Source organism: Oncorhynchus tshawytscha, linkage group LG20 (genome assembly GCF_018296145.1).
Source record: "Oncorhynchus tshawytscha isolate Ot180627B linkage group LG20, Otsh_v2.0, whole genome shotgun sequence".
Classification (NCBI taxonomy): Eukaryota; Metazoa; Chordata; class Actinopteri; order Salmoniformes; family Salmonidae; genus Oncorhynchus; species Oncorhynchus tshawytscha.
The window spans coordinates 8,344,583-8,396,817 of record NC_056448.1 but is presented as its reverse complement, the minus strand read 5'-3'; the positions used below and the strand labels follow the sequence as shown (position 1 = coordinate 8,396,817).

Here is a 52,235-nt window from a genome sequence, read left to right as displayed (position 1 = left end):
TATCAAAGGACCTAACGTGTGCCAGAAAAACATTCCCTACACCAGTACATCAATGCCACCAGCCTGTACCGTTGACACCAGGCAGGATGGGTCCATGGACTCATGCTGCTTACACCAAATCCTGACTGCCATCAGGATGACACAAGAACCAGGAATCGTCGGAGCAGACAATGTTTTTCCACTCAATTGTCCAGCGTCAGTGAACGCGTGGTCATCTGCCGCAATAACCCAGCCGTGACAAGGATCGACAAGTTGTGCGTTCCGAGATTACATTCTGCACAACATTGTTGTACTGTGACATTATTTGTTTGTGGCCCGCCTGTTAGCTTGCACGATTCTTGCCATTTTCCTTCATCCTCTCTCATCAACGAGCTGTTTTCACCCACAGGAACTCCGCTGACTGGATGTTTTTTGTTTGTCGCTCCACTCTCAGTGAACCCTAGACACTGTCGTGTGTGAAAAGCCCAGGTGGGTAGCCATTTCTGAGATACTGAATCTCGCATACCTGGCACCAATGATTGTACCACGCTCAAAGTCGCTTAGGTCACTCGTTCAATCAAACAGTAACTGAATGCCTCGATGCCTGTCTGCCTGCTTTATATAGCAAGCTACGGCCACTTATCAATTTTCGGGGTGGTGTACCTAATAAAATTGCCGGTGAGTGTACTGTCCAAGGGTAAAGCATAATGTACCAAAAAGTTCACACTACTTCAAAAACAAAAATACATCTATTTCAAATTCAATTCCAGATAAATGTATTTGATTTTTTTCTGGTGCATTTTGGAATATTCTAGAATCTTGTATGTATACATTGTATTCGTAACATTTTGTTACGTTACAGCCTTATTCTTAAAATGTATTAAATTGTTTTTTTCCCCTCATCAATCTACACACAATACCACAAAATGATAAAGTAATAACTGTTTTTTAGAAACGTTTACAAATTAATAAAAAATACAAAACTGAAATATGACATTTTACATACAGTTAAAGTCAGAGGTTTACAAACACCTTAGCCAAATACATTTAAACTCAGTTTTTTTTTTTTTTTTTTACAATTCCTGACATTTAATCCTAGTAAAAATTCCCTGTCTTAGGTCAGTTAGGATCACCACTTTATTTTAAGAATTTGAAATGTCAGAATAATAGTAGAGAGAAGGATTTATTTCAGCTTTTATTTCTTTCATCACATTCCCAGTGGGTCAGAAGTTTACATACACTCAATTAGTATTTGGTAGCATTACCTTTAAATTGTTTAACTTGGGTCAAATGTTTTGAGTGGCCTTCCACAAGCTTCCCACAATATGTTGGGTGAATTTTGGCCCATTCCTCCTGACAGAGCTGGTGACCTGAGTCAGGTTTGTTGGCCTCCTTGCTCACACAAGCTTTTTCAGTTCTGCCCACAAATTCTCTATAGGATTGAGGTCAGGGCTTTGTGATGGCCACTCCAATACCTTGACTTTGTTGTCCTTGAGCCATTTTGCCACAACTTTGGAAGTATGCTTGGGGTCATTGTCCATTTGGAAGACCCATTTGCGACCAAGCTTTAACTTCCTGACTGATGTCTTGAGATGTTGCTTCAATATATCCACATAAGTTTCATCCTCATGATGCCATCTATTTTGTGAAGTGCACCAGGCCCTCCTGCAGGAAAGCACCCCACAACATGATGCTGCAAGCCTCCCCCTTTTTCCTCCAAACATAACGATGTCCAAACAGTTCTATTTTTGTTTCATCAGACCAGAGGATATTTCTCCAAAAAGTTGGATCTTTGTCCCCATGTGCAGTTGCAAACCGTAGTCTGGCTTTTTTATGGCGGTTTTGGAGCAGTGGCTTCTTCCTTGCTGAGCAGGTTATGTCGATATAGGACTCGTTTTTTCTGTGGATATAGATACTTTTGTACCTGTTTCCCCCAGCATCTTCACAAGGTCCTTTGCTGTTGTTCTGGGATTGATTTGAACTTTTCGCACCAAAGTACATTAATCTCTAGGAGACGGAACGCTTCTCCTTCCTGAGCGGTAATGACGGCTGCGTGGTCCCATGGTGTTTATACTTGCGTACTATTGTTTGTACAGATGAAAGTGGTACCTTCAGGTGTTTGCAAATTGCTCCCATGGATGAACCAGACTTGTGGGGGTCTACAATTTTTTTTATGAGGTCTTGGCGGAATTTGTTTTTCTTCCCCATGTCAAGCAAAGAGGCACTGAGTTTGAAGTTAGGCCTTGAAATACATCCACAGGTACACCTCCAAGGGAAGCCATGATGTACTGTACAGTACCTTCCTAAATCCTATATTGTTGTACTTTCTCTCCACAATATTCTTCACTCGCTCCTCCTCTTTGAAAGGTGATGAAGCAGAAGCCCCGTCTCTTGTTGCTTTTGGTTTCTATGGGGAGCTCAATGGACTCCAACTGTTCACACAGACAACTCAGGAATAGAATAATCCATTGTACAACAAGGTTTGAATGTTTTGGTCAACTTGCACACACAGGCCGCGAGAAAACAAAGAGTAAATATCAGCTCTTTCAGGTAATTGCTTTGGACTGATATGATTCAATCGTTCAGATTGGCACCTAGGTGAGCACACTCTCTAAAGAACATCTGACCATGTCAAATGTAAGTCTACTGTAGCCTACCTCTCCAAAGGTACCAAATTATTCCCTGATCTTCTCCTCTGGGGTGTCTGGAGAAAGACCTCCTACAAAGACTTTCCTGTTTGGCTCCTTGTTCTTCATGGCCTTGACCTTCTTAGGGTCGATCACCTTCCCATTCAGCTTGTGGAAAAATGATAATAAAGAAACTGATTGGGCAGAAAAGACTCACATCCCATTGCTGCCATGTCATATTCACAACATATACAATCGGTTAATAAAGAAACTGATTGGGCAGAAAAGACTCACATCCCATTGCTGCCATGTCATATTCACAACATATACAATCAGTTAATAAAGAAACTGATTGGGCAGAAAAGACTCACATCCCATTGCTGCCATGTCATATTCACAACATATACAATCAGTTAATAAAGAAACTGATTGGGCAGAAAAGACTCACATCCCATTGCTGCCATGTCATATTCACAACATATACAATCAGTTAATAAAGAAACTGATTGGGCAGAAAAGACTCACATCCCATTGCTGCCATGTCATATTCACAACATATACAATCAGGAATAGCTTATCAACACTGTCAGCTGCTTTGAACAGGACAAAGTCAAACCCCCGAGACCGACCTGTCATGGGGTCAAGCTTCAGGGTGCAGTCTACCACCTCCCCAAACTTGAAGTAATCCTTCAAATCCTTCTTTGTTGTGTCCCAGCTCCAGACCAACACACATTTTCCTGCATTTAAAGATAGTGCAGATACAAACATGTTAAATTCTGAATATCAATTCCTAACACAAGGACTCTGGCTGTGTTCCAATTCCCTATCAGTGGGAAAGAGGGAAAGGAGTTGAAGCCATTACATTAGAGAGGGAACACAGCCAGTCTTGGATTAGGGTCAATGTTATCATTAGAGATATGATTATGATAATTAACAAGAGCATGCTTGGATAATGCGTACAGCAGCTTTTACAAGATGTAAAGGATTTTTAAAATTTGATTTATTAGGATGCTCATTAGCCAACACCAATGGTGACAGCTAGTCTTACTATGGTCCGGATATAACGAAAAAAACATTACAAACAACACTTTACAATTGACATACATTTAAAAACATGAACATGTAGTGTGTGTGTGTGTGTGTATCTATCAGTTACACATACATGTCAGTACATACACACAAGTAGTTCACATGAGGGAGAGGCATCATTCTTTGGGGTGTTGCTTTATTCGTTTTTTGTAACCAGGTTTGCTGTTCATTTGTGCTATATAAGATGGGAGTTCCATGCACTCATGGCTCTGTATAATACTGTACTTTCCCTTGAATTTGTTCTGGACCTGGGGACTGTGAAAAGATCCCTGGTGGCATGCCTGATGAGGTAAGTGTGTGTGTCAGTGCTGTGTGTAAAGTTGACTATGCAAACCATTTGGAATTTTCAACACATTAATTCTATTCTCGTTTATTATGTGGTGACGGGTGTAACTAATAGCAATCTACACATACACAACTCTACATCCAACAAGAGCTGATGGACGCGACAGCCACAATAGTTACCCGATCTACCCTAAAGGTGAGTTTTAGCTAGCTAGGTACTGCCATTAAAAATAAAAAAAAGTGATTCCTCATAGAAGTTACCCAACGATGCGAGGAAATACCAAAAATATTCAACAACATAGCTACTTGTCACTTATTCGACGCTGAGCTAACTAGCAATATAGGTAACATCAGTTATCCAACGTTAGCTAGCGGTCTCAGTCACCCCTCATCCTCTTCGTTTTTTGCTGGCATCAATCTTTGATCCCATGGATTCTCCTGACTGACCGCTCTCTGCAACCGTTGGTATCTGCTCCTCGCTGCTAGCCTGTCCGTCCGTGCTCAATTTCCCCCACAGTTGGATCTTCGCGGGTTTCAAGACCCTCCGACATGTTGGTGTTGCTCAAATAACTAGTTGATCAGCTGCTGTCGATGATGCGTGCTAGTGAGCGTGTTTCTGTTTCGTCTTGTCTGAATTGCTTTCGAATCGGAAATCGTTATGTTTTCCCCCCAGGTTAGTAACATTATCTTTTGCTAAAGACCAGACACAAAACAAATATTAGGCACCACGGATGAGCAATCCTTCTGGTTTCGCTGACTATTACCGACGGTCCTACTTCATCTAGTATATTTTGCAAGATAACGGCAGTTGACAGCTCGCTTTCTCGCTAGCTACGTAAACATAAATGGCGTCATGTATAAAATGGTGGAAACTAGCTTGAGGGAGGTGCTCATTTTTCTAGACCTCTTAAAACCAAATAGTACAAATGTGCTTTGAATCGCACTGCGGTCACAAGTTTGGATGACAGGGGAGTTGTCATCAAACTCACAGGTTCCATGCACGGATGTCAAAAACTGACATCCAGAAAAAAAAGCAGTGTTTATTCTCAGTACATAAATGTTCTGTGAATCAAAACATTATTTCACGTGTAATGATTATTGCACCTAGGCTGAAGTCGTACCTACAGGCCTAATGTTCACGTCAATGACTAGAGCAGCAGCTATGGTTTGGTGTTATGAAATGCAGAACATCAAGTACAAAGTCAAGCACATCTCTTTTGTACCCTCTTTAATAATACCTTTATCCAAAACACTGCAGAAAAATCCAAGTTTAAAACAGAAAAACAGGCTAAGTTAAATCAAGGTAATAAGAACACATTAAATCATGATGAAACCTAGACCTACAACCTCAGCACAGTACAAGATGAAGGGAAGTGGGGGGGACAAGAACCCCCCAAAATGTCAACCTCGCTATTTACAAAGTCAAAAGCGCTGCATGTCTTCATCTCAGGAAGAGGATTCTGGTGTTTAAAACATGAGCTGATCTGAGGACACGACAGGATTCATCCCCCAATGCTGCCACATGGGTACAGGGTCATTCTCCAGTCCACCAGCCAGCCCAGTCCGTCTGCAAACAAGGACACAACACAGTAGGTGTTACCAACTCTGGAGCTCTGTAGGGCACAGTGAACCTTGAACGTCCATGTTTCACTGTTTAACTTCTGCTTGTGCTGTCAACTTTAAACTATTAATAGTTTGTTTCTCTCCATTCCGTTTTAAAGATCATATGTAGAACTCGCAGCTTCACCAAGGTTCTGTAGCCTGTTCTGTAACAGCTCACCGGCCAGCAAAAGCTTCAGCTCCAATGAATTGGTGGCTCAATTTCACCATTAAGGAGCACGCCCAAACATGACCATATCTAAACTATAAAAAGGTAAAAACATTTGGTGGAAGTTTCAAGCCAGCTACACAAATGGCTCAAATATTACATTTTGAGTCGTCAGCTTTTTATGGCATCATAAAGCTGGTTTACATATGATCTTTAACACCTAAGTAAAAAAAAAAAAAAAAGTTGTGTTTATCAAGTGAAGTTCTCTAAGGGCTATAAAGAAAAAGCAAGCATTGAGTTTAAGAAAGGGGTTCATTATAGAAACAAACATAAAAAACACTGAAGCTCCAGAACTGAAACACAAGACCACTAAAATTAAGACAATACATAAATACAAGTCAAGGTACATTTGTACTGTTTCATATTAATATCCTGTAAAAAATCCATTTGACAAATCGTTAAAGCAAACACTTAAACTGAAAAAGAGATTTGTCCTTTTTCTTATGTTTCTTTTTGTTTAAAATCGCTGGTTACAGGAAGTGTGAAGAGACCATACCGCAGGACAGCGTTTTCTTGTGCATGCCGTGCTCTCTGCCCGCTATGTGCGACGCCCAGAGATTGTCGTGGTCAGGTGACACACGGCCTGCAATGAAGTCCCCGCTGGCAGGTACAAACAAGGTACAACATCAGAGTTAGGAAAAGAAAAGGAAAACTTAGGATAGGTCCTTACTCTGTACCCTTAGCAGTACTTTACCTGTTAACAATGCTATCAAGTCTCTTTATGTTATTTCCTTATGAACACCTGTTAAAAAGCAAGGGGGAAAAGGACAATCTACAGAAAAACACTTACGTTTTTTCTGGAGAGCTTAATAAAAAAGGCAAACCACTACAGAAGCATTTTTTTCCATTAAAGATCTATAGACATGACTCTTTAGATTTATCTGTCAGAATGGGGGGTGCATGGTAATAGAAACCACTTGCTTTCTCTATTGATAGGTTTTAGAGTAATTGTTTAGTGTCTATTGATCTTTAAGTGTTTTTATTTTTTTGTAGGTCAGGCTTAATGTGAAGGTGAGTGTGGTCTTACCAGAGGTCTAAGCAGGTCTTGTTGGATTAGATCAGCTCAGTAAGGCTGGTAGTTGTTCTGGTGGGTTGTGACCTCTCGAGAGGCCTTCCCATAGCTGCTCTGCTGGCCTATGGGGAAGGTCAAGGGTTAGAGGTCAGGAAGATTAAGGGTCACAGGAGAACTTCACAGAAACAAAACAGTTGTAGGAGGAAATCCTATCAAGGTGTTATCAATTGAAGTTCAGTTGACATGAGAGTTTAAGTTCACTTTCCTTTATGGGGTAAATGGCAGCAAGAAATCATAAATAATCAGTAGGATGTAGTCTGTAGTGTTTGTGTACCTAATTGTTATTTTTTTCTTGGACTTTCAAATGGAATGTTATTGTATCAGTACTGAGATGCAATTATGTGTCAAGATTGGGCAGCAGGTAGCATAGCGGTTCAAGCATTAGGCCATTAGCCAAAAGGTCAATACCATACTACTAGGGCTGACCCTGTACATTTCACTGCGCCTATTTGGTGTACATGACAAAACAATTCAAATGTGCTAAAGAGACTCTGTACATTAAGGTGTGCTTTACTCTATATACCCAGGAATGTAACTACAAGTACTCTTAATTGTGTGTGCCATACAAATGTAATCTTATAGAACTGTATATGGGCTCAATTATCATTAATGTTGCAAGTGTTCCCTATAAAATAACAAAGTGCACTGCCTGGATATGGAGGACCCCTCACAAACATGCACCAGAGCAAAGAGACCCAAGGCAGGCAGCATTACAGACATCCGTTTTATTATTTTTTTCCAGAGCTATTGAGTACATACAAGAAGACATTTTTCCACCTGTTGTCTTAGCTATAGGTACAAGAGTTGTTGCTGGGGGCTGAAAGGCACTGCTTGTTTCGATAGTTGCCATCAACAGTGTAGCTTACCATTGTAGTCGTCGTATCCCTGTCCATAACCATAACTATTATAGTTGTAGCCAGAGTAGTCATAGCCTGTGTAGCCATTGTATCCCTGGTTGTATCCGTTGCCGTAGCTACCATAGTTCTGGCTATAGTAGCCATTGTAACCCTGGTTGTAGCTACTCTGACCTGCACAGAGACAATGGAAAGGTTTAGTGTGACAAGTCTGTATTGTAGTTTCAAAGACACCTGTATGTCTTTTTCTTTTCAATATACTGCAATGCATGCCCTGTTCGGTCATCAGCATGGTCATTGTTGCATGTGTCAAATGCCACACAAGAAATTCCCTTGTGGAAGAATAAAGTTGATTGAATTTAAAAGGTATTCTTCTGATGTGCATTCTTCAGTGCCATAGGCTAGATGTAGCTGTACATACCTCCTCGTCCCCGGCCCCTGTATCCTCCGCCTCCACTGTAGCCCCCCCTCTCTCCTCTGTGTTGTTGCTGCTGTCTGTACACTTCTTTGGGTTGGGCCACTTTGATTTCACACTGCAGAGAAAACACACCATGAACCAAAACACTTCTGAAAAACAGTGCTGACATTTTCTTGAAGTTATTTGTCTACAAACATAATTCTTCAAAATCACTGTCTAAACTAAGTTGATTAAATAGCATAGAAAGAATAGCTTTGCCTATCAGCGCAAGCTGGGTGACAGGGTTCACTGTTAATAAGCGGACTCCAGCTACCTTTCCGCCCCCGACTTGGTGGTATCTGCACTCCAACAACTTCTGGACAGGGATCTCCTCACAGTAGGTCACGAAGCAGAAACCGCGCCGCTCATTGGTTTTGGTATCCATGGGAAGCTCGACGCTGTCAATCTGGAAACAACACAAGAGTTTCTCTCAGTTAGCTGCTATGAAGACAGTAATCATAACATTCTGCAAATCTCCCAGTCTTTGTACCATGTGAAAAGGATAGTTGATCATACAATAGCATCAGCTCTAGCTCCATTACACCAACACTTGCTCAGTGGACATACAACTTCCTAAAAGCATGGGTCTACCATATATAAAACATGAATATATTGGACAGTACAAGCATTCGCTCACATCTCCAAAAGCTCCAAAGTATTCCCTGATCTCCTCCTCCGGGGTGTCTGGGCTGAGGCCTCCGACAAACACCTTCTTGGGCGGCTCTTTCCCCTTCATGGCTTTGGCCCTCTTTGGGTCGATCAGCTTCCCGTCCAGCTTGTGCTCCTTCAGCTCCAAAACCTGCACACAGGACAAAGTGTCAGTGAAACTGGGTGTGTGTGTGATTGTTCAAGTAAAGTGAGTGGATGCCAACTATGTAAGTCTTCAAACCTATCTAGTTATTTCACATCTGTGCAGATTTAAGAAAACAAGACAAATAGAGGCATCATGCCCTGTCCTCAGTCTGTTCTAGTGCCTACCCTGTCTACGCTCTCTGCGTCTTTGAAGAGGACAAAGCCAAAGCCCCGGGACCGGCCCGTCATCAGGTCTGTTTTGATGGTGCAGTCTAGAACCTCTCCAAACTTCGACAGGTAATCCATGAGGTCCGTTTTGCTGGTGTCCCAACTGAGCCCACCGATGAACATCTTGCTGTGAATGGAGAATGAAGGAGACTAATACAGGCAACATCAGACAGTCATAACTACATCCTTACTGCTACTGACTGATACTTCAGACTAAAATGATCTTGAAGTTACCTCCCTAACAAGCTGAGTCACTAACTATGACTCATATTTACATTAGGTCAAACTTTGATAGCTATCACCTGCAAGCTGATTAGGCCTAAATGATTCGAGCTGTCTAGAACGGTTAACTATAAAGGCAACAGCTTTGTCACTGTATCCTGAACAGTGAACTTCGTCACACTTCTGATTCTAGTCTTGGTGGGCCACTGAGTGTATGCTCAGGACAGGTTTTTTATTGTATATGTCAGGATTCTAAACCAGCAGCAACTTAATGCTTTTCGAAAGTTATAAATATCGCAGTGACAACTTGGGTTAGTCAAGTTAACGTCGTCAGCCAACTTGGCCAGATGTGACGCGCTGGTAAGATAGTTAACAAGTTAGCTATCACTAGTTAGCTAGCTATGCACGATCACAACAGGGACTAACGTTAGCTAGCTAGCAAACTTTGGCTTGTTACCACTCCAACCACTAGTCTCCAGCTGGCAAAATAACAGTAACTAGTTACGCTTAAAAGTAAGTTAGCTACTGTAATGTTACTTAACTAACATTAGCTGGTTCGTCGCTTACCCGTCATCCTGCTGGTTTTTGCTTGCGTTTATCTTGGAGCCCTCCGGAAACTCGTCTGTGCTGAAGTCAACTTGGCCTTCGGTTTCCATTTTTGCACTTCAGGCGGTTGTCAGCTGTAAATATAAATTTGTATTTAGGCCTGATTGCTAGCTACTTTTTTGGGACGAATTCAGTCGCGATTGCTATGTAAAATGGCTGACATCTAGGGCGGCCAGGGTGGCGGGGAATGACGCAGATGATGTGGTTTGTTTGTGGGGGCTCATGCCTCGTTCAAATGCTAGTTGGATCTACGAAACTCGGACATTTCCGACTTGGAATTTCGTCGAACGCGGCACGTGTATAACTACAACAAGTTGGCAAGTCGGAAATAGAGTTTCCTAGTTCCGACTATTACTTGAACGCGACATCAGTTTGTCATCACTAGTTACCACAGCCACAAAGTACTAATTATGCCTAAACCCCGCCTATTTCCACAATGTATCCTCTTAAAACCTTATTTTAAACAACCTTAACCAAACTGCTAACATTAGGCCTAACCTTAAGTAAAAATATAAAAAAGCTATTTTTGGTGTTCATACATTTCTACGCTATAGACAATATTTGACTCTGTGGGTGTGGTAACTATAGTCACTCACAAAAAAAAAAAAATGAAAGAAAAGCAATTGCAAGTTTCAATTTTGTAAAGTTAGTGTGGGAGAGGTGGAAAAATGATTGTTATTGATCAATAGTGACAACCTGGCATTGACAACTTAGATGGAAAGCTACTGAGGATGGTATCGGACTCCTATCTGTCATATCTCAAATCGGAGGGTCTGCTGTCCGGACCTCTGGCAGTCTCTATGGGGGTGCCACAGGGTTCAATTCTTGGACCGACTCTCTTCTCTGTATACATCAATGATGTCGCTCTTGCTGCTGGTGAGTCTCTGATCCACCTCTACGCAGACGACACCATTCTGTATACTTCTGGCCCTTCTTTGGATACTGTGTTAACAACCCTCCAGGCAAGCTTCAATGCCATACAACTCTCCTTCCGTGGCCTCCAATTGCTCTTAAATACAAGTAAAACTAAATGCATGCTCTTCAACCGATCGCTACCTGCACCTGCCCGCCTGTCCAACATCACTACTCTGCACGGCTCTGACTTAGAATATGTGGACAACTACAAATACTTAGGTGTCTGGTTAGACTGTAAACTCTTCTTCCAGACCCATATCAAACATCTCCAATCCAAAGTTAAATCTAGAATTGGCTTCCTATTTCGCAACAAAGCATCCTTCACTCATGCTGCCAAACATACCCTTGTAAAACTGACCATCCTACCAATCCTCGACGATGTCATTTACAAAATAGCCTCCAATACCCTACTCAACAAATTGGATGCAGTCTATCACAGTGCAATCCGTTTTGTCACCAAAGCCCCATATGCTACCCACCATTGCGACCTGTACGCTCTCGTTGGCTGGCCCTCGCTTCATACTCGTCGCCAAACCCACTGGCTCCATGTCATCTACAAGACCCTGCTAGGTAAAGTCCCCCCTTATCTCAGCTCGCTGGTCACCATAGCATCTCCCACCTGTAGCACACGCTCCAGCAGGTATATCTCTCTAGTCACCCCCAAAACCAATTCTTTCTTTGGCCGCCTCTCCTTCCAGTTCTCTGCTGCCAATGACTGGAACGAACTACAAAAATCTCTGAAACTGGAAACACTTATCTCCCTCACTAGCTTTAAGCACCAACTGTCAGAGCAGCTCACAGATTACTGCACCTGTACATAGCCCACCTGTAATTTAGCCCAAACAACTACCTCTTTCCCTACTGTATTTTATTTATTTATTTTGCTCCTTTGCACCCCATTATTTTTATTTCTACTTTGCACATTCTTCCACTGCAAATCTACCATTCCAGTGTTTTACTTGCTATTTTGTATTTACTTTGCCACCATGGCCTTTTTTTGCCTTTACCTCCCTTCTCACCTCATTTGCTCACATCGTATATAGACTTGTTTATACTGTATTATTGACTGTATGTTTGTTTTACTCCATGTGTAACTCTGTGTCGTTGTATGTGTCGAACTGCTTTGCTTTATCTTGGCCAGGTCGCAATTGTAAATGAGAACTTGTTCTCAACTTGCCTACCTGGTTAAATAAAGGTGAAATAAAAGAAAATATCTTTAATATGATCCTAGAGGAAAGTCTGTCCTCAGGTCTGGAGGGAAGCCAAAGTCATTCTGCTACCCACGAGTGGTAAAGAGGTACTAACAGCAGAACTATCAGCTTGCTGCCAGCTCTTAGCAAACAGTTGGAAAAAATTGTGTTTGACCAAATACAATGCTACTTCTCCGTAAACAAACTAACAATAGAGTTTCAGCATGCTTATGGAGAAGGGCACTCAACACATACTGCACTATTAAGAAAATATTTACTAAATATGACTGATGATTGGTTGAAAGAAATGCATAATAAGAAGATTGTGGGAGCTATACTGTTAGATTTCAGTGCAGCCTTTGATATTATTGACAATTTGTTGAGAAAACATGTTCTATGGCTTTTCAACCTCTGCCATATAGTGGATTCAGAACTGAGGGGTTTCTTTAATGGAAGCTTCTCTAATGTCAAACATGTAAAGTGGGGTGTACCAGTAGGCTCTCTACTCTTTTCTATTTTTACCAATGACATGCCACTGGCATTAAACAAAGCACGTATGTCCATGTAAGCGGATGATTCAACCATCAGCAACACCAGCTAATGAAGCCACTGAAACCCTTAACCAAGAGTTGCAGTCTGTTTTGAAACTGGTCCTAAACATCTCTAAAACTAAGCGCATTGTATTTGGTACAAATTATTCCCTAAGTTCTAGACCTCAGCTGAATCTGGTAATGAATGGTGTGGCTGTTGAACAAGTTGAGGAGTCTAAATTACTTGGTGTTACCTTAGATTGTAAACAGTCATAGTAAAAACATATAGATTCAATGGTTGTAAATATGTGGAGAGATCTGTCCGTAATAAAGAGATGCTCTGCGTTTTTTACACCACACCCCACAAGTCCTGCAGGCTCTAGTTCTATCTGATCTTGATTATTGTCCAGCCATAAGGTCAAGTGCTGCAAAGAAAGACCTAGTTAAGCTGCAGCTGGCCCAGAAATGAGCAGCACATCTTGCTCTTCATCTTCATAATCAGAGGACTAACATTAACACTATGCATACCATTCGTTCTTGTCTAAGACTTGAGGTCGGACTAACTGTGTCACTTCTTGTTTTTATAAGAGTATAATGTGTTGGAAATGTCAAATAGTTTGCATTGTAGACTTACGCAAAGCACTCACCCCACTAGACATGCCACCAGTCCGCAGGTCCAGAACAAATTCAAGGAAACCTACAGTATTATACAGAGACATGAGTGCATGGAACTCCCTTCCATCTCATATAGTGCAAGCGAACAGCTGGTTTCAAAAAACAGATAAAACACCTCACGGCACAATGCCTCTCCCCCATGTGATCTACTTGTTGTGTGTATGTACTGACATGTACGTGTAACTGATAGATGCACACACACACACACACACACACACACACACACACACTACATGTTCATGTTTTTAAATTATGTAAATTGTAAAGTCTTGTTTGTAATGTTTTTTTCGTTATATGTCAGACCTCGATAAGACTATCTGTCTCCATTGGCGTTGGCTAATGGGGATCCTAATAAATCAAATCACAACCGTTCTCAGTGGGGGAGGCGCTGTGATCTTTGCTACAAGCACTGGTCCTACCTCAGCTTTGAGTTTTTACGTAAAGGACTATGGTTATGATTGGGAATGTTAAAGCTGATCCTAGATCATCATCATTACAAACAACTTCCTGATTTTAATATTTCTTCATTTTACCAAATGCAATTTATTTTAAAATCTCAGATTTTGGCAAAATAGAGGTTTTGTGGTAAAATTGTCAGCACAGAAAATGCCCTTTTTTGTTGCGTCAAAACGAAATGCTGCATATGATTTCCATTGTAATCAACATACACCAAAGAAACTGAAAAGAAGTTTCAAACATCTCTGCAACAGCCAGACAGATACTGTAATATTTCTCCAGGAGCAGCACCCTGGAGGAGCACAGTTGGATATACAGTATATGCACAGCTGGAGATAGCCAAAGCAAGCATTTCTGTCGCCATATAGTGTTTATTTTCAGACCTCAAATGCGCTTTGACCTCATACAAGTACCAATACATACAGTACAGTATGAAGATAGGCTAAAACTGTTCATCCAATAGAAATCCCCACTCACACTTGTAGGCGATGTCATGGCGACGTTGGTTTGCTAAACTCATGGTCGAAACAGTCGTCTAGCGCCAAATTGCGCATGTGCAAGCCGTCAACTCAAAGGTACTCCTTCGATATAAAGTAATTTCTTACGAAAATGAAAACGTGTCAGTTTGTCACTTTCATGAGGTTGGAGTAGTAACATGTTCAGCTACTTAAGACATTATCCCGAATCTAGGTTGTGCCTTTAGATTTCTAAAAAAAGGAACAACTAAGTACGAATATTTAACTTCTGTTTGGTCTGTTTTACAAGCGTTCCCGGAAATCTCGCGATGTTGTACCTATGGGTTTAGAAACTCTGTGGTCCACAGATGCTGAAGCACTGTAGCTTCACTTTTTGTGATCTCTTCAAGTATTCTGGCCTCATAATTAGATACGCCAGAGCAGATAATCTCTTTATATGGTTAATTATGCAATGCTTTACACATTTTGGCTTGGCTGGTTTGGAAAAGAACGCATTCTACAATATGTGGACTGTGGAATACTTGGGATGGGACATTTGATTGCGCATGCCCCATGCCTGTCCCACACCCACAAATAATCGTAAAATCACCTTTGTGAAAATAGCGGTTTGCCTTCAAAAAAGTATTATTATTTATACATAGTCACTTTACCCCTACCTACATGTACCAATTACCTCGACTAACCTGTACCCCCGAACATTGACTCGTTACCCCCTGTATATAGCCTCATTGTTGTTATTTTATAGTGTTTTTTTTTTTTAATCGACTTTAGTTAATTTAGTAAATATTGTCTTAATACTATTTTATTAAAACTGCATTGTTGTTAAGGACTTGTAAGTAAAGGTCCTATGTGGAGGTGGTGATAGCATTGAAGGGGCAAGAGGCCACAGTGCTGAAGGCAATATGGTGGGGAATACACCACAACCAGTTGCAAATGTTATAAATCAATCAAGTAATCTGGATACACTTACTGTGAAGGTGGATTTTGTAGAATTATAGCCACAGTTATTAACTGTACTGCACATGTTTAAGAATTACAAGAAACTGGACTTCCTTATATCTGCAGCCGATACGTTTTTGGGCCTCAAATGTCCCGCCCTCACAGGCTGGGATCCGTCTGAGCCTGTGTTAGGGACCTGATTAAAATGTTGTGAGAAAAGCAGGCTGATTTAAATTTCGTTATTGATAGCTTGTGTGTGTGTATATATATATATATATATATATACAGTTAAAAAAATATATATATATACTTTTAAAAACGTTTTTTTAACCCTGCATTATTTCCTTTTTGGGAACTTTATTATCCAGCTGCACAGTAGGTGGCGGAATGCACATATTGTTGCAAAGGCCATTATACCAAAGAAGGTTTGTGATGCTCGTTGTTTGGTCCGACTCAGACAGGGTGGCGTGAGTGGTGAAATAGAATAGTCATTGTCTGTTCTTTTGAGTTTTGATGTTTTTGCCTGACAAAGTGATGTTAGGATATATAAGTTATCCTGTATGAGCTTTTGTGCTGAATACATTCCATTGTTACAGGTGTAAAGTTTATGGGCATGTGGCAGTAGTGTGTAGGAGGGAGATTCCTAGGTGTTAGAAGTGTGCAGAAGAACATGAGACAAAGGAATGTGTAGCATTGGGGAAAGTAGTGGTACAGTATGTGTTAATTGTAGGGGTGCTCATGGGGCTGGGGATCAGAAATGTCAGGTGTGAGCGAGGCAGGTTGAGGATTCCAGGATAGTAGTGTCGAAGTTGTCATATGCTGAGGCAGTGAAGAAAGGAGAGGAAGAAGGGTCAAGGGGGAGGGATCCTGAGAGGAGTGGTGTGAGTAGTAGATCTGTACCAGTACAGAGGGATAGGCCAGCAACTGATACAGTTGAAGTCAGAAGTTTACATAAACCTTAGCCAGATATATTTAAACTCAGTTTTTCACAATTCCTGATATTTAATCATAGTAATAATTCCCTGTTTTAGGTCAGTTAGGATTACTCCTTTATTTTAAGAATGTGAAATGTCAGAATAATAGTAGAGAGAATTATTTATTTCAGCTTTTATTTGTTTCATCACATTCCCAGTGGGTCAGAAGTTTACATACACTCAATTAGTATTTGGTAGCATTGCCTTGACATTGTTTAACTTGGGTCAAACGTTTCAGGTAGCCTTCCACAAGCTTCCCACAATAAGTTGGGTGAATTTTGGCCCATTCCTCCTGACAGAGCTGGTGTAACTGAGTCAGGTTTGTAGGCCTCCTTGCTCGCACAAGCCATAACTTTGGAAGAATGCTTGGGGTCATTGTCCATTTGGAAGACCCATTTGCGACCAAGCATTAACTTCCTGACTGATGTCTTGAGATGTTGCTTCAATATATCCACATAATTTTCCGTCCTCATGATGCCATCTATTTTGTGAAGTGCACCAGTCCCTACTGCAGCAAAGCACCCCCACAACATGATGCTGCCACCCCCGTACTTCACGGTTGGGATGGTGTTCTTCAGCTTGCAGGCATCCCCATTTTTCCTCCAAATATAAAGATGGTCATTATGGCCAAACAGTTCTATTTTTGTTTCATCAGACCAGAGGACATTTCTCCAAAAAGTTGGATCTTTGTCCCCATGTGCAGTTGCAAACCGTAGTCTGGCTTTTTTATGGCGGTTTTGGAAGTGGCTTATTCCTTGCTGAGCGGCCTTTCAGGATATGTCGATATAAGCCTTGTTTTACTGTGGATATAGATACTTTTGTAACTGTTTCCTCCTGCATCTTCTCAAGGTTCTTTGCTGTTGTTCTGGGATTGATTTGTGCTTTCGCACCAAAGTACGTTCATCTCTAGGAGACAGAACACATCTCCTTCCTGAGCAGTATGACAGCTGCATGGTCCCATGGTGTTTATACTTGCGTACTATTGTTTGTACAGATGAACGTGGTACCTTCAGGCATTTGGAAATTGCTCCCAACGATGAACCAGACTTGTGGAGGTCTACAATTTCTTTTCTGAGGTCTTGGCTGATATCTTTTGATTTTCCCATGATGTCAAGCAAAGAGGGAGTTTGAAGGTAGGCCTTGGAATACATCCATAGGTAAACCGCCAATTGACTCAAATGATGTCAATTAACCTATCAGAAGCTTCTAAAGCCATGACATAATTTTCTGGAATTTTCCAAGCTGTTTAAAGGCACAGTCAACTTAGTGTACGTAAACTTCTGACCCACTGGAATTGTGATACAGTGAATTATAAGTTAAATAATCTGTCGATAAACAATTGTTGGAAAAATTACTTGTATTATGCACACAGTAGATGTCCTAACTGACTCGCCAAAACTATAGTATGTTAACAAGACATTTGTGGAGTGGTTGAAAAATTAGTTTTAATGACTCAAACGTAAGTATATGTAAACTTCCGACTTCAACTGTAGATGTTTCAGTAAGATTGATTTTTTTTTGTTGCATTTATAGCAATGGTTATCAACTGTACTGCAAGAATGGAATGTAGGTCGCCGAAAATTGAGGTTGTGGTGGCAGCTGCAGAGAGGTATTTGAGTGAGAGACTTGTCATCAGAGGAGATACAAGGTGTGTTAAGTGGTGGTGTCCAACCCTTCAAATCAAATCACATTTATTTATATAGCCCTTCGTACATCAGCTGATATCTCAAAGTGCTGTACAGAAACCCAGCCTAAAACCCCAAACAGCAATCAATGCAGGTGTAGAAGCACGGTGGCTAGGAAAAACTCCCTAGAAAGGCCAAAACCTAGGAAGAAACCTAGAGAGGAACCAGGCTATGTGGGGTGGCCAGTCCTCTGCCGGGTGGAGATTATAACAGAACATGGCCAAGATGTTCAAATGTTCATAAATGACCAGCATGGTCGTATAATAATAAGGCAGAACAGTTGAAACTGGAGCAGCAGCACGGTCAGGTAGACTGGGGACAGCAAGGAGTCATCATGTCAGGTAGTCCTGGGGCATGGTCCTAGGGCTCAGGTCCTAGTTGAAACTGGAGCAGCAGCACGGTCAGGTGGACTGGGGACAGCAAGGAGTCATCATGTCAGGTAGTCCTGGGGCATGGTCCTAGGGCTCAGGTTCTCCGAGAGAGAGAAAGAAAGAGAGAATTAGAGAGAGCATATGTGGGGTGGCCAGTCCTCTTCTGGCTGTGCCGGGTGGAGATTATAACAGAACATGGCCAAGATGTTAAAATGTTCATAAATGACCAGCATGGTCGTATAATAATAAGGCAGAACAGTTGAAACTGGAGCAGCAGCACGGTCAGGTGGACTGGGGACAGCAAGGAGTCATCAGTCAGTCCTGGGGCATAGGGCTCAGGTAGTGGAGCAGCAGCACAGCCCTGGGGCATGGTCCTGGGGCATGGTCCTAGGGCTCAGATCCTCCGAGAGAGAGACAGAAAGAGAGAATTAGAGAATGCACACTTAGATTCACACAGGACACCGAATAGGACAGGAGAGGTACTCCAGATATAACAAACTGACCCTAGCCCCCCGACACATTAACTACTGCAGCATAAATACTGGAGGCTGAGACAGGAGGGGTCAGGAGACACTGTGGCCCCATCTGAGGACACCCCCAGACAGGGCCAAACAGGAAGGATATAACCCCACCCACTTTGCCAAAGCACAGCCCCCACACCACTAGAGGGATGTCTTCAACCACCAACTTACCATCCTGAGACAAGGCTGAGTATAGCCCACAAAGATCTCCGCCATGGCACAACCCAAGGGGGGGCACCAACCCAGACAGGATGACCACATCAGTGAATCAACCCACTCAGGTGACGCACCCCTTCCAGGGACGGCATGAGAGAGCCCCAGTAAGCCAGTGACTCAGCCCCTGTAATAGGGTTAGAGGCAGAGAATCCCAGTGGAAAGAGGGGAACCGGCCAGGCAGAGACAGCAAGGGCGGTTCGTTGCTCCAGAGCCTTTCCGTTCACCTTCCCACTCCTGGGCCAGACTACACTCAATCATATGACCCACTGAAGAGATGAGTCTTCAGTAAAGACTTAAAGGTTGAGACCGAGTTTGCGTCTCTGACATGGGTAGGCAGACCGTTCCATAAAAATGGAGCTCTATAGGAGAAAGCCCTGCCTCCAGCTGTTTGCTTAGAAATTCTAGGGGACAATTAGGAGGCCTGCGTTTTGTGACCGTAGCGTACGTGTAGGTATGTACGGCAGGACCAAATCAGAGAGATAGGTAGGAGCAAGCCCATGTAATGCTTTGTAGGTTAGCAGTAAAACCTTGAAATCAGCCCTTGCTTTGTCAGGAAGCCAGTGTAGAGAGGCTAGCACTGGAGTAATATGATCACATTTTTTGGTTCTAGTCAGGATTCTAGCAGCCGTATTTAGCACCAACTGAAGTTTATTTAGTGCTTTATCCGGGTAGCCGGAAAGTAGAGCATTGCAGTAGTCTAACCTAGAAGTGACAAAAGCATGGATTAATTTTTCTGCATCATTTTTGGACAGAAGGTTTCTGATTTTTGCAATGTTACGTAGATGGAAAAAAGCTGTCCTTGAAATGGTCTTGATATGTTCTTCAAAAGAGAGATCAGGGTCCAGAGTAACGCCGAGGTCCTTCACAGTTTTATTTGAGACGACTGTACAACCATTAAGATTAATTGTCAGATTCAACAGAAGATCTCTTTGTTTCTTGGGACCTAGAACAAGCATCTCTGTTTTGTCCGAGTTTAAAAGTAGAAAGTTTGCAGCCATCCACTTCCTTATGTCTGAAACACATGCTTCTAGCAAGAGCAATTTTGGGGCTTCACCATGTTTCATTGAAATGTACAGCTGTGTGTCATCCGCATAGCAGTGAAAGTTAACATTATGTTTTCGTATAACATCCCCAAGAGGTAAAGTATATAGTGAAAACAATAGTGGTCCCAAAACGGAACCTTGAGGAACACCGAAATTTACAGTTGATTTGTCAGAGGACAAACCATTCACAGAGACAAACTGATATCTTTCCGACAGATAAGATCTAAACCAGGCCAGAACTTGTCCGTGTAGACCAATTTGGGTTTCCAATCTCTCCAAAAGAATGTGGTGATCGATGGTATCAAAAGCAGCACTAAGGTCTAGGAGCATGAGGACAGATGCAGAGCCTCGGTCCGATGCCATTAAAATGTCATTTACCACCTTCACAAGTGCCGTCTCAGTGCTATGATGGGGCCCTTACTGCTGCTCGATCATCCTATTTTTCTAACTTAATTGAGGAAAATAAGAACAATCCGAAATTCCTTTCGGTTTTTGGCTTGAGGTAGGAATAAATAGATTTAAATAATGGAGTAGGGTGGTATTTTTGTGTGTGTGTGTAGTATTGTTAGATGGTATTTGTTAATTTATTTTCAAGCAAAGTATAAGGGAGTTGTACTCCAGTCTAGTAGGTGGCGGTAATGCAACATGTATAGGATGCCAACCGCTGTTAAGCCTCATCAAAGAAGAAGATACCAAAGAAGCAGAACACTTCCTGGGCACGCGGCTATTATTATGCACGCTCAATGTGTTGAGAACGTTCAAATGGGTCTGCTGACGTGACGAGCCTCCACTACCCAACATTAGCTAATTGAAAAGGAACCTAACACGACTTGGAAAGGAATTGGTTGTCCTCTTTCTTAGGTTGGCTACCGTATTTTTTTCAACCTGGATAGCTGAGTAGATAGCTTAACTAACAATCGCCATACTTGGTGGATTTAGACAGAAACATGGATATGGTTTTAATCCCTGCAAACACTACCGCACTTTTGCTGGATATTGAAGGAACCACGACACCAATAACGTTTGTGAAGGTAGGACAACGAGCTGAGTTTAATATATGGCATTTGAGGTGTGTATTGTAGCTCGCAAGTTACATTCTTTGCTAGACCGATTGCTACCCAATGAGCAAAATGACGTTGAAAATACGTCTTATCCAGACGTTGGAATTTGGTTAATTAGCCACAATTATCCTTGCTAGCTAGGTAGTTCGCTGGTGTAGTGTTAATTTCATCAACAACTACTCATCAACCTATTTTTCTTGACAAACTATTACTAATAACTTCATTTTATTTGACACAAATGTGACGAGACAAATGCCATGTGACAGTAATGGACAATCAATTTGACATCAAGCTCCCTTTCATCTTTTATCTATTCCTAAACCTTCATGCATGCAGAATATGACATGCAATCCTCACATTGGTAAAATTTTAAATTCAGTTGCGTCGTCTCCCAAACAGCTCCCAGGTGGTCACTTCAGTTACTCGTCAATCGTTTGAACTGATCTGAAGCCAAGACACTTGACTTGTAACTAAACTCAACTAGAACCAATGTTTACACTCTCTCGCTCTTACTTTAACGTAGGCAATTTTGCATTCATCTGTGTGGCCTCAGTTGACAAATGCGAGTTGCGGTTGCTTTTTTCCAATGGGGAAAAATGAATGATATTAGTAGTACAGTAATACTTTCTGGCATTTTTGGAAAGCAAAAATTCTCCCATTTTCAAGGAAACCACTGTTATTGAACCCCTTGATGGTTATGATGGGGAGAAAATCAGTTGTAAATTGTGTAACCTGTAGGCTTTATATCCTACATGGTTAATTATGGCTGGCATTGGTTACAATCTGACACAATATCAATGTTGCCAGCTAAAGTATACAAGGGGATATAGTAGCCTTGTACATCTAGGCCTATCTGAATGTGCACATGATGGAAGTTAGAGGTTGCCTAAATATTCATTATTTAATAGAAAAAAATGCACGGACTATATTGTGACCTAAAATGGCTGACTAAAACTAGACTAAAATTGTCCAGAGGTTTAGTCGACTGAACTAAAACTAACGAAGGATGACATTATCAAACGGTGACGTAAGACTAAAAGGTATTTTAAGATTACATCTAAAATAGCTGCCAAAATTAACACCGTTAGCGTAGCTTGCTTGCTTTACATCGATTTGATACAGTCAATAAAATAACATCAATGTATATCGCAGCCTCTGGCTAGTGCTCGTGAACCACAGGCAGGATTTGGTATGATTGCAGGCAGTCTGTTTACCTGTCTAGATGTGAAAGCGTGCTATGCGAGTGCACAGTTTAGGAATCGTTCAATTGGATTGGGGGGGGGTGGGGGTAGCATCCCCAACACTGGGCACGTGCTGCTAAAACGGGTGCTGCTAAAACGGGTACAGCAACGGGTTTGGTGATATCTCGCAAGCTGTTGCTATGGATTGCCCTTCAGACCCAGTTTATTAATAGATTAAATAATTAAAGGTGTCTAAATTTGAGCTAAGTACAGTAGAGCACAGATTAATTCCTTACAGTACAATATAGTACATTATACTGTATTTTACGATAAGCTGCTCTACTGTATTGTACTGAACTAGACTCAACTGTACTGTGCTCTACTGTACTGTGCACTCCAAACTTGTGAAAGATGGACTGATTTGATATGATTTGGACTGGACCAAAGCTGAACCAATTAGATGTCCAAAAATGCATGTAGACCTTGAAATCAAGGACATTGTGGACAAACCAAATGTCTGTCTTTTCAACATCCATGAACAAGGGGAGTCGAATGGTGCACACTAGGTAATGAATGACAGCTAGCTAGCTATATGCTAATAGTGCTATTTTCTCCTGTAGGACATTTTATTCCCATACATCAAAGATCATCTTGAAGAGCATCTGTCTGCGCATTGGGAAGAAGATGAATGCAAACAAGATGTGCATCTCCTGAAGAAACAGGTAACTGGTTTTCTGAAAACCGTGGACAATGATGAGCAGTCAGCAGTAACCTCACACATCAGACAGAATATGCATACATTCTGGGTGAAAACATGTACCTTGTTCTTTGTTGAAACTGTTAATGATTGCTTATGTGGTATGCCTCAGATTAGTACATTATGAATCAGCAGTTCAGAGTTGGGCATCTACAGTGGGTTTGGCCCAAATATATAAACTCAGCAAAAAAAAGAAACGTCCTGTCACTGTCAACGGTGTTTATTTTCAGCAAACTTAACATGAGTAAATATTTGTATGAACATAAGATTCAACAACTGAACATGTTCCACAGACATGTGACTAACAGAAATATATTAATGTGTCACTGAACAAAAGGGGGGGGGGATCAAAAGTAACAGTCAGTATCTAGAATGTGGCCACCAGCTGCATTAAGTACTGCAGTGCATCTCCTCCTCATGGACTGCACCAGATTTGTCAGTTCTTTCTGTGAGATGTTACCCCACTCTTCCACCAAGGCACCTGCAAGGTCCCGGACATTTCTGGGGGGAATGGCCCAAACCTTCACCCTCCGATCCAACAGGTCCGAGACGTGCTCAATGAGATTGAGATCCGGTCTCTTCGCTGGTCATGGCAGAACACTGACATTCCTGTCTTGCAGGAAATCACGCACAGAACAAGTAGTATGGCTGGTGGCATTGTCATGCTGGAGGGTCATGTCAAGATGAGCCTGCAGGACGGGTACCACATGAGGGAAGAGTGTCTTCCCTGTAATGCACAGCATTGAAATTGCCTGCAATGACAAACAGCTCAGTCCAATGATGCTGTGACACACCACCCCAGACCATTAAGGACCCTCCACCTCCAAATCGATCCCGCTCCAGAGTACAGGCCTTGGTGTAACGCTCATTCCTCAACAATAAAGGCGAATCCGACCATCACCCCCGGTGAAACAAAACCGCGACTTTTCAGTGAAGAGCACTTTTTGCCAGTCCTGTCTGGTCCAGCGACGATGGGTTTGTGCCCATAGGCGCCGGTGATGTCTGGTGAGAATCTGCCTTACACAGGCCTACAAGACCTCAGTCTAGCGCTTCTCAGTCTATTGCAGACAGTCTAAGCACTGATAGAGGGATTGTGCGTTCCTGGTGTAACTCGAGCGGTTGTTGTTGCCATCCTGTACCTGTCCTGCAGGTGTGATGTGCGGGTGGTGTTACACGTGGTCTGCCACTGCGAGGACGATCAGCTGTCCATCCCTGTAGCGCTATCTTAGGCGTCTCACAGTACGGACATTGCAAGTTATTGCCCTGGCTACATCTGCAGTCCTCATGCCTCCTTGCAGCATGTCTAATTCATGTTCACGCAGATGAGCAGGGACCCTGGGCATCTTTCTTTTTGGTGTTTTTCAGAGTCAGTAGAAAGGCCTCTCTTTTTAGTGTCTTAACTTTTCATAACTGTAACTTTAATTATCTGCTGTTGGTGTTTTAACGACCGTTCCACAGGTGCATGTTCATTAATTGTTTGGTTCATTGAACAAGCATGGGAAGTGTTTAGACCCTTTACAATGAAGAGATGTGAAGTTAGTTGGATTTTTACTAATCTTTGAAAACAGGGTCCTGAAAAAGGGATATTTCTTTTTTTCCCCCTGAGTATAGCTATGTAGGTCACAGATTAATGGGTGTATTTGATTAGCTGCTGGGCCATAAGTGCCCTGCATCCTGTCAGTTGGGATGACATGAGTGGAAGCGATGAGACAAGCATTCAGAGCTGTACTCATGTTCACTGGCTGCTGAAGTCTAGCAGACCTACTGCAGGAAGCTCTTTGTTGTTTTTTTACACCAGGGAAGGACTGGCAAACTAGGGTGGTTGAACTCCTTTGAGGGCCACTTGACTGCTTTAGATCAAAACTACCATTTGACTGACTAGATCGGTCATTTGACTGACTAGATCGGTGGGGGGGTTGTTGAGGAACACTGACATAATTCATGGAAAGCTATCTACATCCGAGAAACACTTGACTACAGTAAATTCTGTAACATTGGGTTCTTCAATAAGGGATGCAGCCAGGTGGTCTGTGACTGGAGCTAATGAGTTCTCCTCCATTGAGCTTATTGATTTGCAGAATGCAGAACAGTGAGAAGTTCTCATAATAGCGTGGCGGCTACCATATCTAATTTACAGGAATTAACAGTTTTCAGTCGGCCAAGAGCGGTCTGTCTTCAATGTTGGATAACCCCAAGAGTTGTCGATAGTTAATTCAAACCCTGCTCCCTAATGAACATGACCCTGATTAACCCTTGACCCTGTGCTGATCCTTTCATCATGTTAGGTTGAGGAGGACCTGCGTCTGAACCGAGCATGTGCACAGCACGCCCTGGACCAGTCTGGGCACACGGACGAGGAGAAAGCCATCAGAGAGGTGGTGGACAACGTGCTGTGGCAGATGGCTTCAGACAGGAAGACCACAGCCCTGAAACAGCTGCAGGGACACATGTGGAGGGCGGCCTACACTGCTGGGAGAATCAAAGGCGAGTAAGTAGACAGAAGTTTTCCTTTTATTGCACTGAGGGTACTGTATGAGGGATGAATCCTAAATCGATTTTAGTGCAAATATCCCAGATATAATTTTGTGGTTAACATAAGACAGAGCTGCAGTTCCTGACAAATAGTGCCTTCGGAAAGTATTCAGACCCCTTGACTTTTCCCACATTTTGTAACGTCACAACCTTATTCTAAAATTGATTAAATCATTTTCCCCCTCATCAATCGACACACAGTACCCCATAATGACAAAGCAAAAACAGGTTTTTAGAAGTTTTTGCTAATTTATCAACAAACAAAATATGGAAATATCACATTTACGTAAGTATTCACTCTTTACTTTGTTGAAGCACCTTTGGCAGCGATTACAGTATGACGCTACAAGCTTGGCACACCTGTATTTGCTGAGTTTCTCTGCAGATTCTCTCAAGCTCTGTCAGGTTGGATGGGGAGTGTTGCTTGCACAGCTATTTTCAGTTCTCTCCAGAAATGTTAGATCGGGTTCAAGTCCGGGCTCTGGCTGGGCCAATCAAGTACATTCAGGGACTTGCCCCAAAGCCACTCCTACGTCGTCTTGGCTGTGTGCTTCGGGTTGTTGTCCTATTGGAAGGTGAACCTTCACCCCAGTCTGTGAACCTGGCCAGAGTGCTTAGGACTTCATCAAGGACCTCTGTTTTTTTGTTCCATTCGTCTTTGCCTCAATCCTGACTAGTCTCCCAGTCCCTGCCGCTGAAAAACATCCCTACAACATGATGATGCTGCTACCACCATGCATCGCCTTAGGGATGGTGCCAGGTTTCCTCCAGATGTGACGCTTGGCATTGAGGCCGAAGAGTTCAATCTTGGTTTCATCATGAGAATCTTGTTTCTCATGGTGTGAGTCATAAAGTGCCTTTTGGCAAACTTGTTAGTTAGACATTCACAGCCTTTGGTTCTTATATCCATCAATGAGCTTGCTGTACCTTTCTACTGGCAATTTGGGCCACTCTTCAGCAGCAAACTGCTATAATTCTTTAATGTCTGAGGGGTTCCCTCAACCAACTGCTGTTTTCAGATCTCACCATAGGTTTTGGATGGGATTTACATCTCTTCGCTGGCCACTCCAGAACAGTTCAGCGTTTTCTTCTTGAATCATTACTGGGTGCTTTTTGATGTGTGTTCGGAGTTGTCATGCTGTAAGAACCACAGACTTCAATGGAGACCCAGTTTTTGCACACTGGGTTGAACATTTGACTCAGACACCTGATAATCTGCTGATTTCATGATGCATTGCGCACGTTCAAGGCCCCCAGTACCAGAGGCAGCCAAGCAAGAGATTCCCTAAGAACACGCCACTTCGATACAGCTACGACCGGAAGTGACTTACGCAGCAGTTTAGGAGAATTGGGATGAGGTTAGGGTTAGTGAAAATGCTCTCCTAACCTGCTATGAAAAGCTTCTTCCGGTTGACGCTGTATCGAAGTGGTGTTTTTAGGGAGTCCCAGCAAGCAACCCCACTGCATTATCAAACCTCTCCCATGTTTGATTGTAGGGAGGATGTTATTTTCATTGAACACTTCATTTGGTCATCATTGATCTGTATAGCCAAAGATCTCTAATTTTGTTTCAATGATCCACAGAAGTTTCCTAGAATTTGGGCTTGTTTAGTTGGGTTTTTGAGAAGTTCAATTAGGCTTTCTTGTCTCCTTCAGCAGTGGGTTCTTCGTATGTTTACCAACGACCAAAGGAAGCATTCAAAGAAAAGAACACCCTCCCTACAATCTAACATGGGTGAGGTTTGATAATGCTGTGGGGTTGCTTTTCTGCTGAAGAGTGCCAAATTGCCCGTTTTTAAAGGTGCAGCTAGCTCATTGGATTTGTTGGCAGTTATCTTGGCCAAAGGCTGTGCAACTAAGTACTACCTCCGGAGTGTCAATCATTTTGTCCATGCCACTTGTTTTTTTACGAACAAAAATTTTAATTAGCTTTGCAATGTTGAAATTCCAATAACAAGGTGTGGAGACCCAAAGGTATTTTCCTCTTTAAAAAATATTTAAAAAAAAATATATATTTTTAAAGTACTGGGGGGCGGGGAAGGCATGGCCAGCCATTGAGAAATGCTTATTGAAATGTTCGATTGTTATGGATTTATCAGTGGTGACCGTGTTACCTAGCCTCAGTGCAGTGGGAAGCTGGGAGGAGCTGCTCTTGTTCTCCATGGACTTGTGTCCTAAAACTTTTTGGAGTTAGAGCTACAGGATGCAAATTTCTGCTTGAAAAAGCTAGCCTTTGCTTTCCTGACTGCGTCTGCTGGTTCCTGACTTCCCTGAACAGTTGCATATCGTGGGGACGATTCAATGCTATTGCAGTCTGCCACAGGATGTTTTTGTGCTGGTCAAGGGCAGTCAGGTCTGGAGTGAACCAAGGGCTATATCTCTTCTTAGTTCTGCATTTTTTGAATGGGGAATGCTTATTTAAGATGGTGAGGAAATTACTTTTAAAGAATGACCAGGCATCCTCGACTGACGGGATGAGGTCAATATCCTTCCAGGATACCCGGGCCAGGTCGACTAGAAAGGCCTGCTCGCAGAAGTGTTTTGGGGAGCGTTTGACAGTGATGAGGTTGTGGCCATTTGACCGTGGATACAGGCAATGAGGCAGTGATCGCTGAGATCGTGATTGAAAACAGTGGATGTGTATTTGGAGGGCAAGTTGGTCAGGATAATGTCTGAGGGTGCCCATGTTTACGGATTTAGAGTTGTACCTGGTGGGTTCCTTGATGATTTGTGAGATTGAGGGCATCTAGCTTAGATTGTAGGACTGCCGGGGTGTTAAGCATATCCCAGTTTAGGTCACCTAACAGAACGAACTCTGAAGCTAGATGGGGGGCGATCAATTCACAAATGGTGTCCAGGGCACAGCTGGGAGCGGAGGGGGGTTGATAGCAGGCGGCAAGAGTGAGATTTATTTCTGGAGTGCATTTCTGGAATGCATTGGCAGGGCAATTCAAGCAAAGCCAATATGCGGTTATATTGTATTGGGCCTATAGCTTACTGTACAAACCTTATTGCCACAGTTCTGTTTTTAATTAGTTAATGTTGCATAGGGTTATGTTTTTAAAAAATATATAAAAAAATAGGAGTGGTAGATCTTGGCTTGTGACCACTGTTAACAATATCAATGTTTCCCTTTACTGTGGCAATTGTGATTAAATCAACGCAATATTAGCCACTTTCAATGCAACATACCAAAACAAATTTTGTTGTAGGCAGAACGCATCAGAGTAGGATTCTATTGCATTGACACGCACGACTCCGCCCATACTCTAGTGTACACAGACCGGTGCGGCATAAACAATCTGAGCTGCAGTAGGCCTTTATGCAAGTAGAACATATGGATCTGTGCCATTTACTTTGAACTGGACTGTGTTTACAGCATGAGCGGTCAGCAGTAGATGAGCTTGTTTTGAGATGTAAAGCGAGAGCTGCATATAGCCACGTGTGCATATTCTGTTCAAATCCTTTGCTAGTTAGTGAGTTATTAGCCCAGTTAGATGATTTGTAGTCTAAGGGAGTGATTGCTTCCTACAAGGGCACAAAACGTATACATTTCTAGACCGAAAAGTGAGTCAGGTATCGATATTTTGAGACCGGCTTGAATAAGCTAAGTGGAGGCAGAGGGTAGCATCATTTGTCTGATTCTCTGTAATAATGGTATGGGAATAATAATGCATTTTATTTTGAAGTGTTTTCTTGCATCAAGCACAACATTTTCAGTCACATCCTTGTCTGAAGGACAAGTGGATAAACAGGTTAATGCCCTGCATGTTTATTTTCAAAAGTCTCATGGAATGTAGGCCTACATTGAACACCACATATTGGCTACATACCAGAACAGATATTTCCATGTTAAAATGTTATGCAATGCATTTATTTTCTCCATTGTTTTAGATGGTAGGCCACTGGTAGGCCTACATTCTAATCAAGTAGCCTACATGGCCACTGTTAAAACTAACGTAAAGCAGGACAGCCTCAGTGGTCACATGTACAGGGTTGCAGGTGTGATTGCAGGGTGCAGTAAAAATCTAAGCCTCTGAGCTTTAACATTTTTTTGTATTTTTTTATTCACCTTTATTTAACCAGGTAGGCTAGTTGAGAACAAGTTCTCATTTGCAACTGCGACCTGGCCAAGAAAGCAAAAACAGTGTGACACAGACAACACGAGTTACACATGGAGTAAACGATAAACAAGCCAATAACACAGTAGAAAAAAATAGTCTGTTGGCTGGGATTGGAGTAGCCAGGAGGAAGGTATGGCTAGCCGTTGAGAAGTGCTTATTGACATTTTCGATTATCATGGATTTATCAGTGGTGACCGTGTTACCTAGCCTCAGTGCAGTGGAAAGCTGGGAGGTGCTGTACTTGCTTTCTATGGACTTTAGTGTCCCAAAACTTTTTGGAGTTAGAGCTACAGGATGTGAATTTCTGCTTGAAAAAACTAGCCTTTGCTTTCCCAACTGACTGCGTGTATTGGTTCCTGACTTCCCTGAACAGTTGCATATCGTGGGGACGATTCAATGCTATTGCAGTCCGCCACAGGATGTTTTTGTCCTAGTCAAGGGCAGTCAGGTCTGGAGTGAACCACGGGCTATATCTGTTCTTAGTTCTGCATTTTTTGAACGGGGCGGAAGGTGAGGAAATTCCTCACCATCACAAACACTTGGGGTTGAAATTTGGATAGATTCTTGCCAGCCTGTCATGAGTAATGGAAATGGTGCAACACTTTTTGATCTGAATGAGCCCATACTTTTGTGTAAAATTGTGTGGATACGCTCTAATACTACGTTGCCATATGTCGTTGGTTTATTTTCCAGTTCAACTTATTTTAGAAGAAATGGGAAATTTATTTAAGGGAAGGACAAGGGTGCCAATATATTTGGCCACAACTGTATCTGTGCACAGATTGAGAGATTATTATTTTTTTCCCCTGCAGGAATGGAGATCTACAGGTTGTGTTTAGTCTTAATGTAGTGGTATTAATGCTAATTGTTTCTAAACTGCCTGTGAGAGGATCAAGTCCTATTGTACTGCTGCATTTCTTCCAAATGTCCCCTTCAAACCATCATTGTCTGGAGTCCTGTTGACTCATCCTGACCGTATTACTAATGTGTGTGTGCGTGTGAACCAGGCTGTACCAGGATGTGGTTCCATCCATCAGGAGGTGGAGACTGCAAGGCCTGAAGGTCTATATCTACTCATCTGGCAGCGTGGAAGCCCAGAAACTACTGTTTGGATACTCTGTAGAGGGAGATGTCCTAGATGTAAGGAACTCTTCTCTTTTATAAACTTTTTAGAACACACACTAATCTCTCTGGTTCATTGTAATTAGGGGTGTGAATATTGAAACACAGTTGGGATTGTTAACGTTTAGAAAAAGTCAATCGATAAACAATGATGGGTGGGGGGGGGTCTCACAAAATAAATCACAGTGCAGTTATCACAATTTTTATTTTCTGTGTTATAGCCTAACTAGACAATAGTTAGGCTATAATGCCAAGTTGTGTAATTTGAAGGAATTTTGTAGTCCTGTAATTTTGTAGTCCTAGTCCTGGAATTTTGTAGTCCTACTCCCAGCTAACTTCAGATTCTTTATCCTTTCAGCTATTTGATGGCCACTTCGACACCAACATAGGCGCCAAAGTAGAAAGTAAAAGCTATGAGAGAATTGCGGAGAGAATGGGCTGCCTGTCTGAGGAAATCATGTTCCTGACAGATATCACACGGGGTAAGTGTTGTAGCAGGCAAATGAGTTCAACGGTGAATGCTCTTTACATATTGTTTGGGCCAGAGCCTTTCTACCTAGCTGGATCAGCCTCCGAAGCTTTGCCAACCTTAGCTATGACTGAGTTCCACAGTGGAATTTCCCACTTGCTTGTCAAAGGGCTTGTCCTAAACTACAACAACCCAGCTTGCATTAGACAAGTACATATGCTGCTTATAGAATATCAAATGGGCATATTTTAACTTGTATTTATTTTCCTGTTTTATGGACTGTTTTATGGACACGCATGTTCTCAATAACCTATTGGGTAACATGAAGGAAGATGATACGTTTACCTGATAACTGAAGCCATGTAGCTAGCCCTGCTTTAGAGCAGAATAGCACTTGGAAAGGCTGTTCTATCAGCGTTAAATTAGTACAGTGTTAGAGCTATATGCTGTACTGCATCAGAGTGCGAGCCTCCCCTGAGGTATGGCGACTACATGTCTCGGATTGCGCGGGACAGTCCAGCAGTTTGGCCCTTTGTCCCCCATCCCGCAACTATACTGTTATGTCCTGCATTTTATCAACAAATTAAAATTTCTTATTTTACATTTGTCCCGTTTTTCATTCGAACCGGTCTCTTGCAGTTAGGCTTATGGAATGATGTAGGCCTATATCATTAGGATTTGGTACAGGGGTGTTGAACACTTCTCCAATCGTTGCTGAGATCTGATTCTGTGCAAGACGAGACACAGGCCAATGTCAACCAATGACATTTCTCAAATCCTTTCGGGCTAAATTCCAGCTGAACTCAGAGGACAGTTAGGCCTAACTACTTACAAAAAGCTGATGAAGAGTAAGTCCACAGCTGTATTAGACTGAAAGATGGGCTATAGGGTGATTGTCAAACTTGAGGCTCTCTATGCTCATTAGTTGCTCATTCATCATATTTTCTACTACTTCACTCAATCCCGTTATACATTCCCTGAGACCAACCAGAAATGTTTCCTTGGCCACACACTCCCAGATTTTCATAAAACAGCCACATGTGGTGTGTGTTTATTTATTTAGTTTTTTTTTGCGCATCACCAAAAGAGTAGGCTAGGTGTGCTTCAGTTGGCTCATTCAGTGCAGCGGGAGAAGGGGTGTAGTGCTGCAGGAGCAGTGCCACTTCTTACAGTGGTGCTCATCTAGTAAAGTTGGATCAAAGCTGAATCCATGTCTTGGAATATCACACGGTTGAAATAGTATTCTATATAATAGCATAGTATAATGTTACTGTTACTAATTTCTTGAGATTTTAAAAATGGTTAGCTGAATAGTACATTTATAAAAAATCAAATGCAATCAAAACTCCACAGCGAGGCAGAATGGGATTTTGATTGGAGAGAAGAAAAAAAAACTAAGGCTATATAGTTTAACACAATCTTTTCTCATTTTCTCACAAAACAGTCATTCAAGAAGATCTAAATGAATATTCCAATGAAACCGATTTGAGATCAAATGATTGGCATGCAGTTTGGACATTTCACTGTAAAATGTGAAGAATTGTCCATATTAGGTAGCCTGACTTGGTGTTTTGAGGGTATTACAAATACTAATTTCATAGGCAGATGTTGCAGTTGGAGGATGCATTTTGTATAAAGATATTCAATGGGCTACATTAGTGGAGGGGTGCGAATGTCCTTCAAACTCATTGATTTGGATATTTTTAAATGTGGTCACCCTACCCTGAGGGGAAGCGGATGCCATCGCATGGAGAGCCACACGGCTGCCTCAGGCTGGCCCCACAATCACCTTTAATGTTCTACCTTCCTTTGTTGTGTAGGTTGTTAGCTTAGCTTACAACCAAGGGTTAGTGCCTCTGTTACACCGTCACTGGGACTTGGGTGAGCCTGCTGTCCTGGGATCCTAGTGTGACTCAGTGAGCATGATCGAGAGGAGGATATTTGTGCTTTTGTTCTTCCCTGCAGAGGCCAAGGCAGCGGAGGATGCGGGTGTGAACGTGGCGGTGGTGGTGCGGCCGGGGAACATGGAGCTGACGGAGGAGGAGAGGTCACACTATAACCTCATTACAACTTTCAGCCAACTGGAAGTGACGGGCGGCGTTTAACACTGGAGGGGAGAGATGCTGCCGTTCGAATTCTGCCCTTTTCCTCCTCAGTGTGCACTCATTGACTCCCCCCTTGTGGATGTAAAGGTACTGGATAAGTGTACGCATGGGAGGTTTCGGCAAATCTATCTAACACCTTTTTTTGTTTTTAAATACATGAGGGGGAGTAATGAGTGTACACTTGGGAGAGAATTGGAACACAGCTAGAGAGAGGAAGAACACTTACTCACTAGCCCCGTTCAATCATGTTCCCTAGCCTCTTCCCCTAGCACCTACTGCTCCTTAGATCTTATCAAAGGACTGGAATGGTAAAAGCAAAGTGATTGACGCTCCTTTTTTAAGCCTATTGGAGAGCCAGGTGGAGCTATTGCTTTCCCCTATCTGGTCCTTACAGACTCTGAAGGGGAGTGGGCTATGAGAAGAAGCTACTAACCGAAATTGAACCAGGCCACTCTCATAAGAACTGTTTGTCCAAGGGGAGGGGAATGGGAGGGTCGGCCATTGATCCAAGGATTTTGGGAGTGCACTAAGAGGAGCCTGGGTGCCAGTCTGTTTCTGCTCTAGCCAACATGTCGTTGTCTTAGCCAGGTAACTGTGTAGCGTTGTTGAACACAGAAACAGTCGGGTATCTAGGCTACACCCAGGGTACCAAGAGTCGTACCAGTCTGCAGACTGCACATTTTAAGGAACCTCCCAGGGTTTCTTTCACCTTTTTTTAAGCATTTTAAATAAAAAACATATTTAAGTTGATCACTTTATTTGTATTTAACTAATGTGGTTCAAAATCTGTGTTTGTTTCCATTGAGTCACATTGGGCTATACTCAATCTTGTACAGTACATTAATCAGAATGCAAAGACAGGTTTTATTGTGTAAAATCATTTTAATGTTCTAACGAACAGCAGTATAACACAGATGCATGTGTCAGTTATGCTCGAATGACAAAGCCAATTGTTGTACTAAATCACATGCAGTGGGAGAGAACACTGAAAAGGATTCCCGTGACTTGTTTAATGGGAGCAACAGTGATATGGTTCAGAATGGCATCATTGTACCTGAGCGATGACCTAAAAAGTAATACCACTGTACTGATCTTCAGAGGCTGAGACTTCCTCACAAATGGTCTGTCTTAAGTCAGGCTGAAAATAGAGGTAGACAGGAAAGCGAGCGAACGCAGCAGAAAACCTCATGCCGGTAGAGGAAGTTGGGTAGAATCCAAACTGGGAGAGGGTGATTGGACTCCCACATTTTGAGGACTAAGCTACAGTGCCGATTTTGCAGGTTTTCCTACTTAAAGCATGTAGAGGTCTGTAATTGTTATCATAGGTACACTTCAACTGTGAGAGACGGAATCTAAAACCCAGAAAATCACATTGTATGATTTGTAATTAATTAGCATTTTATTGCGTCTCTCACAGTTGAAGTGTGCCTATAATAAAAATTACACCTCTACATGCTTTGTAAATAGGAAACACTGCTGATTTTGCAGGTTATCAAATACTTGTTCTCCCCACTATACATTCATCTGAAAGTCAGTGAGGCGTGGTGTCACTATTAATCTTGAGACATGAGTTCTCCAACTCACAGCTACATGATAAACATCCATGTTCATGTCTTCAATGAAATTGTTAGTGTAGTGGTTGAGTAACTGACACCCACTGGAGCCCTTGACCTCCTAAAGACTTCATGTTAATTTGTACATTCCCCCCGACACAACTTAACTGTTTTGTAGCACTCCAAAGCTATAGCTGGTCCGACTGGTACACGGACACCTCTGAGAAAGTTGCTGAGAGGCGGGTCGCGGTTGTCGGTGCAGACGATCTCAAAGTGGCAGTGTCTGAACTCGATGGCGAAGGTTGCGAGGAAGCTCAGAAAGAAGATGACCAGCGCCCACTGCGCTCGCGCCGCATGCATGTGAAGACGCTGCGCAATCAGGGCAAAGTCTGAACCGGGGGAGTTAAGGATCAAACGAACACTATACAAAACATAAAATGCCTAATTTCTTGCTTCCTTCGAGGTAAACACTGAACGAACTGTTGAATAAGTGAAAGCAAGGTTTCCACCTCTACAGCTGTATCCAGCCCACATACCCATAATATTATACTAACTGTGTCTTAATTCACTTTGTAAAAGCGTCTGCTAAGTGACGAGGGTGAGTCCCTGGTGCAAGCCAAAGCCAGAGGAAGGATACAGAAAAGCATGCAGGCGGTGAGGGCCCCAGACAGCACGAAGCGAGGGATGCCTGCCCTCCGACCCTCGTTCCTAAGGTTGACTTTCAGGGTGATGACAGATTGAACCCAGCAGAACAACGTTCCCAGGCCAAACGTCATGTACGTCCCAATGTTGTGGAGCTCCTTGTCATTTGACAACTAGACCAGACACAAAGACAAAACAGACATGGCTCTTATCTGTTTCATGTTTACTGTGACCCTACAACCTCTGGCAAACATCTGATTATCACTGCAAACCAGGTTGAGGTTTTTGGCTATTTTATCAGTGGTTCATAAATGTCTGGGCAGTAGGGGCTAGGAGTTGTCAGACTCCTATGAAGTAGGCCAGTGACCGTCTCTAGGAGTTAGGGGGAAGTGTCTAGGACAGGGTCAGTAACTCCTACCTGGAAGTTTCCTACCAGTGTCATGCCGAAGCAGGCCAGGGATAGGGACACCAGACTGCTGATGTTGAGCCAGGGTTTGTGGACCTGGGGCTTCAGCTGCAGGTATCTGAGGACACCAATGATGAACCCTGAAAGGAGAAACCTTATAAGGGGGGTTCATTCCTGGGCCTGGGGACCCACATGATGTGCAGGCTTTTGTTCCAACTCAATACTAACATCCTCAACAACTGTTTTGTAATGAGCACTACATGGTCTGTCATTGGAACTACTGACTAAATGCATGCCAAGCAATAGACAGCACTTCCCCATTTTATAATGTGCATCCCCTTGTTTCTATTAGTGTGTCTATCCTGCCATTTGTTTTTTTGGTTCAGTGGTCAATGTTGACTGTTTCCATGTTCATACAGGAGATAAACAGAAGAACATGCGTCAGTCTTACCTACGAAGGCAGCCAGGTTCATGACCTGGCTAAATACACAGCTGGCCGGGGGAGCATTGCCTGCAAAGCTGAGAGAGGGGGGAAGACAGAGAAAGATATAATTGTATTGACAGGAATCACCAAACCTAGGTAAAGATTAGTAACCAGTAAGGTTGGTACTAGTATAGGGTGTGTTCTGTACCTTTATATATGGAGGGGATTTAGGGCCAGATCGGCTGTGAAAAATTACATGTAATATTTAGAAACTGGTGCGTGGTCATAATAACTGGAATAACATATTGCTACGTTATAAACAATCCTTACTTGTATTCTGAACTCAGGGGTGTTATCTTCTCATCTTCAACAGCTATGAAATACCTGCAACCAATGAGAACCATTTTGTTAATGTCACATACATACACACAGCTGTAAAGCCAAATGGTGTGTGAGATAGCAAAAACATCGTGTTTAAAAAAATGTGTACTTACACAACCCAGAGTCCAGCAGCTGTGAAGAGAGAGTACATGGCAGGGAGAAACGTCCAGGGACTGCACTTCCTCATGGCGTCTCCTGTATACAAAGACCGTTTCAAACATCTCCACTGTCTGTCAACAGTAAGACAGGAAATGAAGGAGGGAGAACTGTTTTAGATCCAACTGAGGCAAAACGGGTAGAACCTATCCCTGTGAGTTGTTTGGTGTGTGTTTTAGGGAACTGTAACTCAAAATAGAAGCACAGGAATGCTGTTCAGATGCCACACTTCCGAATAGTGAGACCAAGACAAAGTCGGATATACAAAAGAAAAACACAATGATGCGTTGTTCCCTGAATTTTACAATGTAAAAGACTGCAGTCACCTCTTCCGGAGTAATGTTAGGTTTCCATTGAAGAGGACTGAACTGCTAAGGCTAGAAGCCTACTCCAATAGCCTGCTAGCTGCTTCAATAATTAGTTCTCGTAAGGCAGTCATACATAATTGCACTTATAATAACCTTGAATTAACTGACATACAGACAGGTGCATGTATATTTGGAGGCAGAGATAAAAGGTGAAGGTTTTTGTCTCGGGCATAGCCTTGAATAAAAACGACGTAGCTAACATGCAACGCTTTCCATTCTATTGCTGGCGTGATGGGAATTGGAATTTAACACCCTGTCAATATGCTATTATGTCATGTCTGACATGATGCTTCCACAACAGAGACAACTTCACATGTAGGTGAGTGACAACAGTTCAATTTCCCAGACAAGTGCTTTCTTTTGTGGTTCCCCACAATTTATAAAATGGAGGATACCTTCACTAACTGGCTTCACCAATCCCAATATGATTGGGGGGCCTGTTTAATCGTCAGCCACAAACATGAAATACCTCGTTGTCAGCCAGCGCCTGTTGGATTTATATGATGTCTTCTCATTTCATATTTGACTGAAACACGCAGTTTTTGTTATCTGCCATAGTCCCTAGTGAGAGAAATTACGTTGAAAAGACGTCTTTTGGAAGTATTTTCCAGATGTAGAAATAAGGTTCATTTTTGGTTCTGAATGAAAGTTGAAAAGAGGTCTACCTTATTTGGATGCACTGACTGTAAGTCGCTGTGGATAAGAGCGTCTGCTGAATGTCCAACATGTAAATGTTAAAACAAATACTTACAAAGCATGCTGGGTATTATTCCAATGAGCTCCGCAACCAAACAAGTACACATTTGGCCAGACCAGACCAAATCTGAACGAATTATAGATATCTAGGCTAAATTTCACAATTTATAACAGCACGCTACAGTTCGACACAGTTCAGTAGAGTTTAGAGTACGGTAAAGTTTAATTCAGTAGAATACAGTACAGTTTAGCAGAGCAGAGTACATTTGGGTAAAATACAGTACATTATACTGTACTCTACTGAACTATACTTTTCTTTATTCTACTGTACTCTACTGTATGTACTATACTCTATTTTTCATAACTATAATGTCCTGTACTGTGATGTCCAAACTTATGAAAAACAGATGTCTGTGATTGGACCAAATCTGAATCTATGTCAACTGGTTATGCTCCCAGCAGGCTTTGTGGTGCCAATGGGAAAATATGAGCATCAACCAACTGATGCTTATGTCAATACATTGCAGTCAATGGGAAAATAAAACATTAACCAACTGACTCTTCTGTCAATACATTGCATTCAATGAGAAAAGATAAGCATCAACATTGTGACACTCATGTCAATACATCAGTCAATAGGAAAAGATGTCTCTCAACCAATTGATGCTTATGTTCATCACAGGAGGCTGCTGAGGGGGCTCATAACAATGTCCGGAACGAAGCAAATGGAATGGCATCAAACACCTGGAAATCAATGTGTTTGACGTATTTGATACCATTCCACTGATTCTGCTCCAGCCATTACCACAATCCCGTTCTCCCCAATTAAATTGCCACAAACATCCTGTGATGTCAATACATTTCATTCAATGGGAAAAGATTTGTGTCACAGGATAGACGTTTATGTCAATGCATTTACAACAGTACTGAGCGATTAGTGCTTTTTTATTTCGGTTCGATTAATTAAAAAAGAAACAAATGCATTATGTGGGTTGAATGCTGTAACACAGAATAAAACAATTTATAAAAATCCCATGATGGCAGTGACTGCCCATTACCCATAAATGATGGTTAATCACTTATTAACCATCATTTATTCACATTACTTTACTTTAAAATATTTCAGTTGTTGTGCAAGTCATCATCTCATCTCTATAGAGCTGCTGCCTATGCTGTCTGACAAAATCACTATTTTAGTAGTTCTTCAAAGTAAATCATGTATACTTTTATGACTGCTGAACACCAACTATCAATCACTTCATGTATTTTCAGGTAGAGATACCTCCCGAAGCAACTGCTCTCTATCCCTCTCGATCGTGCGTCTTCTGCCTCTTCTCTCCCTTTCCGGTGTGCCGCACACAGACCGGCGCCTAATGGATTATGGTCATTATAGTTAATTACCATGTTTTCTGCACTAAACTATGTATAAATTTGGCCTGTAGGAAAATACAACTCCCTACTACATCGCACAGTTCAGACTTGATCTGATTTATCTCTAGAAAAAACTGAGCTGGTCACAGGGGAAAAAATGAACAACATGGAATTAAAATAATTGTACCGATGTCGGTCAATTAGTTGTTTAAAAACTGAAAAAATAACCTACATTTTGGTTAATCGCTCAGCAATAATTTGCAGTCATTGGGAAAAAATGTGTCAATCTATTGACACACTAGATGAATGCTTTGCATTCAATGGGAAAATAAGAGTGTCACAAAGTTGACGCTTATCTCAGTACATTTCATTAGATGGGAAAATAAGAGTGTCACAAGGTTGACGCTTATCTCAGTACATTGCATTCAATGGGAAAATAAGAGTTGTCGTGGAAATTTCCTCTATTTACCAAATCATGAGAGCAAACCACACACAAGTCAGAATTAGTTATCACAAAGTCCATTTTTAATTAAATGAGCTCTATCACAACCCTGTGACTCTCAGATCAATTCAGTGTCTATCAATGAATTCTCTGAGAGTCCCTTACACATTTCAACTGAGATCCTTTATAGCAAAGACACACATAGCCAGACAGCATAGGCATAATTTATCGTTCAGCTTTGTCTCCTAAACTATGTTATTTTCTCAAACTCAGAACCATAAACAAATCCTCCATATCAACAGCCATATATCAAATCCATCCTATCTTGACAAGATCACAGAGACACACTGACTGGCACACAGACATTGTGGAGCCAAGAGATACACGCTTGACCTCTCTCCTCTCTCCGGCCCAAGCAACTTAGTCTTGACATAGAACAGATACTGCAACCCCGCCACAGTATTATACAAAAATAACATTCTGATGAGAAGTAACTTACAAACATGATGAATATAAAACATCTTACCTATGTTACCAACTAATTCTGATTATTCCCCAACAGAGTGTCACAAGGTTGACGCTTATCTCAGTACATTTCATTAGATGGGAAAATAAGTGTCACAAGGTTGACGCTTATCTCAGTAATTGCATTCAAATCAAATCAAATTTTATTTGTCACATACACATGGTTAGCAGATGTTAATGCGAGTGTAGCGAAATGCTTGTGCTTCTAGTTCCGACAATGCAGTAATAACCAACAAGTAATCTAACTAACAATTCCAAAACTACTGTCTTATACACGGTGTAAGGGGATAAAGAATATGTACATAAGGATATATGAATGAGTGATGGTACAGAGCAGCATAGGCAAGATACAGTAGCTGATATCGAGTACAGTATATACATATGAGATGAGTATGTAAACAAAGTGGCATAGTTAAAGTGGCTAGTGATACATGTATTACATAAGGATGCAGTCGATGATATAGAGTACAGTATATACGTATGCATATGAGATGAATAATGTAGGGTATGTAAACATTATATAAGGTAGCATTGTTTAAAGTGGCTAGTGATATATCTACATCATTTCCCATCAATTCCCATTATTAAAGTGGCTGGAGTTGAGTCAGTGTCAGTGTGTTGGCAGCAGCCACTCAATGTTAGTGGTGGCTGTTTAACAGTCTGATGGCCTTGAGATAGAAGCTGTTTTTCAGTCTCTCGGTCCCAGCTTTGATGCACCTGTACTGACCTCGCCTTCTGAATGATAGCGGGATGAACAGGCAGTGGCTCGGGTGGTTGATGTCCTTGATGATCTTTATGGCCTTCCTGTAACATCGGGTGGTGTAGGTGTCCTGGAGGGCAGGTAGTTTGCCCCCGGTGATGCGTTGTGCAGACCTCACTACCCTCTGGAGAGCCTTACGGTTGAGGGCGGAGCAGTTGCCGTACCAGGCGGTGATACAGCCCGCCAGGATGCTCTCGATTGTGCATCTGTAGAAGTTTGTGAGTGCTTTTGGTGACAAGCCGAATTTCTTCAGCCTCCTGAGGTTGAAGAGGCGCTGCTGCGCCTTCTTCACGATGCTGTCTGTGTGAGTGGACCAATTCAGTTTGTCTGTGATGTGTATGCCGAGGAACTTGAAACTTTGCTACCCTCTCCACTACTGTTCCATCGATGTGGATAGGGGGGTGTTCCCTCTGCTGTTTCCTGAAGTCCACAATCATCTCCTTAGTTTTGTTGACGTTGAGTGTGAGGTTATTTTCCTGACACCACACTCCGAGGGCCCTCACCTCCTCCCTGTAGGCCGTCTCGTCGTTGTTGGTAATCAAGCCTACCACTGTTGTGTCGTCCGCAAACTTGATGATTGAGTTGGAGGCGTGCGTGGCCCTGCAGTCGTGGGTGAACAGGGAGTACAGGAGAGGGCTCAGAACGCACCCTTGTGGGGCCCCAGTGTTGAGGATCAGCGGGGAGGAGATGTTATTGCCTACCCTCACCACCTGGGGGCGGCCCGTCAGGAAGTCCAGTACCCAGTTGCACAGGGCGGGGTCGAGACCCAGGGTCTCGAGCTTGATGACGAGCTTGGAGGGTACTATGGTGTTGAATGCCGAGCTGTAGTCGATGAACAGCATTCTCACATAGGTATTCCTCTTGTCCAGATGGGTTAGGGCAGTGTGCAGTGTGGTTGAGATTGCATCGTCTGTGGACCTATTTGGGCGGTAAGCAAATTGGAGTGGGTCTAGGGTGTCAGGTAGGGTGGAGGTGATATGGTCCTTGACTAGTCTCTCAAAGCACTTCATGATGACGGATGTGAGTGCTACGGGGCGGTAGTCGTTTAGCTCAGTTACCTTAGCTTTCCTGGGAACAGGAACAATGGTGGCCCTCTTGAAGCATGTGGGAACAGCAGACTGGTATAGGGATTGATTGAATATGTCCGTAAACACACCGGCCAGCTGGTCTGCGCATGCTCTGAGGGCGCGGCTGGGGATGCCGTCTGGGCCTGCAGCCTTGCGAGGGTTAACACGTTTAAATGTCTTACTCACCTCGGCTGCAGTGAAGGAGAGACCGCATGTTTTCATTGCAGGCCGTGTCAGTGGCACTGTATTGTCCTCAAAGCGGGCAAAAAGTTATTTAGTCTGCCTGGGAGCAAGACATCCTGGTCTGTGACTGGGCTGAATTTCTTCCTGTAGTCCGTGATTGACTGTAGACCCTGCCACATGCCTCTTGTGTCTGAGCCGTTGAATTGAGATTCTACTTTGTCTCTGTACTGGCGCTTAGCTTGTTTGATAGCCTTGCGGAGGGAATAGCTGCACTGTTTGTATTCAGTCATGTCACCAGACACCTTGCCCTGATTAAAAGCAGTGGTTCGCGCTTTCAGTTTCACACGAATGCTGCCATCAATCCACGGTTTCTGGTTAGGGAATGTTTTAATCGTTGCTATGGGAACGACATCTTCAACGCACGTTCTAATGAACTCGCACACGGAATCAGCGTATTCGTCAATGTTGTTGTCTGACGCAATACGAAACATCTCCCAGTCTACGTGATGGAAGCAGTCTTGGAGTGTGGAGTCAGCTTGGTCGGACCAGCGTTGGACAGACCTCAGCGTGGGAGCTTCTTGTTTTAGTTTCTGTCTGTAGGCAGGGATCAACAAAATGGAGTCGTGGTCAGCTTGGGAAAATAAGCGTCAACCTTGTGACACTTATCTCAGTACATTGCATTCAATGGGAAAATAAGAGTGTCACAAGGTCGACGCTTATCTCAGTACATTGAATTCAATGGGAAAATAAGAGTATCACAAGGTTGATGCTTATCTCAGTACATTACATTCAATGGGAAAAGATGAGCGTCAACCAATTGATGGTTATGTCAATACACACACCCCTACATACACTCGATCCATCCCCTTCTCTTTGCCTCCCTCCATCTCTTTCTCTCTACCTCTTTATCCCCCCTCCTCTTCTCTCCCTTCCCCTTCTTACACCCCCTCCACCCTTTCTCTCTCTCTCGCCCTCCTCTTCTCTCTCTTTTATCTCTCTCTTTCTCCCTTCTTTCTCCTACCTCCCTCTCTCTCTCTCTCCCCTCCCTTCCTCATCTCTCTCCCTCCCCTCTCCCACCTCTGTCTGACTCTCTCCCCTCCCTTCTTTCTCTTCCCCCTCCCTCCTTCACCCTCTCCCTTTCTCCCCCTCTCTCTCTCTCCCTACTCCCCCCTCCATTCTCTCTCCTTCTTTCCCTACCTCCCCATCTTCTCATCTCTCTTTCCCTCTCCTTCCTCTCTCCCACCTCCACAGACAGGATATTTGACACATAAATATGCATCAAGGGTATTCGCGCACAAGTCAATACATTGCATTCCAGTCAAAAAAGTTGGGTGATACAGCTGCAATGGATAAATTGGTGAAAAACAGGCAGGCAGACAGACAGAAGACAGGCAGACAAAGACAAACAGACACCGACAGATAGACAGGCAGACAGTTTTCAGGGATGTAGTATGTTCAACCTAGCTTCCTTTTCCCCTATATTCAACCTCGCTTAGGCATTTATTTAACGCCTGCTACTTTAGTTTACATCAACCCTAACCCTAGCTTCATATCTACTACTTGCTCAAACCTTATGCTTCAACCCTAACCCTAAACTTTTGCTTCATCTCTACATTTTGTCTCAACCCGAGCCATAACCCTAACTTCTTGTCCACTAACCCTACACATAACCGGAAAAACAGGAAATAGCTTAATTCATCCTCAACATGGTGCTTTAAACTCTCCCTGAAGTTTCACAAAAACACTGTCTTCTATGTAGCCCGTTCCTGCAGTCAGTGACCAAAAGCGCCCTCTTTGGCTTCATGGGTGGAATGTTATTCATATTTTTCATAATGAATAAAGACTGATGAAAATCCAGTGTTTTTATGTTGAACGGTTTTGTTATATTTCGGTCTTCTGTGATGTGCAATATTGGGATGAACACTCATAATTGAATACATTTCAACTCTATATCTGACATGGTACCGTTGTTTTATTTTTTTAAGCCCATAACCATGAGTGTGAGATGTATATTTTTGCAAGCCGGACCATGTGAAAGGAACTCTTCAACAGTGAAAACTTTGTTCCCAGGAGAACAAGGCCTTTCTTCCATAGAAGAAAGCATTTCCTACAGCCCTCATATAACCATGACTCACCTGTGGTCTGCAATTGCGCAAGCTAACCGTCCTTCCGCACAACCCATTGCGACTTTATAGGGATGCCCTGTGTCGATGCGCAGCTTACCGTGGCAACAGGAAATAGCTTAATTCATCCTCAACATGGTGCCTTAAACTCTCCCTGAAGTTTCACAAAAACACTGTCTTCTATTCTCTGTAGGACAGTCAATTCTTAACATAAAGACTTGAAGCGGTCGAATCTTTTCAAATTTGACATATTTGTGACTAGGGGACCGTCATGACCTGGCATATGAAATTTGAAGTCAATCAACCTAATATCATTTTTGACCTCCATTGGACACAATGGTCTTGCAGTTCTAGAAGTTAAGAGACTTCTTAGAATGAATTCTGAAGAGGATATTGTTCACATTAGTTTAGATTGACTCGAAACTTGAAACTGTCTGTGTCTGTCTTTCTTTCGGTCTGCCCGTCTGCCTATGTCTGTCTGCCTGCATTTCTATCTATCTGTCTGTCTTGTGTGTCTGTCAGCCTTTGCCTGCCTACTGATTTGTCTGCCTGTCGGTCTCTGTCTGTCTGAGTTTTTCACCAATTTATCAAGCTGTATCACCATCCTTGTTGCTTTAATTGCAATGTATTGACTTATGCGTCAATGTCCTGTCTGTGGAGGTGGGAGAGAGAGGAGGGAGATGGAGAGAGAGATGAGAAGAGATGCAGCGATGGAATGAAGGAGGGAGAGATAATCAAGGGGGGAGAGTGAGGGAGGAGAAATGGAGAGGGTGAAGGCGGGAGGGGAGGGAGGGGAGCGAGAGAGTCAACTGACAGAGTAGGGAGAGCGAGAGATGAGAGGAGGGAGAGGGAAGATGGAGAGGGTCAAGGAGGGATTGGGGAAAAAGAGAGATGGAAGAGAGAGACAAAGGGAGAAAGAGAAAGAAAAAGGGAAAGAGGTGGTACAAGAAGGGGGAGTGAGGTAAAGAGGAGCTAGAGAGAAAGAGACAGAGGGAATCAAAGAGGAGAGAGAGGTAGAGGGGGATTAGAGAGAGAGAGAGACATGTATGTCTGTCTGTGAGTCTCATCTTTTCCCATTGACTGGAATTTATTGACATACGCGTCAAACCTGTGACAACACCTTTTCCAATTGAACGCAATACATTGACACAAGCGTCAACTGGTTGACACTCATCTATTCCCATTGACTGGAATGGATTGACATAAGCATCATCCTTGTGACAATCATCCCACTGAATGCAATGTATTGACCTGTCAACCCTGTGACACATCTTTTCCCATTGAATGCTATGTATTGACCTGTCAACCCTGTGACACATCTTTTCCCATTGAATGCAATGTATTCAAATCAAATGTATTTGTCACATACACATGGTTAGTAGATGTTAATACGAGTGTAGCGAAATGCTTGTGCTTCTAGTTCTGACAATGCAGTAATAACCAATGAGTAATCTAACCTAACAATTCCAAAACTACTACCTTATACACACAAGTGTAAAGGGATAAAGAATATGTACATAAAGATATATGAATGAGTGATGGTACAGAACGGCATAGGCAAGATGCAGCAAGATGCAGTAGATGGTATTGAGTATATACATATGAGATGAGTAATGTAGGGTATGTAAACAAAGTGGCATAGTTTAAAGTGGCTAGTGATACATGTATTACATAAAGATGCAGTAGATGATATAGGGCACAGTATATACATATGAGATGAGTAATGTAGGGTATGTAAACATTATATTAAGTAGCATTGTTTAAAGTGGCTAGTGATATATTTTCCATCATTTTCCATCATTTCCCATTATTAAAGTGGTTGGAGTTGAGTCAGTGTGTTGGCAGCAGCCACTCAATGTTAGTGGTGTCCTGGAGGGCAGGTAGTTTGCCCCCGGTGATGCGTTGTGCAGACCTCACTACCCTCTGGAGAGCCTTACGGTTGTGGGCGGAGCAGTTGCCGTACCAGGCGGTGATACAGCCCGACAGGAGGCTATCGATTGTGCATCTCTAGAAGTTTGTGAGTGCTTTTGGTGACAAGCCGAATTTCTTCAGCCTCCTGAGGTTGAAGAGGCGCTGCTGCGCCTTCTTCACAATGCTGTCTGTGTGGGTGGACCAATTCAGTTTGTCCGTGATGTGTACGCCGAGGAACTTAAAACTTACTACCCTCTCCAATACTGTCCCATTGATGTGGATAGGGGGGTGCTCCCTCTGCTGTTTCCTGAAGTCCACAATCATCTCCTTTGTTTTGTTGATGTTGAGTGTGAGGTTATTTTCCTGACACCACACTCCGAGGGCCCTCACCTGCTCCCTGTAGGCCGTCTTGTCGTTGTTGGTAATCAAGCCTACCACTGTAGTGTCGTCCGCAAACTTGATGATTGACCTGTCAATCCCGTGTCACAAGTATTGACCTGTCAACCCTGTGTCACATCTTTTCCATCTTTTCCATGCTCCGTAGGAAAGAGTAATAGCAGTACGCCTCTTGTTTTCAGCACGCAAGCTGTCCTTTCCTACACTAGAGCCTGTGTGACGTGAGAGCAGGCCACTTGGAGCTGCTCTGCTGTGGTGCGTCTCCCAAGTATGTGGGTTTCTGCTGTATTCAATTATGCTAATGCATACTATGCTATTATAATGGAATCGTGTTATGTTGGCATGTTGCCAATGGCTATAGAGTAAAACCATAATAGATCTTCTGTACTTGAAATGAAAAAGAAAATGCACACAAACGTTCCTCCATCCTCAGAGGACTTGGGAGGACATCAGCTGCTTTTCCAGACAATAAACATAAAAACGGGGGAGATTTGCGTTAAAGTTCTCGAAAACCATACACAAAATGTATCATTGGACCCAATGTTCTAGGAAGAGGTAATCGTTTCATGAAGTCTGAAGGAAGTAACCAAATGGAAAAAGTGGTGAGCAAGTTTGGTCCAAAAAACACATTTTCATTAGGTCAAATGAATTTATTGTGTTAGAGGTTTAATTATGCTTGTATCTAAAGCAAAGTAGATAATTTAAAGATTGTTCTATAGTTAGGCTCTCTTTAAGTTAAGCTTTAAGCTTCAATATGAGGTCCTAAACCAGCATGAAAAGGTTTGCCAAGTAAGTTGAGCCAATTGAAATGTTTTGTTCCCAGGCTTAAAGCAAGACATTATCACTGGGATATGAGGTAACAACAGGGCTTGGCCTATGTTAAAAGTGTTGTTTTTTAAAGTACAAAGTCTTCGTTAAGTGTTAAGCCTGTGTTAAAATCTGCTTAAAATGATTAAAAGACAATGGTTTTAAAAAGGTAGTGGTCATATTTCATTCAGTCCAGAAGTTTGTAGACGGCTTAATTTATCCTGTCCCGCGGCTCAACTTACCTCATACCCAGGGTAAGTTGTGTCAAGATAGCACTTTTTTTGGACAAGCTTTGCTTTGAAAACTAATGTTGAAAATTAATTCAGATTTTTCCAAAGATACACAATATCCTTACCCCCACTTTTGCCCTCAGAACAGCCTCAATTTGTTAGGGCATGGACTCTACAAGCTGTCAAAAGCGTTCCACAGGGATGCTGGCCCATGTTGACTCCAGTGCTTCCCCCAGTTGTGTCAAGTTGGCTTGATGTCGTTTGGGTGGTGGACCATTTTTGATACACACGGGGAACTGTTGAGTGTGAAAAACCCAGCAGTGTTACAGTTCTTGACACAAACCAGTGCGCCTGGCACCTACCTAAACCCTGTTCAAAGGCACTTACATTTTTCTGAATGGCACACATACATAATCCATGTCTCAAATGTCTCAAGGCTTAAAAATACTTATTTAAACTTTCTCCTCCCCTTCATTTACACTGATTGAAGTGGATTTAACAAGTGACATAGTTTTCACCTGGATACACCTGGCCAGTCTATGTCATGGAAAGAGCAGGTGTTCTTAATGTTTTGTATACTCAGTGGTATCTTTGTTAGAAACAATACTATATTTCCCTTGATGGAGTGATGCTGAATGTCAAAAATGGCTCAACTTACCCCACTCTCCCCTATACGAGTTGATTATTGAAAAAGCCCTCTCCAACGCATGGCACAAAGTCAACAAACACACACATAAAGCATCTGTATTAAATCATTTCTCTTAGCTATAATAATGGCACGATGATACACTATAGACATTCAGATACCCACACGTCAGTTTAAACATATGTATCCTCTCAGCCCGATCCAGTCATTTACAAAGGAAACTCCACCATCTGGACGTGTTCACTTATCTGGTCCCCACAAGAATAGTAAACAAATGTACATTTGACCAACTGGCGATATTTTGTTAGTCCCCACAAGGTCAAATTAGGGGGTTTAGGGTTAGGAGCTAGGTTTAGTTTTAGGGCTAGGTTTTGGGATTAGGGTAACGTTAGGGGTTTTAGGGAAAATATGATTTTGAATGGGATTGAATTGTGTGTCGCCACAAGGTTAGTTATACAAGACTGTGTGTGTGTGTGTATGAGTTATTCACAAGAATAGGAAACAAAGAAAAAAACTGACCAACTGGGGACATTTTGTTAGTCCCCATAAGGAAAAAGGCTATTTCTAGGGGTTTAGGGTTAAGGTTAGAATTAGGGTTAACGGTTAGGGTTAGGAGTTGGGTTTTCGGGTTAGGGTAAGGGTAAGGGTTAGATTTAGGGTTCAGTTTAGAATAAGGAGTTAGAGAAAATAGGATTTTGAATGGGAATCAATTGTGTGTCCCCACAAGGTTAGCTAAACACAACTGTATGTGTGTATGAGTTATTCACAAGAATAGGAAACAAAGAAAAAAACTGACCAACTGGGGACATTTTGTTAGTCCCCATAAGGAAAAAGGCTATTTCTAGGGGTTTAGGGTTAAGGTTAGAATTAGGGTTAACGGTTAGGGTTAGGAGTTGGGTTTTCGGGTTAGGGTAAGGGTAAGATTTAGGGTTCAGTTTAGAATAAGGAGTTAGAGAAAATAGGATTTTGAATGGGAATCAATTGTGTGTCCCCACAAGGTTAGCTAAACACAACTGTATGTGTGTATGTGTGTGTCCAATTAGAACTAAACCAGAAGTATATAGGCTATTGATATCGACACAGTATAAAACCCACACAAGACAGGTACAGAATACAAACAAATACAGCCAATTCCACCACTGGGGGAGGAAAACACAGGCATACAACAGACGAGCTCATCTCTCAACAATACTATAAAGTACAGTAGAGCAGTAATACAAGTCCTATGGTAATGTTATCGCTCCTTACACATGATAATAGAGTGGAATCAATTCATCAAAGGGATAGATCAAAGTTCAGGAACATGCTCTCGTAACCTCACGTCTTTTTCTCATGTTCTGTCTTGTATTGAATTCAAATCTGAATCGCTCCCACTACGAAGTACATCATGACTGAGAGACTTCTGTTTTATACCTGAGAGTAGTGGTGTGGTGTGGTGTCGTGTAAATGTGGAGACTGAACTTTCAGCATAGTGAGTAGATAACGCTGAAATGTTCCTGCGAGCGTTTTTTAAACAACTAATTCGGCGCCATGGAAGCTGCAGTACGGCCTTGCTTTGACTGATATATTGAATATCTACCCGCCACTTCTTCCACGGTCCGTTAGATTCTCTGAAAGCATAGACGTGAACTGTGATCATTAGAGACTGAATCAGTCCGAGACCAGTAATACTCATGCACTCAGTCTGACTCCTCAGTCATCTATCTGACCTCGTCAGTCATCTATCTGACCTCGTCAGTCATCTATCTGACCTCCTCAGTCATCTATTTGACCTCCTCAGTCATCTATCTGACCTCCTCAGTCATCTATCTGACCTCCTCAGTCATCTATCTGACCTCCTCAGTCATCTATCTGACCTCGTCAGTCATCTATCTGACCTCGTCAGTCATCTATCTGACCTCGTCAGTCATCTATCTGACCTCGTCAGTCATCTATCTGACCTCGTCAGTCATCTATCTACCTCGTCAGTCATCTATCTGACTCCTCAGTCATCTATCTGACCTCCTCAGTCATCTATCTGACCTCCTCAGTCATCTATCTGACCTCCTCAGTCATCTATCTGACCTCCTCAGTCATCTATCTGACCTCCTCAGTCATCTATCTGACCTCCTCAGTCATCTATTTGACCTCCTCAGTCATCTATCTGACCTCCTCAGTCATCTATCTGACCTCCTCAGTCATCTATCTGCTTCTCAGACGTCTACTTAGACTTTTCTTTATTCCACATGTCTGTGTCTCGCAGACAAGCTGAACGTGGAGGGAAACAGACAAGTTATACATCACAGGCGATACATTCTGATTGATGGTAAGGCAAGGGAATAAAATAAATGTTCCCCGCAACCAGTGGCCCTATTTCACATCGCCTAAGGACATCTCAATGTGATGAAGGATTGAAGGGGGGTGGGGACTTGGTACAGGTGACGTGAGTTTCCACGCTAGAGGGAACACACCAGGGACCTTTCCTCTCTCCCTTACGTCACGTTCTGGTAAACATGTCGAAACATATTAAAGTTAACCCCCATACACCATTACCTCTGCATGTGACTGACATTTACCGTCCACGTTTCGGTCGGTGACCTTTTTCAAGACACGACAATCAAAACGTTGACAATAAACAGCATGTGTATCCTGAATGCAGGGGTCATCTTTTATAATGCCTCCCCACCAGTCACCCTGCACTAGAAACCCTTCTCCACATAGTAACGTACTGCAGAGCCTGGCTTGTGGAAGCTCATGCAACAGGTAAGTAACAATGCTAGGATTTGATTTTCTGATTTCAAAAGGTGTCTGGTTGTCTTGGTTTCCAGACTAAACCTTCGATTAACTAACCAGTGAGTCAAAAACGACACCTTTGTGTCAGAACATAATGTAAAATTCGGGGATCCAAAAGACCAAAGTACAAAATATAGCAGACGAAACATGAGTTTCGGAAGGCTATTAAGTCTATGTCTGGTAACAGTAATGTTAATTAATTACCATCATGTGTTTTGAAGGACTCTGTTGCTGTATATGACAAAACTGAAATGCTGAATTGTTTCAATGAGCACTTTTATCATCTGGTAGGCTGTTTGATTTAGTGATTCTCTGTCTCTGTACAACCCTGGGTGGATGAACCAGCGAGAGCTGGTCAAACCTTTAGCTTTTTGCTATTCTCAGTGCAGGTGGTACATAAAGCCCTGAAATCCTTAGATCAGAGAAAGCCTGCAGGTCCTGATCTTCTGGATCCCTGCTTTTTAAATCTGGCAGCTGATTTCATAGCTGAACCACTTACATCTGTTCAATCTAACCCTGGAATGTAATGAAATTCCGAAAATCTGGAAATCAGCATTTGTCCTACCACTTTTAAAAGGGGGAGATCCAACTCTTTTAAATAATTATAGGCCAATCTCAAAGCTGTCTCCCCTGGTGAAAATACTTGAAACCCTTGTGAGTGAACAGCTAAAATAGTTTTTATTTACTAACTCTATTTTATCAATGTACCAATCTGGCTTCAGGAAGAAGCATAGCACAATTACAGCAGCCATTAAGGTTTTAAATGATATCACTTAAGCCCTTGACAAAAAACAGCACTGTGTCTCACTTTTTATTGATCTCTCTAAGGCTTTTGGTACAGTTGATCATGCTATACTAAGGCAGAGATTGTCGAGTGTAGGTCTTTCAGAGCATACAGTTGCATGGCTTGCCAACAACATCTATCTGATAGAACTCAGTGCACTCAAATTGATGGGCTTATGTCTGTTAAATTGTCTGTCTTTAATGGTGTGCCC

General features: G+C 42.5%; 2 protein-coding genes and 1 pseudogene across 4 annotated transcripts; 1 reads left to right on the top strand and 2 right to left on the bottom strand.

The window, feature by feature from the left end:
• Nucleotides 1–5,191: 5,191 nt before the first annotated feature.
• hnrnpdl (heterogeneous nuclear ribonucleoprotein D-like) lies at nt 5,192–10,244 on the bottom strand. 2 transcript variants are annotated; one of them, XR_002948774.2, is made up of 9 exons: nt 10,001–10,244; nt 9,170–9,338; nt 8,829–8,990; nt 8,466–8,597; nt 8,156–8,267; nt 7,747–7,908; nt 6,836–6,942; nt 6,305–6,408; nt 5,192–5,547 (listed from the first exon to the last, which is right to left on the bottom strand). XR_002948774.2 is itself a non-coding variant. In XM_024381084.2 (8 exons), exons 1-7 carry the CDS (start codon nt 10,087–10,089, stop codon nt 6,872–6,874), a joined length of 897 nt encoding a protein of 298 aa, XP_024236852.1. In that variant the 5' UTR covers nt 10,090–10,244; the 3' UTR covers nt 5,192–5,547; nt 6,836–6,871. The 2 variants fall into 2 exon arrangements, 1 of the variants encoding a protein (XP_024236852.1); XM_024381084.2 differs by lacking the exon at nt 6,305–6,408.
• Nucleotides 10,245–20,729: 10,485 nt separating this feature from the next.
• On the top strand, nt 20,730–34,131 carry LOC112219639 (enolase-phosphatase E1). 2 transcript variants are annotated; one of them, XM_024381086.2, is made up of 6 exons: nt 20,736–21,061; nt 22,893–22,994; nt 25,315–25,517; nt 30,693–30,825; nt 31,166–31,289; nt 33,242–34,131. In XM_024381086.2, exons 1-6 carry the CDS (start codon nt 20,978–20,980, stop codon nt 33,379–33,381), a joined length of 786 nt encoding a protein of 261 aa, XP_024236854.1. In that variant the 5' UTR covers nt 20,736–20,977; the 3' UTR covers nt 33,382–34,131. The 2 variants fall into 2 exon arrangements, with proteins under 2 accessions (XP_024236853.1, XP_024236854.1); XM_024381085.2 differs by lacking the exon at nt 33,242–34,131 and having other exon boundaries at nt 20,730–21,061; nt 31,166–32,724.
• Nucleotides 34,132–34,783: 652 nt separating this feature from the next.
• LOC112219640 lies at nt 34,784–38,003 on the bottom strand (annotated as a pseudogene).
• Nucleotides 38,004–52,235: the final 14,232 nt, after the last annotated feature.

Excerpts from the sequence above, each read along its gene's own strand:
- hnrnpdl (XM_024381084.2), bottom strand. The coding sequence starts at position 10,089 with ATGGAAACCGAAGGCCAAGTTGACTTCAGCACAGACGAGTTTCCGGAG. Across the intron at positions 9,339-10,000 it reads AAAAACCAGCAGGATGACGG|CAAGATGTTCATCGGTGGGC; the intron begins GTAAGCGACGAA and ends CTCCATTCACAG. Across the intron at positions 8,598-8,828 it reads ACTTTGGAGCTTTTGGAGAT|ATTGACAGCGTCGAGCTTCC; the intron begins GTGAGCGAATGC and ends TGTTGTTTCCAG.
- LOC112219639 (XM_024381085.2), top strand. The coding sequence starts at position 20,978 with ATGGATATGGTTTTAATCCCTGCAAACACTACCGCACTTTTGCTGGAT. Across the intron at positions 21,062-22,892 it reads CACCAATAACGTTTGTGAAG|GACATTTTATTCCCATACAT; the intron begins GTAGGACAACGA and ends TTTCTCCTGTAG. Across the intron at positions 30,826-31,165 it reads TAGAGGGAGATGTCCTAGAT|CTATTTGATGGCCACTTCGA; the intron begins GTAAGGAACTCT and ends TTATCCTTTCAG.